The following is a 71673-nucleotide window of genomic DNA, read 5'->3' on the forward strand; positions in this document are numbered from 1 at the left end:
CCTCCCAACTATTAAAGCCACCCCAACCACCTCCCTTATGCTCTCTCAGCTAGCCCCTTTACTGCTTCCAGCTGGTGAGGCACCCAGGGGCCTGATCCTCTCCACCTGCACCTCATCACCAATTCAGGCTGTCTGCACCTCTTAACTCACGTGGTCCCTTTGGAGAATTGCAGTAATACTTCTTGCTCATTGCTGGAAGTCCAATACTATGTGCTCAGTGTATTTTCACTGTGAAATTTGAGTCACACTAATTCATTAGGGGTTATTTGGCCTCTAATTTACTTCTGGCTAATGTCACACACATTACAGATTGACTAATGACCTGCTGTAGTCTCATGGCACACCTTAAATGAGCTGGTAATTCAAACACATTTCCTGACCACCTACTCCACAGCACAAGGGGCTAGGACCCTCAATCCAAACTGGCAGAAGGAATAGGTATATTCCCAAGATTCCTCCTGTACAAATTAGAAATTGCAAAGGCACAGCTCATCTGGTCCCCTTCTGCTACTGCTCGAGTGTCTCCCTTAGGCTAGTGTCCCACTCACAACCAAAAACATTTGTTAGCAGTTCCTACAGCTGGCCAATACAAGGCTGTGGTTATCTACCACAACTGAACACAATTGAAGTCAGGGCAGTCACTGTAAACCTTCTGGATCAAAGCAATCAGCTCCCAACTCTTTTCAACAAGAGGCTTCCACTCAGTGGGGATCTTTCAGTTATGGCAACAAAGGCAAAGCAAAGGACCTTTTCCTTTATGTGCCAGATGTTTGTGCTGTAAGAAAGGAAGTGTTTTTAGATTTTCCAGCAAGAACATGGAGATGACAAATTGCTATTTCCATACAGAAAAAGGAAAAAGGCCTTCAGTTTTCTGAGAAAATAAATGTGTAGTGCACATGCACTGCCACCAAGTCTTCTAGTGCACATGCACTGCCATAAAGAACTATCTTTTTATCAACTTTAATCTCGTGACATGGTGTAGCTGAGGTCATCCTTGAACAACAGCAGTCACTGAAGCACAGTTTAACCAGGTACAGCACAGCACAATTTCTGCAGCCTGGACCGTTTGCTTGCTCATTATGATGGTTTTCTATAGCTGGTTTATGAACACTTCGTTTATCAGCATGTCACAGGCAGGAGCAGCATCTTATCTAAGAATTTATAAGCACGTTAGATGGAATTGTTTTTAAATCGTTACCAGTACAGCAACCCATTAGCCTTTTTTGAGCTCATGTCATTTCTAATAGATTCTTTATTAAAAGTTCTCCCAATAATGTACTAATCCTCTGTAACATGTTAATAGTTGAAACCGTAATACAAGTGGTATGGCCCAAAGTGAAAAAAAATGAGTACATCTAGCGTATCCATTGAAGAATCCTTTTCTTGTTCCCTGAAAATAGGGGGCAGAAGTGAACAGCAAGAGACTTCCCTGAGGTTATTCTTACAACACACTTTCAGTATTGTACACAGAAACTAATTATACAAATGACCTCTTCTGGAGGGGTTGGAGATCCGCAATAAGCAGCTGATTGATGTGAGCTTTTTGGATCATCATGTCTTGTGGATGGAGGTGGGCATTGGGGAGGTGGTCAAACAAGGGAAAGGGGTATGGAAATTGAATGTTTCTTTACTAGACAATGTCCAACAGTGCAATGCCTTCCAAAGGGCATACCAGCAGTGGCAAACTTTGCAGCCATTTTTTCCAACATGGTGGGACCGGTGGGTGGAAATTAAGGGGCACGTGAGGGAGTGGTTTGGTGGAGTGGGGTGGAGGCGGGCATGGGGATAAAAGAACGAGCTAGTGCATTTGCAAGGGGAAATCCAAGAACCGTGGGAAAGGTTGAAAAACGGGGAAGTGGTGCAGAAAGAATGGGAAAGGGCAAAAGAGGGGGTGAAAAATTGTTTCCGGAGCAGGATGAAAGAGCGGATGTTCCTGGCAAAGGCAGAGTGGGTGGATGAGGGGGAGGAATGGGGGAGGTATTTTGCTTTTCAGATGAAAAGGAAGAAGCAGGTGATTGTGGGGCAGGGGTTGTACAGCGGATGGATGGAAGATGCATAAGGGGTTTTGCAGGAGGTGACCAAGTATTACAATGAGTTGCTCTGCAGGAAACAGGAGCAGTTGTTCTGCTCGGCAGGAACAACTGGAGAGTTTGGTGGGGGTGTGGAAGGGAGAGAGGGGTTCAGTGGCAATGTGTAGGGGGTGCATGTGCACTCCCTGACTAGCAATGCTCTCCACTTGGGCAGGGGGAGCAGGTGGGAATGCCGGTGCCCGCCCTGGAAGCGCTGGCCGACTGCTGCAGCGGCTCCCAGAAGCTGTTGCAGGATCAGCTGTGGGGGGCCCCTCGGGCAGCAAGGTCTGCCATTGGGGGGATCCCCCCCAGTCGGGGGGAACTGGTCACAGAGGGGGCATGTGCCTCCCCCTGACTAAAGCAGCACCAGTTGCCCACGGAAGGCTTGATAAGGGAAATGATGGAAAGTGAGATGCTGGGGGTGCTGAGAATGACGCCGTTAAAGAAGACACCAGGAGTCGACGGGATCCTGGTGGAATTTTACTTGAAATTCTGGGATTTACTAAAGGGGGGTCTATTGGCACTGTTTATGGAAATTATGGACCAGGGCTCGGTAGGGGAGGAGTTTGCACAGGCTGTTGTGGGTCTGAGCTATAAGAATGTGGAGTGGGACCACATTAAGTACTGGAGGCCATTTACTTTATTACATTTGGATTATAAATTGTTTTCAAATATCTTAGCGACAAGGTTGGGGGATGTGCTACCACAGGTGCTGGGTGGGGAACAAGTGTATCTGGTGGCAGGGTGGCGGATGACACAAGCGCATTGGGTACTTCAGGATACGTTGTCATACATTGCTGACTGGAAGTGGAACACTATAATTGTGAGCCTCAGTTTGCAAAAGGCATATGACAGCATTGGGCATGGGTTTTTGTTTCGGGTTTTGGAAGGGATGGGGATGCCAGGGAAATTTGTGGGCTCAGTCCGGGCATTTTATAGGAGGGCGATGAGGGGTTTCTTGGGGGAGGCATTTGGAGTGGACTCAGGGTAAGACAAGGGTGTCCGCTGTTGCCAGGTTGTCTTTGTTTGTGCCATTGAGCCTCTGGCGCAGCAGATCAGGGGAGACATTTTGTTATACATGGATGACACAATGTCCAGGGTGAGGGATGAGGTGTCCCTGGAGAGGGTGATGAAGCAAATGGATGAGTTTGGGGAGGTATCGGGGGTGAGGGTGAATGTGAGGAAGAGTATTGTCTTGGCTGTAGGGAATTGGGGGGATTTGGGGAAATTCAGATTGCAGGTGGAGAGGGAGGAAATGACGGTACCGGGTGTATGGATGGGTACCCAGGGGAAAGGGAAGTGGACATGGGAGGTACTGGAGGGTAGGGTGAAACACGGTGGAGATGTGGGGAACACGAGGCTTATCATCTAGAGGGAAGGTGAAGGTTATCAAACAGTGCCTGTTGCCAATGATTTTGTACACGGGTATGGTGTACCCCCGATCCCGACTACAAGCCCGGCAGGTTCAGTGGGCTTTGTGCCTCGTCTTTGCAGGGGCGGGGAGGAGACAGAGAAAGTGGCTAGGACACAATTGTGTAAGGAGGAAGGGCTGGGAGGATGGGGTTTCCCTAACATGGAAGTTTTTGTTTATGTTCATTTCCTGAAAACGGTGGTGAGGGAAGCAAGGGGGCACCGGGGATGGTTTCAAATTTCTGTAGGTTCTCGGAGGGAAGATTATTACAAAGGTTGGGGTTGTTTGGGAGTGGGTGGAGAGGGGTGTAGGCCTGGCGGATGTCGCTTCCTGATGCGCGACTGGGAAATTTTATTACAGGGCAGAGCTTGGACGGGCTGGGGCTTGAAGGGCTGGGGGGTGCAAAAAGGCTATTCAAATTCGTGAAGGGGAAGGAGAGGATGACAGATGTGGGAGAGCTGGAATGGGAGCAGATAAATATGGTGTGGAAAGGGGTGGTGAGGAGGGAACGGAAAGGGGAGCATGAGGAGCTGGCATGGAGGGCAGTGTGGAACATCTTGCTGGTGTGACAGGTGCTCTACCATTGTCACGGTCTCCCAAGTGCCCACGGTCACCCAAGTGCCCAAGCGAGATTTCGGATCAGCCCAAGTTGGTGTCACACATGTGGGACTGTTTTTATGCTCAACAGATGTGGGGACGGGCAGTGATGTATTTGAAGAATATGGGAAGGGGAATGGGGTCACATTTGAAAATGTCTTGTATGGGTTATCAGAGGGGATGGATGGGACGTGGGGGCTGAGGGTGTCGATCACATGTATGAAAGTAGCACTGTGGAAGGTGCTCTGCATGTTAGCACTGAAGGGGCTGTGTTTTTCCACATTGACGTGCTTGCACTTAGGGATCCGCGAGTTGGAGTTTTATAGCGGTAGGGATGGGGACAAGAGGGAAGAAAGGGGTGCGAGGTTGTGGCAAGGGCTGGACTGCAAGAGGTTGTTCCAGCCCTGGATAGGTATTGGTTAAGTTGCGGGAAGGCACGCTGTGCTGGAGTGGGTGGGTGAGGGCTTTATGTGTGGGATACAGAGGGGAGGGTTTTTGCGCCTCGCATTTTGTTTTTGGCATAAGTGCCATATGACTGAAGAGGTACGTAAAAAAACATGGTTTTTGTTGTTGTGGGGACATTACCACCGCATCTCGCTGGCTGATCCTGGCTCCTGTGCATGTTTTAAGTGGTATGAGACTTCACTTATCATGTCTGTGCTATGTAATCCTTGACAGTTGTCTGTTGTAACCTCCTCTTTGAGGCCTCTGTTGCGGTCATTTTTAAAATGTCTGGCTTTGTTTGCTTTTCAATAAAATTATGTTAACAAAACAAAAACAAACAAACAAAAAAGCCTGGCAAGAGAAACACAATGTATCTCTATCTATGAGGGCAGGTTTCTTTAAATGCCTTGGGGATAACTGCTCTCCTAGCATGGTTTAGTACCCACTGAGGTGGTGGGGCTTTAAGCCCACTTTATGGAAATGGGATGCTCCTCCCTAGCTTGTTCCTGTAGCCATAGGGCTGAGGACAAGCAAACCTTGGGGGCATCCAAACCTCAAGCCTTTGGACTTGGGCCTGCACTTAGGATGCCTGCCAAAAGACATTGGAAACATCTGAAGCCCCTGGTGGAGCTAGAGGATGTTTGCTGGTTGTAGGGCCACTTATGGTCCTGGACAGACTCATGGATTTGGACTTGATTTAGCTTGGAACATGAACAATTTATTTTTTTTTAAAGACAGATCTAAAGGTGAAGTCTGTACAGACCTTAGTAGCAGGCCGTATGCAAAAAGCAGTGGGGGAAGCTGGAGGAGAAAGTCTGCTGCTGTTTCACTTCTATGCACCAGCAGAAAAGGCAGCAAGGCTAGCTTTCTTCAAGAAGCTCGCTGTCTGTGGGGGAGGGGGAGGCCAGCAGGTGCTAATAAGTGACTTCAGTTGTATCACTGAACCCAGGGACAGAAAAGCTGTGGGAGGAGAGGGGGAGTAGGAGATGGCAAATTGGACAGTACTGGGCAGTTTTTGGGGACATGGATCCGAGAAGAGAGCATTAGGGATGTATGGGAGGGAGAGAACATTTTCAGAAGAATAGAAGTAGGAGGAAGAAAAACTTCACGGATTGAGTTTGTTTTTGTATCCCAAGGCGTAGTAGTGGAGCGGAAAGCAGTGGTGGACGTGGGTTTTTCAGACCACAGGATGGTAAGAGTAAACATAGGGATCAGGGGAAACGGACAAAAGGGAAAGGGGGTGTGGAAATTGAACACAACATTACTAACAGATGACAAAGCGTGTAAGGAGTTTGTGGCAGTATACAAGGGTTGGACAACAATCAAAAGATTCTTCCGCACAAGATGGGAAGGGTGGGTGGTGATAAAACAAACAAGAATACAAGAATGGTTTCAAGCTCTGGGGAAAAAGAAAGCGAGGGAGAGAACGCAGGAACTCACAAAGAGACAAGGGAAAGTGCAAGTATTACTAAAACAAGCAGCACAGGGGAAGGCGGTGAATGAGGAACTAATGGAAGCAAAACGCAAAGTAGAGGTGTGGTTCCAGAAGCGTACACAAGAAAGAGTGATTTTGGCAAAGGCGCCATGAGTGGAGGAAAGGGAACAATGGAACCGATACCTGGCATCACAGTCAGGAAAGAGAAGGGAGAATTAGGAAAGGTACAAGTAGAGGGGGAGCAGTGGATAGAAGTTCAAAACGAAATATTAAAAGAGACTACAAGGTTCTGTGAGGAACTATATAAAGCAGGAGGACTGGACTCAGCAAGGAGAGAGAATTTCATGGAGGGATTAGAGAGCAGGATAAAGAAAAAGAGCAGAGTGGTTCAGAAAAAGACGTTGCGGCGCAGGAGGTGGAGGGCAACCTAAAGGCAATGGGAGCAAATAATCGACGGATTACCAAAAGGGTTCTACTATGAATTTTGGAAATGGGTAGGACTCAATCTAGTGGAAATTTTTATGGAGATAATGGAAAAAGGGGAGGTAGGCAAAGGTTTTGCCAAAGGGGTGGTAGCACTCTTACATATAAAGGGTGGGAAAGAAACCCTCCTAAACGTTGATTATAAGTTATTCACAAAGGTGCTGGCGAAAAGAGTGAAGTGGGTTTTAGAGCAAGTGATAGGGACAGAGCAAATATGCGCAGTCCAAGGGTCACACACACCCATTGGTTAATAAGAGACTTGTTGGCATGCTGTACAGGCCATAAATGGGATGAGATGTTAGGGAATTTGGATCTGGAAAAAGCCTATAACAGGGCTAACCATGAGTTCCTGTTTAAGGTACAAGGCTGCTCAGGGTGGGGGGCAATAGGGGCAATTTGCCCCAGGCCCCTGCAAGGCAAGGGCCCCCCGCCTCAGCTCCTGTGTGTACCATTGGCCCCCGCCCCAAGACATTGCTCACCAGAATTGTTGGTATTTTGTTTTCATAAAAAAGAGGAAATTGGTGTATTAAAGTGTAAGATGACATTGCTTCAGTCTCAACATGAAATCGTGACATTATGGGACCCGTCCCCAACCATGAAGTAAATATTATAAATAGTTGCGTGTGAAACAAATGCTCATTTGAGGCTTAAGTGGTGGTCGCATTGATGTCCAAGGGGGAGTCTAAGCCAATCATGGTAAGGTAACATCTTTCTTTATCTACGGGTAGCAAAAGAGACAAGATTGATCAGGCAGGCTTATGATAGGCAAAGCCTAGGGCCTAGGCGAAGTAGCCCTGGCTACAGAGTCTGTTGTGAAGAGAGAAGGAACAGGGAAGGCTTTAAGGAGGGATCCGTGGCAGAGCGGGCCTGTTGTCACAGAAAGACCTCCAGGGGAACGCGTTCAAGGAGCGAGTGAATGTAAGCTCTGTGTGTTCTTAACGGCCAAAGTCAGAAATGAATTTGCAAGACTATAATAATGAAAATTATACATGTATTATCGTCTTTATATTTGCCATGGAAAATAACAACGTTAGACAGAACACATATTCCGGTCCACGTATTTCCCCACTTCAAAAAGTACTTAAATGCAAATTGTCTATGTAACTCTTGGGGGGGAAATATTGAAGTCCAGCTTGATTGAAGAAGCCTGTGCTGCAAACTGCAAATCTTGCTTTCGAGTATTGCAGAGATGACTTGCTCTCTTCTGGTCCTTCAAACAACAGCAGTTGCTTACCAAGGCCCATAAGAATAAGAACAGTCTCACAATGCCCTTAATCAAGGGATTAAAGGCTAAATATACAAGTTTAGTCTCCAGCAACAGTACAAAGACAATCCTCCTTCCTCTGTCTACTCTCTCTGCAGTAAATTTTCTTTTTCCTTAAACAGGGGCAGTGTTACTTAAAATTGCCAATAGCTCAAATGAAGAGCGAGACCTTAAAAAGGGGGATAAGGCAAAATGCCGTGTTTATTGATTACATGAAGCAGATACATAAGCTTGGACACACCAGTCATACAAAGAGACATACAGACAAAACCCCTCCAGTAAGATGTTATAGTTAACAGAAGATGTTACTCAATATTAGCACTGGATGGCCAGGTCAAGGCTTATTGAGGGTGATAGGAGGGGGGGAAGAACAGACATGCATGCCCTTGCTCCATGAGGTTGCAGAGCGTGGCTTCCCCATCTTGGTTTGTCTGCATCTCACTTCTATAGGGATTTCAAATCTCTGTGCAGCCTCGGGGTTTTTCCATGCTCAGTCTTTAGGTCATTCTAGTGTATCTTCAATGAGGTAATTCCAGTCATTGTGTAGTTGGTATATTTGCCTGGAAGCATTATGTTCTTGAAGCATTGTGTAGTTCAAATGGCAGGCAAGATATGCAGAATTCCTTCTTCTGACTATCTTCTTTGAACTTGATTGCAGATGAGTTTTTCAGCCATCCATTAATGAGCTTAATTAGTTTACTGCCTGGTAACTTATACATTGGTGCCTTGTTGCTTGTACAATCAGTTAAATCTTCTTCTATTTTCATGCAAATAGTTACCATTCTTTCACCATTCACCTCTCTCACACAGACTCTCACGTACACAGGGCATATGAAGTTCATCTACTCATGTCAAGGACGGAACATGCACAAAATGGAGCTTTAGTTGTTCATACAATCATAGAGGTTGATCAATTCAATACTATTATCATTTTAACATAATAACTAACATGCAAAAATGCATACTACAGCAAGGCCTGCTTATCCTCTGCTACACCCACAAACCTGAACCAAGTACAACTCAGCTTACAGGGGTTACGTGAGCACCAGCTAAGATTTCCAGCTAAGGTCCCATTGGAGAGTAATTTTCTGTGGCAGTTACCACAGGGACAAGGCCTAGGAGTGGTGTGAGGCCAGGCCTTAAGGGAGGAACACTTCCTTCCTGAGTAGTGGAGGAGGCCAGCCAGCAGGCCACAGCCAGAAACCCTGTGACGCTTCACCAGGAAATGTTCTCTAAAGACCCAGCCATCTGGGGGCATCTCGATATGTTGCAGAGGGATCTAATTGTGTCCAAGGGCCCACCACCCAAACCTGCAAGCTTCCCACGTGATTCCTCCAAACAGTCATTCCCTACATCTGTTTTCCGCAAGACTAATAACAAGAGCGTGAAAATGGACGGGCTCATGTGAAGCCACAAGCCAGCTGGCCTATTCTGCTTTCCATGCTGTCTCTTCCAAGATCAGAACAAAAAAAATCAAGCCCTGTACCATTGCAGATTCTGCCATGGGGGTGTGAATGATAACTGGAGAAAACTGTATGACAAAATGAAGAGTCACAAGGCCAATTCTGGTCGTGGAAAGATCTTACAAATGCTCTTAGTGGAAAAGGAGCCATTGGTAATACTCTTGAAAAGGGTATACATTCAGAGAAGGAAAAGTGGTGTAAAGTGTTGTGAGGTCTGGTTGACATTATGCTGTTTCTAGCAGAGCGAAATTGGCTGTTCTGAAGATCACATTCTACCCTAGAGCATGTCAACTGAGGCTTGTTCCTTTCTACGGTACAGTTCATCAGTAAATACAATCAAGATCTGAACTGCCACCTCAAAACTATTACGGAGCATTGAATGACTGGGGAGAAAATGCAAGCACACTACATGTCCTGGTGTAGTCAGAACGAGTATTTGGAGGTGTGCGCCAAGAAAGTACTAAATATGATTCTTATGTACACGAAAAAGATGGAACATGGGATGTGCCGCAATGGTTTCTGAAAATGGTGGACTGTGATAAAGAAAGGAGTAGACATCGTGGAGCAGATCAAGAAAGTATTGGTGGAGTGAAAGGTAGAGTTGCAGGACTGTAGAGGCCAAGGGTATGACAATGCTTCAAATAGGTCTGGGAAATACCAGGGCGTGAAAACTAGGATACAGGATGAAAATCCTCAGGCACTGTTTACCCTGCAGTGCACACTCTCTAAACCTATGTGGTACCCAGGCCATGGAGAAGAGCCCTGCATTGAAAATGTATTTCAGAAATGTACAGAGTCTGTACGCTGTATTTTCATACAGTCCTGCAAGATGGAAAATTCTTCAGGAAACTGCAGAACTCTCTCTTCATTGTGTGTCAACAACTCAATGGGGCTCGAGAATCGATGCTGTTCACCCCCTTGTGAAAAATCCTAAAGGGTTGCTGGATTCTCTCTTCAAAATTGAGGAAGAATTGGACTTGACAACAGAAACCCAGGCTGATGTTTCAATGAGATGTTTCAATGAGACTGGATGCAATGCAATGAGAAGGATGCATCGTTCGGACTACAGTGTGGTACAAGTCTATCAATAACCAAAGCAAGCTTGTCCAAGGATCCAAGCTCACCATGGAAAAAGGGGTGCAACATGTCAAGAGCCTCCTGAAAGAAATTCAGTGGTTGAATAATTCCTGACCAAGTCTTCTCACCGAAGTTAAGGTCATCGCTGAGGGGCTAGGTGTCACCACCAAATTCAAGAGAACACACAGAAGAATCCAAAGGATGAAGCCTGTCCACGATGAGCCAGCCAATACAGAACACACAATCTCTTCCCTTGAAGATAGATTCAGGGTTGAAGTGTTCATCACAGCCATGGATATGCTCCTCTCTGATCTCTGAAGCCTAGCTGAGACCATGAAGAAACTCTCAAGCTTGTTCTTACCCATACTTGACCCACCAGCTGTTGCAGAGGATGAAGAAATTACAAAGTTTGCAGCGTGCCTGTCCACCACATACCCAAGAGATGTGAACAAGGATGAGTTGCAAGAAGAACTTTGCCTGTTTTACAAAATCAGAAAAGACTCATATTTGTGCACCTCTGGAGGAGCCATGGGCACTGCACTTGAGTTTTGCCACTGGATTTATGGCAAAGATCTAGAATCTGTGTTCCCTCAAATATGCATTTGCTTGAAAATGCTCACTGCTATCTCTAGTGGGTTATGGAATAGAGAAAATCCCACACAACTTACTGATTAGTTTGATGCACTGGCTGGGGGAGTAGTTGGTTAATTGCACGATTTCACAATGATTACACACTTAATTCATACAACACAATTTTATTTCAAATTTCTTTGCTACACATATAACACTGCTTAGCTTTAAGAAATACCACAAACATTAAAAACACAATAACTACAGATATCAGAAACAATGCTCCAAATGCACTTCCTTCCCAAACAATGCTATAAGAATTAGTATTACAAAAACAACTACAATTACAACTAAAAGTTAAATTTGAATCAATACTATTATTTGCATAATATACTTACCATCCTAGAATTCCAAGAAGCCAAACACCTAAATATGGCTTCATTCCTCAGTAGTACAATTTAATGGGTTGGCCTCAGTAGTACGGTTCAATGGGCTCACCTCAGGATTACAATTCAATGGGCTGGCCTCAATACTGATAGGACTAAGTCCCCTTCCTTCAATCCCTTTCGGGTGCTCTGCGGCTTCAGCGTGAACTAAGAGATTTGTGTTCACAGAGAGGGTGGTTCAGGTGATCGGTCTGATCCGGCCTACACTTGCGATTCTTCCTTCGTCGTTCTGCAAGTGAGGTCACCTCCAAATTGGGACAGTAGGTTACAGTTTGTATTGAGTGAGTTGCCGTCTTGGGCCCCTCCTACCCAAACCTGTCACTACTCCCAAATTTGGGCTCAGATCTTTCTTAACAGATTCTTTTGCTTGGTAATTAGTTTCTTTTGTTGACCATTTTAATTACTTTGAGGAATTTCCTTTCTTTCCAATTTTTTAAAAGGCTCCTAGGGTTTGATCTCTCAGAATGTGGGATGTTTGCTTAAGGGTCATTTTTATGTTCACTTTGTTAAAGGCCTCTAAAGATAAAATTCAAGAGTTAAGACTTTGAGCAAAGTCAGGACCTTCTGCACGTAGACCAAAACAATGGCCTAGATAAGAAGATAAATCTTGTCGTCTTCCTGAACTGGCTAATGGGCAACTATTACAAACATTCAAACTATTTCATTCAATATGACAACTGCCTTGCCAGTCTCTGTTGCATCTGGGGAACACACTTCTAGTAAGCTTAAGATTATTAAGAACTACCTGCACTCAGTGACTGGGGAGGATAGGCTGAACCATTTGATCATTATGACAGGGTGCCTGAACCACTCTGCCACCGGCAGGAGGAGAGACAAACAAGAGAGAAAGACTTACCTCGAGGAGCAGGAGTAGCCGTGGCAAACCCAGAGACGCAAAACGCCACACTCAAAATGACCGGAGGAGTCAGCTGGGGCCGTGGCAGATCAAAGGCTGCCCTAGCAAACCCAGCCTCTGGGATTCAAGCCTGGGAAGAGGAAAATGATGTGGGAAAAGAAAAAGGAAAAAAAAGGAAACCACACCAGAGAGGAAAAGCAGGAACAGCTGGGTCAGATGGGTAGCGAATAGGAAGCTGCCACAGCAGACGCAACTGGAAAAAGGAAGATTTAAGGGATGCTGAGGGAGGGTCCAGGGGTTGGAGGAAACAAGGGAACAGAGAGGAGAAGAACAGGAGATCAGTGAGCAGATGAAGAGAAAAGACTGACCCAGAAGCTAAAGTGAGACCCCAACTCGCAACTTACCTGGCAAGAGCCAGTGAGAAATTTGATCCAACAAAGAGGCTCGATTAGCTGTTAAGTCCAGTACCGGGGGGTGGAGAGAACCACTCCGGTGACCTAAGGGGAAGAAGAAAACATAGGCAGAATTACTCTCCAAAGGTGGGGGACAAGAGAGTGGGCCCAGTCGCAGGAGGGTGACGGGGGAACCAGAAGAGAGAAAGATAGCTGACTTGGGCCCCGTGCGGGGAAGAAAGGGGCAAGCAGCCACTTAGAAATGGGCCCTAGCCAAAGGTGCTTCAAACGAGGGAAGGAATATTGACCTCAGGGGCAAACAACAATGCCCAGAACATCAGGTGTTGTGAGGACAGGGGATGGGGATGGCAGAGCCCTGCGAAGAGCCGCTGATACCCTGAGTCTATAACCATTCTCACTTGTCTCCCAGGAGTGTCTAGACGTATCTCTCATAACATCGAAGGCATGGCAGGTGGTCTACAACAACGAGACACTACTATTCCAGTCGAAAGGCAACGTGACTCTGGGCAACACAACATTGACCCCCTTACAGTGGTGCATTGGCCAGGAAACAGAAGAGACCCGACATAACTGTAAGTCTTGACTAACCCAGCCCTGAGAGATGGAGGACCCCTCCACCCAGCTACAGGATACCGGTCCCGCGAGACTGGCAACAAGCCCACGAAATGAGGGTTCGGATTATGCAGGCTCAACAGGTACAGCTGAAGGAGCTGATTTGGGTTTGGGCCCAAGAAGCGGATGCACGGATAGCTGCGCTTACCCGACAGCAGGACTTGAATGAAAAGATACAGGCCCAACAGGCTGCAGTGTTAGGAGCCTCTGAGAAGTTCAGGATCCCCAAGATGACCATCAAAGACAATGTGGAGGCCTACCTGGAAGCGTTTGAATGAACAGTGATCACAGCATGCTGGGCCATTGGGCCCCAGGGTGGATATTTAATTTGTTATGGGCCACCGAAACGCTGCACCCGATGTGGGCTGGAAGGGCACCTGGCTGCATTTTGCAGTCTCACCATTTATTACAGGTGCAGTGGTAATGGGCACAGAGCAGCTGTGTGTAAGGAGAAATTACAATGTGACCTTTATGTGGTGGGAGTGGGCGGTAGGACATGTTTGTAGACAGTATCCAAAGTCACATGTGAATCGTGCTAGAGAACCTGCAGAAGAGGGAGAGAGGAGTGAAGAGGAGGAAGAGACCGGGGCAGTGGGCCGGAGCTGGGCATTTTTACTGTTGAAGAAACACCCAAGGCTGGAACCCAGCAGGACTCCATCACTGAGGCAGCGAAACTGCTAACTGAATCAGAAAAGGATGACCAGATGGAGGAAGTTTTGCAAAATGTTGACCATGCTGAGTTTGCTGGGGAGTAGAAATGGGGTTGTATGAAGGAAAGGGAGGAACAAAAGAGATGTTTGAAGGGTGAGGGAGAGGGATGTGGAGGGACAACATATGGAATTGGATACAGCTGCTGAAAAGGGAAAAGGAAATGGGTTGCAGAAAAAAAAGAAAACATAGAGTGGGACCCTGAAGCAAAAGCCAGTCAACCGCCAGGCCAGGGCCAGGGCTGTTGGCTGTACTACTGACAAGGTGGGGTGAGCAACAACAGAAAAGGGCTGCATTCTACAGCGGTCCCTGCCCCTGAGGTTAAAGGAGCAAATTATGGGCAGGAGTAGGTTATAAAACCATTACACAGCCTGGTTCCCCTTGCTCTGACCAGAAGCCTCTGTGCCATTATAGTGGGGACCCCTGTGCTTTGCACAGTGGATGGCTGCAGAAGGTCCTTGTGCTCCACAAGATAAGCAAAGGGTAGTTGCCCACCATGAGTTATTCTACCTCGGACAGATGGGGCTCTCCATCTCAGGATCTGTTGCTCTTTCTGCTCTTCCTGGGGCACCAGGGGACCTAGGATTATGGTGTGGGGTCCCTTCTGCCAGGCCATCTTTTCCAGACACCATTCTGAAAGGCAGTGGTTGATCCACACAGAGCTCACTCAAAGTCCCCAAGCAACCATGGGATGCAACCAGCACATGTTCAATCCTTTAGCTGAAGATTTTAGAGGACTATTTCTGCAGACCTGAACTTCAGGGGGTGGACAGGCACTCCTGCTACATATATGGGACTTGGCTTTCAAAATACCCATCCAAGCCTTTCAGAAAAGGACTGAAGGCCTCTAGGAGCAGGGAAGTCCAGGTCCATACTCCCCACTGCAAGCAGGCTAAAGATTAAGCCCCATTGTGGCCTGGTCTGAGAGACCAGCGAGGGGACACAGTGAAAACAGCAGGCAACACTGATTCAGGAATGTCAAAAGGCTTCTTTGCATCCTGCTCAAGTACTGTGGGAGTGGGACTTTGGCCTCAGCTGGGGCCCTGCTGCCAAAAGCAAGTTCTGCTGCTGCCTGACAGCTCATCTTTGGGGAAGGTCTTGCCCAGCCTTGCCCTGTGCCTCTTCCAGGCAGGCAAATAGGTCCCGTTTTTCCTCTTCAGGTATTCAGTCAGGGCCCGGAGCTGCTGAACTGCCTGTTGGAGATGGGCAATTGTTTCCTAGTTTTCAGGGGCTCCAGGGAGCTTTTGGTAATTCTCAGACAGAGTGGAGTTTGTAGTTGCACTTCAGGGCCTGCCCCACAGCTCCAAAAGGATTAAACTGTCAGGGACTAAAGCATTGGTGGTCTGACCTAGTGATTAAACACTTGGAGGATATGGGCAGTCCAAAGTGGTTTCTTAGGAACTGGGGGTACAGAGGGGTCTGGCACTGGAACCGGGAGCTGCAGTCAAGATGGAACGGGGCTAAACGCTGCAGCCACAGACATGGTACTCCTTCTACCAGGATACATGCAGATTAGTCCAGTTAGCAGGAATCCTGCCTAAAATCCCCAGCATAATGTTTTCCTGCATCCATCTTGCACAGTGATCCATGTGTGTGAGCCAAGGCCGAGGTACGTCTCACTACCCTCCAGCTAGCTTCTGGGCTCACCCTAGATCATGATACTGGGGGCCACAGAAGCTTCCCTTTCCAGAGATGAGGTAGTGAGGTGCGCTGGACTGCATCGAAATAAGACCTCTGTCCAGTCAGCTGCTTCATTGCTTTTGTCCCGCACCTTCAGGAGGTCATCAAGTCTTCCTCAGGGTCCAAGACATTTACATTCATCCAGGGCCCCTGGCTACCATTCTGATGGCAGGACTTAGGAGGCAGCCTTGTTTCAAGTTAGTACAGTCTGCCTTGTGCTCTTGTGGGATGCTGGACACACGCTGGAGTAAGCATGTGTTGTCTTGCTTTTGGCATGCGACAATAAGGCATCAGGCTGAAGATGCGTCACCTGCTTCTTTTCTCAACTGGGCAAGGATAATTAAGGGAACTGTGACTGTACCTAAGTCTTTGTCCAAGCCTGCAAAAGAAGTCCTGATCCCTGAAGGGCTGCAGGCTCATCTCTTCACAGCCTGACAAGTCCCAAGGTTTGGGGAACAGGTGGTTGGCCCACTGCTGGAGAGAAGAGCAGTGCCATGGGACTCTGGTCTGTTGTTACAAAGGCACCTGGGCTGGCTGTCCATCTTCCACTGCCTTAGTCGAGCAACAGCTGACAGGTCTTTGGTAAATCTGTTCACAGAAGTTTCAAACTTCCAGAAGGCTGCTGACTTCCCAGGTCTCTTCACCCAGCTTGCCAAGCCTTTTCTGGGTCTCTCACTTCAGAACTGCAGCTTGAAGTCGGGCCTGAAGCTGTGGAGAGAGAGACAAGTGTGTCAGTAGAGTCAAGATTGTAGTTAAAGCCTTATGAATGCAAAAGATGAAGGAACTTTATGCCCATGAAGCTAAATAAGCTACAAGTTTTAGTGCCCACCGTAAGTGGGACTCACTTCACTGGCGATGGACAGAAGCTGTCAAGTCTGTTCTGTACCCAAGATCTGAATCATCCGAGCTTGCAGGGCGATGCCCAGGCTTTCAGTACAGGAACAATACACATGCAAGTGCCAGTTCAGATCTGAAGTTCCCTAAACATAGGATTTCTGTTTTGGTCATCATAGCACCAGTATAGGTGCATATTTTAGATTCAATACATTATAGTAGATATATTAACATATTACAGAAAACATCAAATCTTTCTTCAAAGAGTGCATGTATACCTCCCCCCACGCCCTCAATAAAGATAGAGAGAAACAAAGCATCAGGTGTTTGTACAGTTTTGCACATGAACCAAAACTAGCTGCTCCTGGACAACTAACTGAATGTTTTACTGTTTTTAGTCTGGGCCAAATCAACCAGCCCTTCTGCTCCAGGCCAGCAAGGCAGCACACCAGGAGAATGGAGGGCCCTGTACTGGTATCACAGGGCAGGACTGTTCCAAACAGCACTATGAGGAAAGGCCATTTTGCTACAGCAAGTGCTTTGCTTGTTCTCAGTCTCTTGAACTGGTCTGGGGAGCTCAGTGCAGCGATTCTCCACCAGGGAGCTAGCATCCTGGGGTGCCTTGAGAGCCTTTCACAGGCGTCACAGGGGACCTCACCAGGTCACACTGTTAAAAGTGCAAACATGACTCATGAGATAAACCCAGAGATTTCAAACAGGAGCACACAATAGCAAAAACATCCTTACTTCTTGCAGTCTTTCATAGGGCTTTGCAACAGAAAGCCGGCTTTATTGTTTTTCCAAACTTGAAAAACAGTATTAAAAAAGCTGACATTTACTGAGACGTACCTCGTGTCTGAAGAGGTGGAGAATCACAGTTCTGGCATCTCAGGGGCAGCAGTTACAATTTTGGGGGCACCAAAATGAAGAATGGTGAAGTATGATCCACATAAGTTCAGGAGGCGCAGCGAATCCTGCTGCATCCCCATCGTGTCCTTTGTCTCATTCGCATTCAAATATTGGCCGCCTCCTACACAGGGAACACGCAGGTTCATTTGGCGGTAGGGCTGATTCTACTGACTTCGCTAGAAAACCGTCGCCCCATCCACTCGTCTGCCCCATTCCCCGAGATCGAAGACCAGGGCTGAGAACGTGTTGGGTGAAAATTTAGCAGGGTCCAGGATTCCAGAGCTGCCCCCGGCTGCCTGCAACCCCCGTATCTCGCATGCAGGGCCAGCCACCTTTACAGCGTGTGGAGACAGTATAAAATAGGAGGAATTCGAGCAGGTATTTCAGGGCACCTTATAAAGTACACTTCTGATTTAAAAAGAGCTGCTGGGTACATGGTTTCACTGGGCCCCAGGGGCAGTTGTAAGATTTGTAAAGGTGGCAGGAGAGGGGGAGGAGGGGCAGTTAAGCTGTGTGGTGCATCATTCAGTAACACAGTGAATATTTTTCCACCAATGATAAAGGAACTAGATGCCTTACAAATTCAGTTTCTAATCCAAGCAGAGAAAGAAATCTAGACCTTGGGGGGTCACTGCCACGTCCAGGGGGGGCAGGGGCACATAATGCTAGGGAGGTATAGCTGTTACCTTCCCACCCCAGCCTGGCTGCAGACAGAGCTGCTGCTCCCAGCACTCCCACATGGGCATCCCTCAGACCCTCTGCAGGGCCCCCAGTGCCTCTCTCTGCCCCGATACGCTGCCCCTGCCATCTCAAGTGCCCCTTTCTTCCACCCACCAGCCCCTCACATCCCTCCAAGTCCTGCCCTGCCTCCTCACTAGCCCATAAATCCACTGCTTCCTGCATAGATGCACCCCCTCATGCCCCAGCTCTCCTGACTCCTCACTGCCCACCCCCCTCCCCTGGGCCCATCCCAGCACCTCCAAGCATTCAAACCTCACTGCGGCTCCTCACATGTCCAGCCTCCTTCCTTCCCCACAACCCCTTTTCTTCCCAACTTTTCATCCGCCCAGACTCCTGCTGCACCCCGGCCCCCAGCCACCCCCACACCTCCCTGCACCTGCAGTGCTCCAACAATGGGGTCCTCGCCAAAAGCCCCGTGGAACTTGTGAAGGCCCCCACCCCCAGACCCTTTCCCTCTCGGACACTGACCATGGGGCACGTGGGAACAGGGCTCCAGCTGCTTCCCCCCAACCGCACCCCCTCCTCACGCCAGGCCAACTGGCCTCTGCCTTCCACAGACAGAGACTAAGATATGGCAGCATCTCTATTTGGGGAATCAAATCCACGCACCCACCTCTGCTCAAAATACCACCTTTCCCTTCTATATTGCAGGTGGAGGGCAAGGCGGAGGGGGTGGGTCGGGAGCAGGTGTGTGTCTGGTGGGGTGTGCGGGAAGGTGCAGGGGGGGTTAGGGTTAGTGGTGTGCAGGGCCCTGGATCTTCACTCCTGGCACAGCGCAGCCCACAATCTTGCCCACACGTGGCAGCAGCAATCTGCCCCCTGGACCCACAGCGCACAGTCCTGTGCCCCTGCAGCGAGCGGCACCAGCACCCCCGTGCTCCCGTCCCTTCCTCCAGCTGAAGCCCCTGCCCCAGCCGCGGGCCCTCACCTACATTCCCACTCGTGGGCAGGGAGAAGCTGCGTGGTACCAGGAAGGAGCCCCATTGAGGAAGAAGCTTCTTGTTCCTGCAGCTGCCTGGCTCCAGGCTGGGGCTGGTCAACCCAGGCTGGGGGGCCGAGGCTGAATTACGGAAAGCACAGAATACAGCAGGTTTTGTTTGGTTTTCCAGGGCTGATAGACGGTTCTCCTTCTCCACATGTATTTTCGAGCCCTAATCTTGCTGACCTTAATCCAGCCTTGCAAAGCGATCAGGAACATTTTCCAGTGCAGGGTAAAAGATTCAGTCTCTCACCCTCATCTTCACATTGAATCCACACAACCCAAAGGTAGTAGGACAAAGAGGTAGGCAGGGTTTTGCAAGGATGCATGAGCATGAGTGAGCAAAACCCCAGGGGCTTGCTGCCCAGTCAAAGCAAAGCAAAGCAAGCAAAAAAGGTATGGGGGGCAGGGTGGAGGGGGAGTTCGTGAGGAAATGGCTGCCCACTTGTAGTGCGCAGGTTTGTTATTACCCTGAAATAGAATAGTTTTTTGATAGCATACTGTTAGGTTAACAATAATTTGGATTATTAAGAAGTATTAGCTTTACAGCTGAATACAAGGCATGACCTGTGGCCTAGCAGTGCAGCTGACCACAAGGCAGAATGATAGCTAAGCCTTTGCTTGTGTCAAGTAATCATTTTAACTGTATTAAGCATTTTCTGAGTTAAAAAGTGGATCTGTGTCTGTGTGCTGAAAAATCAGCTACAGCAAGAAGCAAGATAAGACAGGGAAGCCATTGTTCTGGGTGCAGTGGTTGTGTCCTTGAGAAGTATCTACTACTGTGTAAGGTTTTGCTAACATATTATAATGTTACTGTTAATTAACATTTAGTTTTTAAAAAGTGCTAGTTCAGCTTAATAGAAATATGCTGTTACAAAGGTTTGTAAAGCACCGCCCAAGTAATGCTTTTGTTAACCCTGTAAGTCTTGCCTTATTGTAAGAAGTACAAAAGATCGCCTCACCCTTGAGGGGGGGCCATTTTGCCTTTTGCTGGTTTTATGGTCTTTGCTCGAGCAAATAAACAGCTGTCTTTCTTTACCCGCATTGTCTGTCTATCAAATTACAGCTAGACAACGAAACTTAGGGAGGTTTCTCCCACCACACACCCAACTCAGTTTTAAGCACTCAAGCTCAGTGGGCTTCTGAGTTTGGCTGCTTTCTAGCTAATCATGCAGCTGAACCTAACCACACAAAAGGAGGCTTGGTCTTCCTTCCAGTGGGATGGAACAAGCAAGGGGTGCACATCTGTCTGACACCCTTTAGGTTGCATTACCCAAGAAAGCTCTTTGCATTCAAGACCATGGCTTTCAGAAACTTGCAGCCCAGCTAAATAGCCTTACTCTTCCAGCCTCCACTAGCATAGATCTCTGAAGTGAGATCTGCTCCCAACAGATTGTCCCCCACTCCTCCCCTGCCTGGCACAGAGGCAAGAGAAAGGTCCATGCTGGTAGTTCAGTGGTCATTAGTAACCTGCTGAGCTAGTACCAGAGATGAGCACTGCAGACAGCTTGACATTGGTTAACACTTGCCTTCTGTTTTTAAGTGGCATTTAGAGATTCAAAAGCTTTAGGGGATACAAGACAGCCCTAACTCCAGAGAAGGGGGAAAGCCCTAAACAAGTGAAACCAAAACCACAGAGCACACCAGCAAGCAGCACCTCCCCTCCCACCCCAAACACACAGCTCTAGGTCATCTCAGGCTTTCATGCAAGCTGCATGCTTTCGTGCTTAAGTTCTTCTGCCCTTGCTTGATTTAAACCAGGAGCAAAGCACTTCATCTAGACATACCACATGACAAGTTTTGGAGCCCTGTTGCAGGGACTTTTGTAATAACGCTGTCTTGCTGAGAAACCCCATGCCTTTTAACCCTGACTTTCAAAAGAGTCTTAGTCCCTACTTGCCCAGCAGTAGACGAGTTGTTTCCAACCTGTGAAGTAGCCAGCCATGCTTCACAGGGGGTACCCAGCTTCACATTTCCTGAAGTTGATGCTTCTAAGGTACGGGGGGAAAAAAATTATACCACGACAGCTTTTTGGGCCATGTTGCCCTGCTTTGTTCCATTCTAGTTCCCAGGTGTGATTGAGAGATTGGTTATGAAGTGATAAGTTAGTAACAAGTGTCATAATGATAGTTGCTTATTACTTTACCTTAGGAGTACACTCAGGACTGCCCAGCATGACAGGGAGCAAGTAAGCTAGAGCCCTTGCAGAGTTTTAAGACCAGAGTAGTCATAAGCAGAGGATTCAAACTTGAGGTGCTGCTTGGACTGGAAGCTTTCAATCTACCCACTCAACTGCAGCAGCACCTGGTGGAAAACTACTGCAGGATCACAATCAATAATAGGAATGGCTATAATTGGTCACACACACCGCAAACAGGTAGACAGTTTCAAGCGCCATATGAACCACAAGCATCGAGGTGTACAAGCCAGTTGACAGTGGGCTAAACCTCCTGGAACAGTTCAGCAGTTCACCAAGATAAGGTGATACAATTTTGAACCCGTTCAGCGTTTGGGCTGACACTAAGCTTTCCGGATTGGTCCTCTGAGCATCCCACACTGTACAATGCTTAAGCCCCCATTTGCTGTCCTCTAGCTCTGAATAGTATCTAGCTACTCAGGAAAGGGTCAGTGCTCAGGTGTGTCTAGTACACCTTCCAGCCATGCATCTCAACTCACCTTCAAAAGCTCAGGAATTAAGCCTCTCAGGCCAGCTGTGTTGGGTATGTATTAGCATAAAGAGCAAAGGGAGAGACAGAAAATTCAAAGTTGACTTAGCAAACACAGGACATCTGCACAGAGCAAAGGATTTAGTTCAGCTGCTGAGGCTTACAACACCAAGTTACGCTGGAAGAGTGCTTTAACCAATTCTGACACCTTCTCCATTAGACCAAGTTGAAAACCATCCACTGATACCATACTGCCCCACCAGCTGCTGGGACACAACAGGGACATAGCAGGCCCCTACCCAGCTCCATGGACTTGGCCACTAGACCTGCTTGCCTGCCACCTGCACAGCCTGCCTGCAGGTGGGCCTTCCTCCCCCAGGTGGGCCTGCCTGCCATGGGTGGCTGTGAGCCCTGGCCTCCAAACACATGAGCAAGCCTGCTGGCCCCACTGCCTGGTGGGCAGGCACACGCACATGTTGGCTGGGGCTGTCCCATCTTTTCATAGGGCCTGCTTATTGGGCAGCCAGGAGTCAGGGCTCAGGCTCCCCTAACTGGGCCCATCATGGTCCAACTCTTTCTGGGGTTGGCTGCTACTACTGCTTTTGGAGCTGGGTGCTATACTGGGCTGATGAGTGGAGTGGCAGGAACAAGCTCCAAGGCCCTGTCCCGGTGCCAAAAATATGTTTAATGCATTAGACCTCACATGGAGGACATATCAATGATTAAACTGAGAAGAACAGATTTATTTATTTATTTTTTAACAGCAAAATGTACTCATTACAAAACATAAAACCAACAACATGACATACCATCAATATTATACACAAACCCACATATAGCCAACTCAAATACCATTGTCTTGCTTCACACGTATCCGCAGTCCCACAGCTCCAACACAGATTTGCATCACACGATATCTACATACATACACAAACACAACATTTTCAGTTGAATTAGCAACACATAGCATTATTACATAGCCATATATTTAAACCAAACCGACTCCAAATGGTATCACACACCATTAATATTTTGCCCTCACACATACAAAACCACTCCAAATGACATTACAAAATATCCATATGAACCCATCCAATCATAAAGGACCTCAACTAAATGTTTTTTAAATCCATATGCATCCTCTTTACCCATGTTCTTCGCTGTCATTTCCAAACCCCACCCTTCTGTCATATAACAACTTATTCCCACAATGAAGCCACTTTGATCCCACTTACATCATCCCAAAACATGCATTATAACTTCAAAACTGATGTTACAATCTATTGTGTGACAGCACAGTCAACACAGCAGTATCAATTCCCTTTTCACTTAAAGAGATGCTGCCTCTTTCTTCTTCCGTTCCACTTGCTTCTCCCTTCCTCCCTCCTTCATGTAAAAATCACAATTCACACAGCACCAGCTGTAAGCAGTCCTGTATCCGGTGCCATAGGAGGTGGTAAAGGGGGCGAGCAGCGTGACCACCCCGGGCCCCCAAGCAAAGGGGGCACCAACAGGTGCTGCCCAGCTGGGTCAGGACAGGGGATGGAGCCACAAGCAACTCATTTGGGGAGCGTGGGGACAGGGGAAGAGAGGCTCCCACCACTGTGTGCACTCTGGGAAGCATGGTGGGGTGTATGCCCCCCAGATCTGTGCACAGGGCTAGGGTGGGCTGCCACTGCAGGCTTTGCCCCAGGTGCCAAACTTCTGTGCGTCGGCACTGCCTGTATCAGTCCCTTAAGAACCAGCAGGTTCCTTACTTTCCATATTGCTACCTTTATACAAGTTATCCAAACCCTCACCCTCCACTCTTCTGGTCCTTTTTTAACTAATCCATACATCACTATCTCATAAGTTACTATTCAGACTCATTTTCATGACTTGCAGAAACCTCTGCACACCCTGCACACCTCTCTTGTGAACGAACACTCCCACAGTGCACGCACCGCCGATTCTTCTCCATTGCTGCTTTCCCTCCGGCATTTTGCCAACTTCAACAGTCCCGTCTATGCTATATAGCCTTACCTGGCAGGATCTGCCTTACAGCCTTCCACATAGTATCTGCGTGCTCTCTTTTCAAGTTCTCATCTGTTGTCTCCTTCACACTTCCCTTGTCTGCTCATCTGTCAAACCCCTCACATCTCTTCCTCTATCCCTCCTTCTAATCACCTTTAACTTTTTTTTCTGTTCTTCCAACCCTTCTAGCCCCAGCTCCTCTAGCTATTCTGCTCTTATGACATTCTCCAACCTCCCGTAGCGGAGCCATGGCTTCCATACCCACAACTTCTTCTAGCTCCCGCCATACAGACCCAGTCTCTGTAACATCCTTCCCACCTAGAACCTGCAAACGTCTGCCCTATTGCCTTCCCCCTTCATCACCTCCCTTGCAACCATTCTTGCATAATGAACACAAATAAATACCCCCAAATATGGCAGCTTGCACCATCCCAGATATTTTGCTTTATACACTGTTTTCTCACCACCTTTTCTGTTTTACTCTACCAAAAATAATGCAGATCTGCTGCTGCACCCTCCTAACCTGCTTCCAGGATGGCAGATACATTTTCAGAAGCCCTGCCTCCTTAATGGGCATCACCTTTCCCCAAAATAACATCCCCTAGTGGATCTTTGCTCCTACACCAGCTGCTGCAGGAGTTGTGCTTAGGCCAGGCCATACATATGCTAAGCTACAGTTAATCTAAGACACCAAAAAGGAGCCTGGGAGTAGCAGGTATTACAGACTGCTGAATGGCCTGGTGCACAAGTTGCAACAGCATTGATTCAAAGGAGAGGGAAGCAAAAAACAGTAGCTGAACAAATTGAGAAGAAGATAAGGAATTTGAAAGAGAAGCATGTAGCAGGTGTCCCAACTTGGCACAGAAGTGAGTTGCAGGTGTGTTCATACCTGGCAAAGAGACAAGTGAAAAGGGGCAGGTAGAGAGAGATACAGAGAGAGAACAATGGCAAGTGGCTGAGGCAGGGAAAGGATACTGCAAATGCAGCTGCTGCTGCAAGACTTGCCTCCCCTAGCAACCTAGGGCAGCATGGGCACGTACCTCATCCTTACCATTGTTTCTGGGCAGTTTCTCTATGCTGGCTTGATTGCTGCGAAGACCAGCTAGCCTCCTTTCTTAAGAGACAATAAGCATTTCCGAGCTTTTGCCATCAAACAAGAACTTGAGTCTGTCTTTCTCTGTAGCACCCTGGCTCCAGATGGCTGGTTGCAGGCACCAGTCTCTAAGAAGACACAGACCCAAGCACCCTGGACAATGAAAGCAAGAGCAGGCTGTGGCCAGCTGAAACAATCCCTCACCTCCCTTAGAAAGCAGGTGCTGCCCAAGGGCTCTACCAGCTGCACTTGCAAATGGTGGCAGTGCTGGGTAGGGCCACCATCCCACATGTGTGCTGGTCCTTGCTGCCAGGGGTTGCCACTCTGCCCTGAGCACTCAACCACCTACCCCAGCCCAAGTAGTAAGTGCTGGTTAGAGAACCTGCGCAGGAGTTGCTGCACCTCTGATACAGGGCAGCACTGCTCTAGACACTGGAGAGCACTACTGGGGAATGCTGCTCTGACCATCCCCACTGGGTCATCACCACCAGGACTTGGCCCTACTCCACTACTGGCCCTCCTCAGCCTGTCTGTGAAACCACAGTCCTTTTGGACCCTGACCACCTTCAACAGCAAGCGCACAGAATTTCAGCTCATTTAGCTGTCACAACCCAAAGTTGTGATTTTTGTTTTGTGTGTGCTTTGGCACTGCTAAATTATTTTCCCACCAAATTTGCAGCTTTCTTTACAGTGTACATTTCTTCTTTGCATCTGAGAAATGCTTGTTGCAAAGAGTTCCTGCCATTTGTATTAGAATTCGAGCCACATTATTGGTTTGTGTTAAATTATGCACACGTGGCGGCTAGTGATTGGATTGCTAGCCGTATAAGAAGCTTGGGTGGTTTCTGTCCAAGTTGGAGAGAAAGAGAATTTGTTGTTTTGTGTGAAGATCTCTAAGTACTGTGGATCCTTTTGGACCCAATGCATTTCTTAAAAGGCAACAGGGGTCTGATCAGCCTCTGGCCTCTTCCCGTTGCTGATTGATTCCTAGATGTACCCCTCCCTGCGTGCAAAGGAGACGGATCCATGGAGCTTTGACACATCTGTAGGAGATACCGAGCTTGTTGTAGTCCTTGAACAAGCATTTAAGTGGAGCTGTGCCTGGAAAACTGTCCAGCCTACACTGTGACCATCTTTGGTGTAAGTAAACAATCTTAAATCAACCACTAAGTGTCTGTGACTAATTCTAGCTTGCTGCCTGTTTTCTCTGATCCCGTGTGCCCGGGCTGCTGGCCACAGCCTGCGTGCACAAAAGGGCCCTGGATTGCTCCTGGCCCGCACATTAGCAACAGGAAGTATCAGGTTTAGCCCTGGACCCACTACAGGGATTTTTATTGACTTAAAAAGACCACCCAGGAAGTGACTCTTGTCTGGGATCTCTCCTCTTTCTCCCACTTACATAGCAGCTTTCTATAAAAATGAAGGGTTACCCCATTGCAGACCTGGCACTGCTTAGAGGAGGGCTGACCCATCAGTGACCCTTGTCTAACTCTGTGTTACCAACTGGTGTGTGTCTACAGGTGTCACTGATTTGGCAGAGAAGGCCAGTGGACACACAACTTGATCCACCTGCCCTTTACAATAGCCTGTTTTAGACCTCAAACAGTAAACCCAAGGCCACAAACAGTGAGAAAAGGTGTGAGAAGCCCCCTCCTGAAACATGCATACTAATGAGGGTGCAGATCAGGAATACTCTTAGTTACCCTTCTAGCACATAACCAGAGTCAAGCATGGAAAACATGAGTAGAGTGACCCTCACATAGTCAGGTAAAAAGAGGTCATTTGTATAAGCAGTTTCTGTGGACAATGCTGAATGCATATTGTAAGTAAAACCTCAGGAAAGTCTCTTGCTGTTCACTCCTGCCCCCTATTTTCAGGGAACAAAAAAGGGACTCTTCAATGGATATGCCAGATATACTGATTTTTTTTCACTTTGGGCCTTACTGCTTGTATTACAGTTTCAACTTTTAACACGTTACAGAGGATTAGTACATTATTGGGAGAACTTTTAATAAAGAATCTATTAGAAATGACATGAGCTCCAAAAAGGCTAATGGGTTACTGTGCTAGTAACGATTTAAAAACAATTCCATCTAACGTGCTTATAAATTCTTAGATAAGATGCTGCTTCTGCCTGTGACATGCTGATAAACGAAGTGTTCATAAACCAGCTATAGAAAACCATCATAATGAGCAAGCAAACGGTCCAGGCTGCAGAATTTGTGCTGTACCTGGTTAAACTGTGCTTTAGTGACTGCTGTTGTTCAAGGATCACCTCAGCTACACCATGTCATGAGATTAAAGTTGTTAAAAAGATAGTTCTTGGTGGCAGTGCATGTGCACTAGAAGACACATTTATTGTCTGAGAAAACTGAAGGCCTTATTCTATATGGAAATAGCAATTTGTCATCTCCATGTTCTTGCTGGAAAATCTAAAAACACTTCCTTTCGTACAGCACAAACATCTGGCACATAAAGGAAAAGGTCCTTTGCTTTGCCTTTGTTGCCATAACTGAAAGATCCCCACTGAGTGGAAGCCTCTTGTTGAAAAGAGTTGGGAGCTAATTGCTTTGATCCAGAAAGTTTACAGTGACTGCCCTGACTTTAATTGTGTTCAGTTGTGGTAGATAACCACAGCCTTGTATTGGCCAGCTGTAGGAACTGCTAACAAATGTTCTTGGGTGCGAGTGGGACACTAGCCTAAGGGAGACATTCGAGCAGTAGCAGAAGGGGACCAGATGAGCTGCGCCTTTGCAATTTCTAATTTGTACAGGAGGAATCTTAGGAATATACCTATTCCTTCTGCCAGTTTGGATTGAGGGTCCTAGCCCCTTGTGCTGTGGAGTAGGTGGTCAGGAAATGTGTTTGAATTACCAGCTCATTTAAGGTGTGCCATGAGACTACAGCAGGTCATTAGTCAATCTGTAATGTGTGTGACATTAGCCAGAAGTAAATTAGAGGCCAAATAACCCCTAATGAATGAGTGTGACTCAAATTTCCCAGAGAAAATACACTGAGCACATAGTATTGGACTTCCAATAATGAGCAAGAAGTATTACTGCAATTCTCCAAAGGGACCACGTGAGTTAAGAGGTGCAGACAGCCTGAATTGGTGATGAGGTGCAGGTGGAGAGGATCAGGCCCCTGGGTGGCCCTGCAGGTGGAAACAGTGAAGGGGCTAGCTGAGAGAGCATAAGGGAGGTGGTTGGGGTGGCTTTAATAGCTAGGAAGGAGAAAGGGCTGGGCTTGTGTTATGAGGGGAAGAGCCCTGCTTTTGCTTGTTAAAGCTGAAGGATTGGGCTTTGGTTTTTTGTTTGTTTTGTTTCGTCTTTGTTTGAGGAAGGCTTGGAATGGGTGATGTGTTAAGAAGCTGGAAAGTCCTTTGACTATTTGAAATATGAAAATCAACTTCCTCCTTACTCACTTTTATATTGCTCCACATAACCTGCCAATGAGTGACTGAGAATCGGGTCTTGCACCACAGCAGCAACAGTACCAGAAAGCAAAAAGGTCCTGGGCCAATGTGAAACCCAAATAGTCTCTTAGCTTTTCCTGCTTTTGAACTAGGATAAAGTCTGTGGGTGGGTATGAGGGAGATGGGTGCATTGGTAGTAATGGCTATGTAGGAGTTCAAATTGTTTGTAAGGTATGTAAAGGGAAGCTTAGGATAGATGCTATGTTGCTATATATGTGGAGAGGGAGAAATGTATTTTTCCAAGAAATTCAAACTGGGCCCATTGCCTCCTCCCTTGGAGGAGCCCCTAATTATCATGCCCATGTCTGGAGCTGCATGCTATCTTGCCAATGTGTCCACACCGTCTGCCCCTGAATGCAGATCTAGGATCTGGGGTTGTCTGGGGACTCGCCCTGTATGGTCTCACACATCCATAGTCTTTCCCCACCCACCATGCCCACACCCCGTACAACTTCCTGCACACCCCCCACACAACCACTTCCCAACCAAGCCCCATACACACCTCCTTGCCCCCCACATGCCGTATAGAAGGGAAAGGTGGTATTTTGAGCTATAATGCAAACGCTGCCTGGCAGAGGTGGATGGGTGGATTTGATTCTCCCAGTAGGGATGCTGCTTGTCGGATACCTTTGGGATACCAGAGATAGCTTAGTCTCTGTCTGTGGAGCACAGAAGCCAGTTGGCCTAGTGTAAGGAGGAGGGGGGGATGTGTGGGGGGAGGGGGAAGTCCTGTCCCCACATGCCTCATGGTCAGGGTCTCTGAAGGAAAGGGCTTGGGAGAGTTGTTTGTTTGTTTTTTTCTAGAGAAGGGACTTGCAAGGCCATGAGCATCTGCAGGATGAGGGTTGGTCACTAGCATGAGGGGACTTTGGGGGGCAGGAGGCCCCATAGGGAGGAAGGATTGGGGCACTGCAGGTATAGGGAGGTGTGCAGGTGCTGGGGGGTGAGGTTGGGAGGCAGGAGAAGACTTTGGGTGGATGAAAAGGGGTTGTGGGCAGGGGGGAAGCCAGGGGATATGAGGAGCTACAATGAGGTTTGAATGCTTGGGAGGGCTCAGTGAGCTGGGGGTGGGCAGTGAGGAGTCGGGAGAGCTGGGATATGGTGGGATGCATATGTGCAGGATATAGTGGATTTATGGGATGGAGAGAAGGCAGGGCAGGACTTGGAGGAGTGAGAGGGGATGGTGGGTGGAAGAGGCAAGGGGCACTGCAGGTGGCAGGGCAGTGCAGAAAGGGCAGAGGGAGGCATTTTGGGGCCCTGCAGAGGGTCTCAGGGATGCGTATGTGGGAGTGTAGAGAGCTGCTCCGTCTGTGGCCAGGCTGGGTTGGACCCATAGCATATTAGCAAGGCTTTTAGTTTCTTTATCATTTGTAGAAACAGTCATTGTGTTATGGAGCGACGTGGCAGCCCCTCCTCCCCCTCCCCTGCCACCTTTCCAGATCTTACAACTGCCCCTGGGGCCCAGTGAAACCAAGTACCTAGCAGCTCTTTTCAAAGGAGATGTGTATTTCATAAGGTGCCCTGAAATACCTGCCTTGAATTCCTCTCCTTCTATACTGTTCACAGCATATTTTGCTTTAAAATGTACATTGTCATGAAATGAAAGTGCGATGTGCTGCCAAGTGTGTAAACGGCAACACCACTAAAGTGGTGCAAAAGGGCAATTAAGCCACTTTTGAAGGCTAGTTTTGGCATGTGTACAAGCATCCTAGAGCACTGCATTTATTGTCCAGGAGTAGGTAGTTTGGTACATGTGCAAAATCTTGTGAAAACACGTAATGCTTTTTCTCTATGGTGGGGGAGGACTATACATGTACTCCTTGTAGAAAGATACAATTTTCTGTAACATATTAATAATATATGTACTATAACGTATTGATTGTAAAACACGTGTACACACATGCCCATAGTGGTGCTACAGTGAGCCCAAAACAGAAATCCTGTGTCTGGGCAATGTCCATCCGCATCTGAACTTTGCATCTGTATTGTTCATGTATTGAAAGCCTGGGCATTGCTCTGCTGGTTGGGATGATTCAGATCTTGGATACAAAACAGACTTGACTGCTTCTGGCCATGGCCAGTGAAGTGAGTCCCAGTTTGTGGCCACTAAAATCTGTAGTATATTTAGCTTCATAGGCATAAGGTTCCTTTGCTTCATGCATTCATAAGGCTGTAACAACCACCTTAACGCTACTGACACACTTGTCTCTTTTTCTCTCTTTCCATCTCTAGCCTCGCAGCTTGAAGTCAGGCCTGAACTGCTGAAGTGGGAGTTGCAGAATAGGCTTTTGAAGCTGGGTGAAGAGACCTGGGAAGTCTGCAGTCTGCTGGAAGTTGGAAACTTCATGGAACAGACTGACCAAAGAATTGTCAGCTGTTGCTTAACTAAGGCAGTGGAAGATGGACAGCCATCCCAGGTGCCTTTGTAACAAGAGACCAGTCGCATGCAACTGCTCTTCTCTCCAGCAGTGGGCCAGCCACCTGTTCCCCAAACCTTGGGACTTGTCAGGCTGTGAAGAGATGAGCCTGCAGCCCTTCAGGGATCAGGACTTCTTTTGCAGGCTTGGACAAAGACTTAAGGTACAGTCATGGCTCCCATAATTGCCACCCCTCAGTGGAGAAAAGGAGCAGGTGACCTGTTCAGTCTGATGCCTTATTGTTACATGCCAAAGCAAGAGAACACATGCTTGTTGCAGTGCATGTCCAGCAACCCACAAGTGCACAACAAATTCTCACTTGCACCAACTGGGGAAACTTGGGAGGGAGGTAGCACGCACTGGCAGCAGCTGGCTTAGAATCTGGGAAGTTCTCGAACTTTCCCTTGTAGTCTGTGCCCTGTGTTTAGAGACAGCTTGTTCCAGTACCATCGCAAAGGCTGTGACCTGTTTTTATTGACATTGCTTGGTTTCCCTGGAACCTCTTGGAACTGAAGCAAAGCAGTTCTTGTATGGATTGTGAAGGTGTCAGTTAGGTGGGGTTTTCACCTTTCTGAGCAAGATGCAGAACCCTCCCTTCCAGAACTGTATCTTTCCCCACACCATCGTGGAATGCTGCTGCTGCTGTTGCTTGCACCTATTGTGTGTTCTTCTCGCCTCTGACTTATGGTCCATGCTGGCAAAGCTGCTAGAATTATGGAAAAGAAAAAAGCTTTGTTCCAAGGAACTGGACACGTGGGTAAATATATTTTCCTCTAACAGATGCATCTGGTTAGATCAGTTGCTGTTACTAAGGCTTTCAAGCCAAAGACATGATGCTGTGTATTGGGATGGTCTACTTAAGTATGCCATCATTTAGGCCATTTGCTCTATTTGCTTTGGCTTAGTTGGATGAGTTGATTTATTCCTTTCCTTGACTGATGAAACAACGGTAATATCTGTAAGGCTCACTTGGTCTCCTAGAAACAGTTTGGACGCCTCCTGCTTGAGCCATGCTATTGTAGTATGGCATAAGAATTGCAAATGGCCATGATGGGCCCGAAGGGAGGATTACCATATGGGGTTAGCAAGAACACCTTATCACTTGGAGACCAACTGGCTAATTATATAAAAATAGGTGGTGGGGCACTACAGCTGTTGCCTTCAGCTACTATTAACACGTTCCAAGAGACAACTCCTTGTTCCTTGTCTAGCGCATTACTGTTGGCCGCAACCAAGAGACTTCCTTCTTTTTTTTCCAGGCTATGGCTTGGTAGTGTGTAGATTATGCTGCTCTAGATCAGCATAAGCCCATAGTATCCCCAATACCAACTTGTGCAAGGTCCACTGTCTGCACCTGTCATTGTGTGGCTCCAGTTACTGACCACAGCTCTGGCCTGCACATCAGCAACCAGCTCTGGGATCCAGAAACTGGACTGTTCAGTCTTCCCTGAGGCAGTGAGATCTGGTGGGTCCCAGGTTATCTTGCACAGTCCCTGCAGGAGAGACTGCCTACTATGGTGGTGTCCTCAATGGTGAAGGCTGCTGCCTGTCAATGTGATCTACAGACCTGCCTCGGGGACCCTTGCTGCCAGTTACCCTCAAGCTGTCTGCCAAGCTAAGCTTATTGCTGGAAGAGGTGGAGGTTAGAGCAGGACATGGACTACAGCTCCAGACCAAGACCGCACTGAGTCCAGCTAACGAAGTGGGACCCAGACGGCCTTGTGCTGATGTCTCTGGCCACCTGATGGAAGTTCTGGCTGCATGGCCAAGTCCTGGAAGAAGGTAATGACCTGGCTCATCCACAAAAACAGTGAGCCTGACCATCTGCATCCCTGAAGGGCCCATCACCCTTTGCTCCACCATATTTAAATGTAAACAATATGCTGGGCCACAACACAGCTCAGATCATGGACTGGGCAGTGAATGGGTGGATTGTAGCCTGAACCAGAAAGCTTTCATGTCCAGCGAGGGCTGTTGAATGCACCTTGGCTGCTGATGACCTACGACAGCACCGAGACGGCAAGGTGTCCATGTGGAGATCAGTGCAGGCCTCTGGCTCAGTGCCTTAGCCATGCGTCTTCCAGGAGCTGGGATATCAGGCCAGATTTCCACACATGGTCCCCAAGGCCTACAACAACTACACTGTCACTTCCTGATCATAATGGTGAAATGCTGTTCCGAACTTGAAATGAGGCTGCCTCCCAAGTCCCACCATTGGAGGCTTACCAAGGGCCCAGGACCAAAAGCTAAACCTCCTGGCTTCTGAGGGTGACTTGATGAACTCCTGCAGGTGCTGGACAGCAGCTGTGAGGCAGCTGACTGAACAGAGCTTTTGTTCCCCTCCAGTCCAAGGTGCCCATATACATCATCACCTCTGGAAAGAGAAACTTATGGCCCCCAGTAACAGGATCCCGGGTGAGCCCATGAGATACATGAAGGGTAGTGAGGCTTACCTCAGCCTTGGCTCAGACATGGATCACTGTGCAAATGAATGTGGGAGAACATCATGCTAGGGACCAGTTAGGATGCCTACCAATTGGACTAATCTGTGGGTACCCTGGAAGAAGATGCAGGGAGTACCTTGTCTCTGGCTGCAGCTTTTGGCCCTGTTCCATCTTGACAGCGGCTTCCAGTTCCAGTACCGACCCCCTGATACCCCCAGTCCCTAGGAAACCACTTTGGACTGCCCTCCATGCTTCAAGTATCCAATCATTAGGCCAGACCACCAATGCCTCGGTCCCAACCTTTTACCTGGACCAGTCTTTTGGGAGCTGTGGGGCAGGACCCAAAGTAGAAATACAAACTCCGTTCTGCCCGAGAATCCCTGCAAGCCCTCCAACCCCCTGAATCCCAAGAAATGATCGCCCATCTCCAGCAGGCAGTTCAGCAGCTCCAGGCACTGTTTGAACAGCTAGAGGGGAAAAACCAGAGCTGTTGGACTGCCTGGAAGGGGCACAGGCTAAGGCTGGAGCCTGGCAAATGCTGAGCAAAACCATCCCCAAGAGATGAAGCAACAATCGAGCCTTGGCTGGGGCCCTGCTGTCAGAAGACTGCTGCTGCTACCACAAGTCCCACTCCCAGTGCACTTGAGCCAGATCCAAAGAAGTGTTTTAGGATTCCTGGATCAGTGTTGCCTGCTCTTTCCACTGTGCCCCATCATCTGTTCCACAGACCAGGCCAAGATGGGACTAATGGTTGGCCTGCTTGAAGGGAGAAGTCCTGACCTGGGCTTCCTTGCTCCTCGAGGGCTTCAGTCTTTCAAATTGTCCATCCAAGCCTTACAGGGAAGAAGTCCCATAGGCACCTGCCCACCCCTTGCAGTTCATCTCTGCCAAAATAGCCCCCTAAAATGTTCAGCATGGCAGCCAGCTAAAGCCCACAGTGGCTCACGTCAGTGGTAGGCCCCTGGCCTCAAGTGGAATGAGGTGATTGAAGTTGTGGCAATTCTGCCAAAGGCTTAGTGAGGAGCTGAAGGATGAACTTGTTCCTGTTGAGTCCCCTGCTAGCTCAGTCAAGGGCCCCAAGCTCTTTGTGGATCTACCACTGCCTTCCAGAGGAGTGTGTGGAAAAGATGGCCATGAGAGGGGACCCCACACCACAATCCCAGGTCTCCTGGTGCCCCAGGAAGATCTACTGCTCTAGAAATCCAGGGAACTGTATCTGTGGGAGACCTAGAACAACCAGCTGTGAGCTTTGGGCCTCTGCTAGTCTTGTGGAGCAAAAGGACCTTGCCCATGCCATCTGGTTAGCAGTACAGCTGTCAGTCCTTGTGGGCTTGGGTGCTATGGACAACTTAATGGACAAGTGTTTCTGCAAAGAGAGGTGCCTCCTAGTGAGGCACAGGGTGAACCCCATTACAATGGAGTAGTCCATTGTGGGCATCCCACTCAACTTGGATCCAGTAACTTGGGACATTTGTTTTGGCTGCATGGGGTGCTTACCTGTACTGTATCAGTCTTGGGCCCTCTGTTCATGTCCAACATGTGGGATTTCCTGTCCCTTTTGGGGGTAGAGCAGGAGCTCTAGTCTGTCTGACACTGGCAGACAAGGGAGAACCAGGTGCTGGAGCAATGCTAAATGAGGCTTCCTTAACTGCCATCACCATGACTGGCTTGTGCTCCTGCCCGTGTCTATATCTGCATACAACAACTTGGATCTGTCACCCAGCCAGTGCAGCCCCTTGATGCCAAGTGTGGGTTTCATCCCTACTTCCCCACAGCCCTGTCCAACATCTCCACCCCTGTAGTCACAGAACTGGGAACCCACTTGCAATGAATACATGATGACGTGAAGCACCACCACTAGCCTGCCAAGAAGGTCTAGTTTTAGGCTACAAACAGTGCTCGGGGGGGGGGGGGGGGGGCTCCACGTCCATTGTAGGAGTAAAGAATCGCTCTCTTCCTAATACCTGAAAGCCACCCCTCAACTCTGTCAAACAAGGTCTTGGGTATCTAGGACTCTATGCCATCTCTGCAGTCACCAACATGGTGTCCTTCTGCTTGTAGCTATCTGATGTTCTGCGTGCCCACCCTGTCTTCTACATCTCCCTGGCAAAGCTATGCACAAAGACAACCTATTCCTGGCAGTCCCCAAACCATCCTCTTTGGCTGGGGGCATAAGGAATTCCAACTCAAAAAATCACCATTGACAACCAGAAGTTAGGGAGGAAATGGTATTAATGTGTTTGACTGGCAAGGTTATGGACTGGCAGACTATTTCTAGCAACCTGCAGAAAATGTATGAGCCTTCTGTCAGAGCCACCCAAAGAAGGCTAGCCCAAAAGCCGCCACTTCTAGCACAATTCCTGGATATACTGTAAGGAGGCCAGATCAGGGCCCTGGACTTGCAGGTTCTCAATCTGATCTTATTTCCTGAGCAGGTGGCATCTCAGCAAGGTCAGAGCAGAAGCCTGGTCCCACCTGGGCTCAATGAGGCCATCCAGGCAGTCAAGCTCCTGAAGCCACTTCCTAGTCTAACAGAAGCCAGACCAGAAACGGTAGGCCTCTGCTGGCTTTTGTCATACTCTCAGTGGTTCCTGGCCCATCCCTGTGGATGGCATTTTTAAAGGGTTGATTTGAAAGGGAGAGAGTGAAGACAAGGGTGGAGAGTGGCACAGGAGTGGTCATGCTTTTATTTGTATTTTAGATGGTGCCCAAGATGTTTTACCCTTGGGCTTTATTGACCACTTCATGCTAAAAGGGGTGGTGGGTATGGAGAAATGTTGTGTAATGATGGGTCTTCTGGAAATACAAATATGTGGTTGGAGGAGTGTAGGGGCTGTAGAGAGCTCTTGTAAGGGGTGGCGGGCAATGTAAATCTGTGTTAGGAATATGTGGGAATGGTGGCGCACAGTGCTGATGTCTCAGCAGTATGTGCATAGTGCTGAAGGAAAGGAACTGAGCAGTTTGTCATGAGAGCGGGTGGTAGAGGATGAGGTCAAGGAGGGAGAGCTTGAGGTGAAGTTGTGCTCCAGTGCCTCTTAATGCCTGTGGAGTGGGGCAGGGCATTCGGGACTGACCTGGATGTCATCAAGAGGGCCACAGGAAAGGCTTGGTTTGTTTTATTCATGTCCCGTGAACAGAGGGCTGGTCTTGCTACTGTTGGATAGGTGTAAGGACTTGGCTGTTAAAAGGGCGCAGCAGTACACTAGACTGCTGAGGGAAGTTGTGGAGCCTTCATCACTGGGGGTGTTGAAAAAGAGGTCGGGTAAACATTGATCAGGAATGATCTAGGAGTAACTGTGCCTATGCTTTACTCTGCTTGTGTCTCATGAGGCAACCAGTGAAGCCCAGAAGCATGAGGCTGGGAAAGACTCTTTTCTTTGTCCTTTGCTGTGTGTTGTGGTAGGCATATTCCTTCCTCAGGAGCGTTGAGCGACTGTCACCAAGGCTGGAGACTGCCAATACTCCTTCCTCAAGTAAAACCTGTAGGTTCCTGGCTAGAGGGACTTGCCCCTTTGCTCAGGGTCAAGCTGGTCACCCAGTTTGAGGTCAGGAAGAAGTTTTACCCCTTGGTCAGATGGGTACAGATTGTGGGGATGAGTGCCTTCTTGTAGCAGAGGCATGGACCTCTTCCTTGTGTGCCATTCAGCATCTTTTAACAACCCTTGCAGAAGGAGGACATGGGTTACTATTGCCACAGGCGAAGCAAAAGGACATCTTGGGGTCATATGATTTGTGGGTGTGTGACTGCCATTGGTTTAGTTCTAGTAGTAATATGGTACCGTGGATAGAGATGACCCTGCCTTGGGCAGGGGCTGGACTAGAGGACCTCTTGTGGTCCCTGCCAGCTCTGTCTTTCCATCTTTTGAGGAAGAAGTGGTACCCTGATCAGAATGCCCCTGTGGAGAAGGGGATGATCTGTGGAAGCCATGCAAAGATTTCACCATGGGATGTTGAGAGGAGGGATGTGGGCATGGTAATGCAGCCATCTTAATGGTGATCCCTACTGTGCCTTTAGGTTATTCCTGCTGCCTCGCTATTCGCTGCTCTTTGCCTTAATGCTCTTTCTAATGACATGCCCTGTGACTTGTTTCTTGCTAGAGGATGTTTTGATCTTCATGTAGGCTGTACAGCACGCTTTCTGCCTTCTATTTTTTTATTAAGAAAATATTAAATATTTCTTTATCTCTCCACACCGCCTCCTTTTGTCAATATCTCACAATAAACAATATCATACATGAATCAATAATGCATGACACAACCGTGGGAACTTCCTGTCTCCTTTCTCCATCACAATTTCTTCACAATTGGATCACCAGATCCTCCTCTTACATAATCATCAATGCAATCCATGACAATACATTTTGCTCTCTCATACAGGTTCTTGGGACACTTTCAACATTTATAATGCATCCTCACATTTTACACAATATTTCCCTGTGGTCTCGTATTTCCCTTCTTTTTATTTGCCTTTACCACATTTTCCACACGTCTTTATTTATAGCATACACAACTCGTTTTTGTTTCAGTATTACTGTTTTCCTCACTTGGTTTTCACCTTCCCTGATTCCTGACGCATTTCCTTTCCCTACTTCCCGATGCTTTTTCTTTCCCTCCTCCCTATCCCGGCCGGCTGGAATAATTCCTGCCACCCAACGCCTTGCCATGCCCTACTCCCTTTGCCCTTTTCTCCCTTTCCCTTCATGTAGTCTTTGATCTCATAATACCCCAGCTGTACGCATTCCCTTTGTGTAAAGCATACCCCCTTCCCTATCAACAAGCACCTCACTTTCCATAATGCCACCCTCATCCCCATCAAAATCACCCGCACTTCCCATTGCCTTGTTTCACTGGTCCATACACTGCGGTCTCATTGGACACCCCCTGTGCCCACCCTATTGCCCTTAGAAACTTCCCTACTCTTCCCCATACCCTTCTTGCAGACGTGCACTCCCAAAAACCATTTTCTTCCTTTGTACAGAACTCCCCCAGGCTTTCTGCCGATCTCACCAGCCTCTATCGGTGTAGTACTTCTCTGACTGATAGCACCCGCCTAACTATACACCACGCTATTTCCCTGTGAAACCCTTTCTACCTTGTGTCTTCTATTCCCCTCCACACCTCTCTCACCTGTTCCCATACCAAATTCCCCACATCCGTTAATCCATCTTCCTCCCTAATTGCATTGAAAATTACCCTCGCCTTTTGTAATCCTTCCATCCCGTTTTACCAAACCCTTTGCCCTGACAAATGCCGCCAGCCTATCCGTGTGATGTGATGGTTTCCCTGCCCACATGCCTGTCCACCTTTCTCCAAATATCCCCCATTCCCTCAAAACTCTACCTCCCCAGTACTTTACCCATTTCCCCACTATTCCTTCCCCTCTCCGTGCCTCCCTGTCTAATGCCGCCACCCTGTGCCCATATATGAACGTTTCCATCTCTGGAAAACCCCATCCTCCTAGCTCCCCCGCTTTATAAAGCTCCCTACGTGCTACCCTCTCTCCCTTACTTCCCCAGAAAAACACACACACAATTCCCTTTGTATCCTCCTCGCTTGCCTCCACGATGGAGGGTATACCCACCCTATGAACAGCAGGATCGGTAAGATCACAGACTTGATTAGCTTTACCTTCCCTGTCTTAGACAAACCTCTCCCTCCCCATATTCCCAGCACCTTTTTTCCTCATCCTATCCTATGCTTCTGAAGGACTAGCACATCCTTTATCTTTTAGAACCCTCTTAATCTGCTCCCATTTACCTCCATCTCAGCAAATTTCTCATGTTCCACAATATGAAATGCATTCCCCTGTCTTACTCCCCAAGTGTCCTCCTCCCTCCCCCCTCATACCTCCATTTCTTCTCAACCCCCACCCTCCACATCCCTGTTGCTTAAGCCTAGCTTACAATAGCTGACGGGCTATTAGAAAAGCTGCCCCCACCCCGACTCTCCTCCTGATTTCACTTACACCATTTGTCAGTCTTGCTTCTTCCCCTATATCTTTTCCCTTCTCACTCCTCTTCTCTTGTTCTTCCCGTTTTTGCTTTGGTATCCCCACTTTCACTCTTTGGTTGGTTGCATGATGTTTCCAGCAAAGGCTTTCCCTGCCCAAAAGAATTTCCAAATAGTTACTTACACCAATTAACCCCATGCCCCTTGCACTTCCTGTCACTTTTTTCTCCTGCCTCCCTCTCCTCTACTGTGGCTGTCCATTGCTCTACAACAATTTCTACAGTTGATGTAGCCAGCTTCTCTACTTCCTCAAATAAATTCATCTTTGTCCTGAGCTCCAATACTCTCCCAGCCATCTTCCTTCGCATACTGAATGTTTCCATCCTCTGAAGGGATACCAGGGACTTGCTGTCCCCTTCCATCTTCTCTCCCTCCCGTTCTGACATTTCCTTCCTTATGAGTGGGGGCACTCTTCAAAATTGTGCCCCTCCTCCCAACATGTTTTTGCACATTACTTCAGCCTTGCATACCCCTGCCCTATACCCCATCCCACTGCATCAGCAACTTATTGTCAATGGACAACATGTTTCAATGGGCCCTGGTCCATTATATTTACTATGTCACCTTGGTTGACCAAAATAATAGATATATTCCCTATGGGGACCCAAACAGAAGCTGGAAGGAAGATGTTTGATTCCTCAATGATCTCTTGCCATTCCAGCTCTCCGTGAACCGGTCCATATTTTGTTCTTATTGAAAGCTCTGTCCACCCAAAGGACTCTCTTTTTTCTTTAGCCTCCAGACAATGTTGGATGTCCTCCAGTTCAATTACATCATTGAACGTTCTTAAAACAGCCCTCTTTCATGGGAGTCTGCTCTGGCTTGAAAGCGCAGTTCTGTTAATTGTCTCTTCCATGCTAATTCCTCTGCATGCCTCTCCCAAAAGACACTATATGCCTTCCTTTCCCTAAAACGTTCTGTCCCAGATGCAATAATTTTCATGTGCCACCAGGATGCTTACAGGTTTTCTTTTATTAATAAGGTAACGAATTTAAAATGCCCAACCTCAACCAAACTTTCCACCTTGCAACACAAAACCCAACAAAACCATCTCCAGATTTAGAAGCATCTACAACCCTTTATCATTCAGCCACAGATACCTTGCACAACCTGGTTCCATGTCGCCTTACACATTGGTAAATCATATATCCAACATGTTAAAGATTTCTGTTATCTGTAACACATTTAACAAAAGTGTGTATGTATGTATTTACAACTGGCTTATCTTCATCCCCACTGCTTCACCTCTTACACATCCCTTATCATAATTGTCATCCCTCGACACCACACTTGCCGCCCCCCCGCCCCCAATCTTCTTATCCAGTCCCCTGTAGGGGCAAACTATTCTTCCCAATTCACATTTTGCCATACTCACTGCTTCAGTTGCCCTTCCTTTCCCATATATCCCCATGCCTAATAATACCCCAGCTGCAAACATTCCTTAACCATAAAAACAACCCCTTACTTGCTAATAAATGCCACCTTTTACCTACTATCCCCTTCCAAACCTCTCACCTATGCCCTTGATCGATCCCCTACATCCATCACCTTGTCGCTTCCCCCTGCTTATTACTTTAAATAGTGGTTTTGCATTGTCCCACCCTTCTGTGCCTAGCTTCTTTAGTCCCTCTGCCCTTTATAAAAAAAACAAAACAAAACCCCATCCTAGCATAATGTATCATTTCTTTTTCTTTCTCCTTCAGCCTGTAAATCCATCCATCTCATTGCCAACAACTGTAACCCCTAAACAACTGCTCTCCCCAGTCTCAACAATTTCCCCAGTAACCCCTCTCCCTTTTTCACTTCCCTTAGTCACAGCCACCACATGCACTTACAGAAAAAGCTCTATTTTGAGTAACCCCAGCCCCCCAATTCACCAGTTTTACAAATCTCCCCCTTGCCATCCTCTCCCCTCCCCCCACGCAAAAAAATGCCAACTTCTCTTTAAAATGTATTGCACTTGCAACCATGAAGGAGGGTGAACCCTCCCCGTAAACAAAATAATAGGCAGCAGCACCTGCTTGCCCAATTCCACCTTCCCCCACCCCCAAAATAATCCCCTTGTACCCCACAATCCCACCACCTTCTGTATCCATGCCCCCAACTCCTCCCACACCCTCTTCCTTTTCCCCTTCATCTCAAAATGTACCCCAACCCTTTTTTTAAATGATTCCCCAGCACCTGTAACCCATGTCTCTCAATGCCTCCCTGTCACTCCCTACATGTCCCAAGACTCTCTCCACTGACCTTCTACCCCAAACTACTATAGTGACATCATCCATATACAACAAATCTTCACCTCTTCTTCCACCCCCTTCTTCCCCTATCCCTTCTAATGCACTGAGCCACTGGCTTCATTCCACAAATAACCACCCCTGACCCCAATTCAATTACCCTTCCTTCCCCCTTACCCAGCTCCATAGATGTGCGTGTCTCCCATTGATCATTTCATATCACTTTCACATACATTCTCAGATTCCACCTCCTCCCTCCCCTTCCCCGCTTTCCCCATTTTTGCTCTATTTGTGTATGAGGTCTGGCAATCCCAAGGGATATATCCCTCCTCCTTGCACATGATGCATGTTATTTTTGTTAGACAAGTATTAGCCTTTTTCCCCACACCCAAAGCAAACAGTCCTAGAACAAAAAAACATCAAGTGCCCCCTCGCTTACTACGTAGTTTGGGCTGTCCAAAATAACCCTGGGGTGACCCAAAATAAATTACTGAAGGAAGGTGATAAATCCCATCCATGTCTCACCTGTGCATGTAAAATTACCTATGCCTTCCATGACCCCATCCAAATCCTATAACTATTGAATACCAGGGTTTGGACTCCATCTTTGCTGGGAGTTCCCATGATGAGCTTGCTGGTCTTGACCTACCCTGGGGTTCCCACCACCTCTTGCTCCCATGGCCTGCTCCCCTCAGGTACCTGACCTTTTCAAAGCACTGCAGTCCTGTGGGTCTCTGCTCCATTGATCACCCTCATGTCTGGCCCGGATCTTGCTCTGCTGTCTTCTCCTGTTCTGCCATCCTCCTGGGTCCCTCTTGGGCAAGCCAGGAAACAGCTGGGTTTCACCCCGGCTGCCCTGATATGAGCCTTCAAGATTAGCTGCCCAGGGCCAGAGGTGGATCAGGGCCAGGGGCCGAGGGGGCCTGATGAGTGAGGTCAGGTCAGAGAGGACCAGGGCTGAGGGTAAGATGGGCCCTGGCCCACCAAGATGAGGCCTGGCCATGGCAGGGGCTGAAGGCTCTCTGGATGGGGCTGTGGTTGGGTGGCAGTCCCACAGTGCCTGGTTCCCCTGCAGGAAAGCCACAGTCAGTCAGTGGCCCTGTGGGTGGCATTGCAGGCGTGTGGTGGGGTGGGGCATTGTAGGGCACAGTTGCATTTCTGGGGGGAGGCTTCCTGGCAGGCAGGCAACCAGTGAGGTGCTGCCTGTTCCTTCATTCCTGCCAGTCATATGCCTGCTCACTCTTGGGGTTGGCTATTTGTGTATTGGCTTGGCTTTCCCCCCCCTTGCTCCTCTTGCTTTGGGTGGTGCTGTTGATTTCTAATGCTCGATGAAGGCAGCGTCTTGTCTTGGGCGGCTTTCCTGGAGAGGCTGGGGGGTAGGGAGGGAGGCCACTGTACTTGTTGGCAACAGGGGCTGCCCCAGCCTGCCATCTGCCAGACTGGCAGGGAGGTGAGTGTGCACCCATGCATTGGCCTAAGCCCCTTCCAGCCTCCCTGTGAACTGGCTGGCCCCAATTTGCATAGGGCCTGACCACCCCCCCCCCAGCGGTCACCCAGGAGTAGTGACTCGGGCCCCAGGCCCAGGCCTGTGCTGCTCTTGGATCTGAGTGGGGAGTTCCCCTAGTAGGGGAGCAGGCATCTGGCTCAGCAGCACTGCAATACTAGGCTGATACCTGGAGTGGTTGAAGCAAACCTGGAGGCCCTCTCCCTGTGCCAAGAATGCTTTTAATGCATCAGTGTTCCCATCAAGGTTGTTATCAGCAATTAAACTGATAAGAACAGATTTGAATTTTATTAGTGGATGTTAAGAGTTATGAACCAAAAAGATGACAAAGCCAGTAAGGAAATATAGACCGCCTGAGGGAGGGACTAACAAAAGAGGGTTGGGGGATGAGGAGGGGAATTCAACTAGGTTTCAAAAAATATGATGTTATCCAACTAAGCCAGGGGGTGGGGACAGGGGAGGCAGGGGGGTTGCAACACCAAGACAGAGGAGAGATGCACACAAATCAGTACAACGGTCTGTAATGGAGAGAGTAGGCTGAAGACCGTTTCCTCAGTCAATATATAGAGTCTCATTGCAGGGTTCCTCTTCCAGTGGACCGGGGTGGTCCATTTTTGAACCTTCTGCTCAAAGTCTATCAATTGCAGCACCAGGTTCAGGTGGTCCCCTGAGTCCAGTCCAGTGGCAGTCGGTCTGGGGGGTCGGAGTACTGGTGATAGCGCGTGATGTGCTCCACGTAGATGTCGTGGGACCAGTGGATCATGTCTGATGCCATGAGGCAGGGCATCAGTTTGGCATAGGGGTGGGAGATGCAGCAGGCACGCAGGACGATCTCATTGCTGGGATCCCAGGGTCTAAGCGTTGCCACAGTGACCACATGGACTGTGCTGTTATAGCCACGGCCTCTCAAGATGTTGGCCAGCGGGGTGTACTTCTCCCGCTTGTGACCCCGGACATTGGTGAAGGCTTGGCGCCGGTTCTTGAAGGGGATGGTTACGTCCATGATCGTGCCCTTCTTGGCCTCTTCGCTCATGCTGATTGTTGGGTCACATCTGGCTCTCAGGCCAGGACAGTGCGGTTCACAGAGATCTCCCCCGCTGTGGCTGGGATGGCCCTCACCAGGTGATCCTAGACAGTGTTGTGGTGGAGCTGCCAGGCTCTGGCATGCAGCTTGCAGCTGCACAGCACGTGGGGGAGGGTCTCCGCTGTGTAGCCGCATCACTGGCATCTCTTGTCCCAGTGGCCGAAGTGGACAGCCCCATTCAGAGGCAGGCAGTTGAGGCGGGCGCGGTAGAGGAAGTGCCAGTCTGCAAAGTGCATGACACTCCTGCTGGGTATCAAGTCATTGCTGGAGTCCCACTTCAAGGTGATGTCAAAGACCTTACCCTGGTTGGGTTTGGCCTTCAGGTCACCAGCTTACTTGTTTCGGTTGGGGTCCTTCAGGAACCGCTCAGGAAGGTCCTCATGCAGGGTGTCACTGTGATGCGGTCGGCATGCAGGGCTGGTTCCAGGGAGACTCTTGGCACTCCTTGGTCCAGATCCAGGAGCAGCCAATGTGTTTCTGAAGGCGGCATGTGGTGTTGCAGGCTCGGCTCCACGGTGATGCAAAGTCCTTGCTGTCTCTGCTGAATTCGCCCTCCAGCAGGCCACTGAGGAAGGTCGCCAAGCTGCATGCAGTTGGCTGTCTCGGGATCCTCTGTGGGTGATCTCCTCCAGGGTGCTGGCAGCAATGACATTTTACCATGGCATCTGGGCAGGTCAGGAGGCAAATGGCATATGTGACCACCACCATGTTGCAGAGGTCTCCCATGAGGGGGATGTTGTCACCTCCCTGCCAGTAGGGTATGTGCAGGACCTCGTTGCTGGCCTTTTAGTGGCAGGTGCAGTTGCTTCTTGAGCAGCCACTGGATCTTGGCATCCGCTTTCTTGAGGAGGGTCTTGGGGACCGCCGAGGCTCTTGGGATGAATACGACGTGGGGAATGAGGAAGGTGTTCCCTGCTGGCCCCCTGGCAGAAGATAAGTGCTGTGATGAGTCCAGCTTGCAGGCATCCTGCACAATCCCATTGGTGGCATCTTGTGGCATCTGCTTGGACCAGTGCCTGGTGGGCGTCTCTAGGTGGCAGTAGGTCTTACTATCACGCAGGTGCCTCATCTCTGTCCTGAGCTCTGTCCTGATCCTGGCCCTGGACTGTGAGGCTGGAGTCCAGGATGCGGCTCTTCTGCCTGCTGTCCATGTGCAGGGACGTGCACTTGGTGACGTTGAAGCGCAGGCCCATCCACTTGGCCGCCTTGGATATCACGTCCAGCATCTGCTGCAGCTGGGTGGCATCAGGGATGAGGAGAATGAGACCATTGGTGTTGGGCAGGACACTCAACTTCTGGCCATACAGGAGGAGCCTGCTGGGGCAGGCTGTGGCTCAAAGGAGCAGTTCCATGGCTAAGCTGGGGCTGAGGGGGCAGTCCTGTCTCACCCCCAACTGGATGAGGATCTCCGTGGTCTCTACGTCAGTGGCACAGAAGGTTGTGGTGCATCCATGGCAGAGCTCTCGCACCACGATGATGCCACCCAGTAGGCCCAGCTCATGGAGGGTGCTGAAGATGTGGCGGTGGGGCATGGAGCCGAAGGCATTGGACATATCCAGCCACACCACCGCATGCTGCTTCCTGGTCCTCTGGGCATTGTCCACTTCGATGGTTGCAGGATGTGGGGCGGCGGCTTCTGCTGCGGGGTAGAAGACCCTGCTGAAGTAGTTGAACAGAGTCTCTGGGGGGACCTGGCAGAAAGCTGACGGTCCCTCCAGGATCTCTCTCAGTGCCTTGGGATGGTTGGTCCAGTAGAGCTTCTGGAGCTAGGAGGCTGGTGCCGGGTCACAGCACTGTCACCTGGGTTGCCTCTGTGGCTGCAGTCTGTGGTCTTCGGGTGGCTCTGGGATCTTCAGTGGGCCAGCGGCGTCGGGTGGCTCTGGGGGTCCGGGAGGAGGACTTTCTGGTTCGGGCATCACGTCTGGTCGGGGATCCCTGGGCTTAGACCTGTGTGGTGGCATTTCTGGGGCAGGCCTCTCCATCAGAGGATCCATTGGACCAGACCTTCAGGGGGTTGTTAGCAGGGTGGCTGGTCTTTGCACTGTGGCTTGGGTCTGACGGGCAGTGGCAGCATGCCAGGTCTTCTCTCGGCTCCGTGGCCTTTGTATTCCTTGTGGTGCTTCTTCAGGAGCTTCAGGGTCTCGTACTCGGTGCCACAGAGGGTGCAAAAGAGTGCTAGGCAGAGCTGGTGGAAGCGACGTAGGTGTTATTGCATGTCGTCGTGTGACCTGTGTTGTCTTTGTGGGTGGCAGGTCGGGCATGACAGCTTCTCGGGGAGGGGGAAGAGGAGGAATATGAGCACTGCCCTGTCTGCACCTCCCCCTGGGTCATCTGTAGGGGTATCTAGTGTTGGGGGTTCGGGGCTCCTCCACCAGGGGACGGTGGGAGTCTTGGGGGGGGAGGGGTCTTCCTTGGGACCACCAGGGTCTGCGGGCCATTGCTGCTCAGGGTACGCTGTTAGCACCGAGGGGCTGTGGGAGTTTGGAGGGGTCTGCCATTTCTCAGGGGGCTCAACCATTGTCTGGGGAGTGTTCTCGGGATCCGGGGTCCTCTGCCGGGAGGTGGGTCTTGTCAGCTGGGGTTCTGGGCTCAGAGTCCCTCTGCCTCTGGGGGTCAATCAATGGCCAGGGGTCAACAGCCGCCTGTCGGCACCCCGACATTGTGGGGGGGTTTGTCACCAGCTCGTGTTTGCTGGTTCACCCTCCTGGGAGGGTCCTCTGTGACGCCTAGTCAGCGGTCCGCCCTAACTGGGGTCTCCATGCGTGCCTTGCAGGTTCTTGACAGTGAATCGAGACGTCCTTGGGATCTGGGGGTGTTTATCCACGTTCTGTCCTTGGAGCACAGGTGTTCCACTATTCCGACTGAGGGAAGACCCAAGGTCTTCAGCTACTAGCCTGAGCCAGGATTTTCACATTATTGGGTCAGGCAAACCGTAAGACCCTTCAGCTACTCATCTGAGCGGCGCGGTTGCTTGTACGTCCGGAAGAGCGCCGGTTGCACTGGCAGCACTGCCTTCCCTAGCTCGTCATGCCTGACAAGCACCCATGCTGCACTGGAGGAAGGAAAAGCAAGCTGCTAGTCAGCTCACTTCTTATTGCTGTTGTTCTGGCAATCCACCAGACTGGGTTGGTGCTGGTCCTGCAGAAAGTGCAATAACAGGCCAGTGACAATTCATTTTCCCATATCTCTTCTTGAATCACTTTAAATCTTCTCATAACTCTTCATCTTTACAAATAGTCTTTTTTTTTTTCCTTTTTCCATTTGTTCCTCATTTCCTTCATATATATAATTCCTTTGTCTCATATTCCCCGTTCTTATTTATATACAATCCATACATTGACTTTTTTCCCCCCCTTTTAATGTCATCTTGCATCTTTCCCCACTTTATTTCCAGTTAACACTTTTTTTCATAATGCATCATTTGTGATGCAGAATTCAATGTTTTGTACTGCTGTCTTCCCAATTTTTTTTCCCCACCTTTTCCATTTATCTCTCTTCCCTGATTCCCGACACTTTTCCTCTCCCTATCTTGGCCGGATGAAAGAAATTCCTGCCACCAAACGCTTTGCCACACCCTATTCCCTTCACTTCTTGTCCTTCCCCCAATGTAGTCCTTGATATCATAATATCCTAGCTGTGTGCATGCCCTTTCCGGGAAATATACCCCCTTCCCTACCAACAAACATTGCTTTCTGTAGTGCCACCCTCATTCCCATCAAGATCACCAGTACCTCCCATTGCCTCTCTCCTCTTTTAACCAATCCATACACTGCACTTCCATAGGATTGGGCACAAAGGGTATCGTATCTCCCTTTAGAAATTCCCCTACTTTTCCCCACACCTCTCGCAAACGCACACTCCCAGAAGATGTGGTGAACCATTTCTTCCTGTGTGCAGAACTCTCCAGGGCACCCGCCCATCTCACCAGACCCCATCTATGTAGTACTTCCCTTACTGATAATACCCGTCTCACTATACACCATGCTACTTCCCCATGAACCCCTTTCCATCTTTCATCTGCTATTCCCTTCCACACCTCTCACCTGTTCCCATGTTGAATCCCTCATGTTTGTTAATCCATCTTTACCCCTAATTGTTTTGAAGATCACCCTTGCTTTTTGCAGTCCCTCCAGCCCCAATTTTTCCAAACCCTGTGCTCTTGCAAATGCCGCCAGTCTATCCACGTCCTGTGATGGTTTCTCTGCCCACGTTCCTGTCCATCTTTCTCCAAATATCCCCCATGCCCTCAGAACTCTGCCTCCTCAATACTTTGCAACCTTCCCTGCTATTTCTTCCCCTTTTCATGCCTCCCTTACTAATGCTGCCACCCCATGCCCATATACAAATGTTTCAACCTCTAGAAAACCCCACTGCCCTAATTCCCTTGCTTTATAAATCTCGCTATGTGCTCCCCTTTTTCCCTTTAGTTCCCCAGTAAAACGCGCACAATTCCTTTTTGTATCTGCCTTGCTTGTCTGCACAATGGAGGGTGTACCCACCCCATGAACAGAAGGGTTGGTAATATGACTGATTTGATTTAATTTTAATCTTCCCTGTCTTTTGCCAACCCTTTTCTCCCCCTCTTTATACAACAATACTATTACCCCTTCTGCAAACCCTTTCCCCCTTCCATCATTTCTTTAAACACTTCCTTTTATGTCTGTCCCCAACCACCCCCAAAATTTTTTGTAAAACTCCCCTGGTATCCCATCCACCCCTGGCACTTTATTTGTCTTCATTCCTTTCAGACACTCTTCTATTTCTTCTGCTGTTAGCTCTTTCTCCAAATCTTCCCTTTCCTTTTCCTTCATTTGCTGTATTTCTTCCCCTTCTGCCATCTCTTCTTCCTCTTTCTTCCCTTTTACTATGCAGGTCCTTATAGAACCTTGTTACTTCTTTTAAAAGATCTGCTTCTGCTCCTTTACTACCTGCCCCCCTTCCGTTACTATTTCCTTCATTTCTTTCTTCCCATTCCGAACCGTCTCTGCAAAACATCCACTCCACTCCTCTCCTTTCTGCACCCACGGTGCCCGCGCCAAAAATATTCTTTCCCTTCCTCTCTGTTCAAACCACTCTTCCACCTTCCTCCATGCCATCCCCAGTTCCTCTTTTACATCTTCTCCTGCTTCTGCTTCCTTTACTAATCCTTGTACTCCTTGCTGCTTCTGTATCAAACTGTGCTTTGTCTGCTTTGCTCTCCCCCCCCCCTTGCTTCCTAAACCATTCTTTGATCCTTTCCTTCACCATTACCCACCACTCCCACTTTGTTTCAAACTACTTTTTCAATGTTCTCCATCCCTTATATTCTTCCACTAATTCCCTGCATCTCTCTCCATCTTCTAGGTCTTTCAAAATCAATTTCCATACCCCCTTCCCCGCTTCCCCTCGTCCGATCTCCACTCCTAAGATGTTATGATCCGACATTCCCACTTCCCTTATCTCCTTTTGCACCCTCAATCCTTCTGACATAAACACAAAATCTATCCCTGATCTTTTCCTCCTCCCTTGCCCCATCCTTGTACAGACAGCCTCCCCTTTCCAAATATCTTTCAGTCCTTCTTCCTGTGCCCATCTCCCTAGCAATCTCCCTGTCCCATCCAGTTCTCCCTCATGTTCTTCCCCTACCCTGTCCCCTTTTTCTCTGATGCAGTTGAAATCCCCCACCACAACTCTGTCCCCCTCCCCCACAACACACTCCCAGTTTCTTAAACAAGCCCATCCTCTCTCCTGTCACCCCCGGTGCATACATGTTCCAGATGGTGACTGTCTCCCCTTCCCACTCCAGCACCATCTTCTGTACCTGCCCCTACACCAGCACTTGTCCTTCCCCAGTCAAAATTCCCACCCACAGGTTTTGGTCCCCTCCTGCTCCCGCCCACCAGGAAGGTCCCCACTGCCACTGCTTTCTTAACCAGCTCCACTCTCTTCCCCACCCTATCCCACACTCCTGCACACACAGCACTTCTGCTTCTGTTGTTTCTAGTATCTTTTTAATCCTCTCCCATCTCTGCTTCCTCAACAAACTCCTCACCTTCCACAATATTATTCTTCATGTTTTCCTCATCTCCTTACTCATGGATGACCTTTCCCTTATGCCCCCTTTCCTGCCCTGCCCTGCCCTTCCACCCAGTGACCCGTCTCCCTCATGCCCGTCATGTGAGCTATGTTAACGATTGCCGCCAGGCTCAAATAACCCTCTGCTCCTTTGCTCCCTTCCCCCTCCCTTCCAGGCTCTGTTCCCCTGCTGCGGGTTCTCCTGGGTGTTTCCTCCCCCTGCCTTGTCTCTCACCCCTTTCCTCTTCATCCTCTTCCCATCCCTGTTTTGTTTTCCTTCCCTTTGCCCCTTTCTTTTCTCTCTTTGGCTTCTCTGTCCCACTCGCTGCCTGCCCCAGCGGGATCCCCTGACTCCCTCTTGAGCAGGACTTGTCATTCTTCGAAGCTGGTTGTGTCCCTGCCTGCTTTCCTCCTTCTTTCCTGCCCTCAGGCTCCCTCTCGACCACGATTTTCAACCGTGGAGGTGGCCAGTCTCTCTCTAGCTCTTCCAGCATTTCTAACCCCATTGCCAGCTCCAGCCCCTCCCCTGCCTCTTTCCCCACACACAGATGCTTCCCTGTGCTCTGAGACCTCATTAGCAGATATCCCTGACTCATTGTCTGCCTCCATCTCGCCCTCTTGAGCTTCTCTTTCCTTCTCTCTTGGTTTTTCGCCTTGTTCGCATAAGAATACAGGCACTCTCTATGTGTGCCCCTCTTCCCCACATGTGTTACACTTCATCTGTTTCTTGCGCTCGTTTGCCCTGTGTCCCATCTCCCCACATTTGAAACGCCTGGTTTGTGCACAGAAAGCCGCAATGTGCCCTCCTTTCCCACATCTACTGCATAACTGTGGCTGCCCAACATAGTTTACGTAGCCTGTATGGGGCCCTAGGTAGAAGTTTGATGCTGTGTGTCTTACTCCTCCAAAATTGGGGTCCTCCATTAATATTACTTTTGCTCTCCAGGACCCTGTCCAGATCTTGTGGGTGGAAAGAGTTATGGAAAAATACCTCACCCTTTGCACTTGGCCCCCAAGCATCTTTCTACATCCTCTCTTTCTAATTCATGGTTAAACGTTCTCAGAAACAGTACTCTCTCCTGTTTCAAACCGCAATCCTTTCCATTTCACTTCTTTTGTAAGTTGCCCTTGTCTCTCCCAGAACTCCTCATTGGCTTTTCTTTCCAAAAAGTTAACCCCCAAACATCAGAATTTTCATGAACAATCCCAGTGCTTAAATCTCTAGGATTCAGCCCAATATCTTTAAGCAATAACTTCTCCATAAACTCTGTTCTTGTGAGCAGAGTCGCTCCTTCAAAGCCTTCTTTCAGTAAGAATACTTTACTTTGTTAATAAAGTATCAAAAACGTATAAAACACAAAGCCCAAACAGAAATCACAAACTATCATGCAATCCATTTTACAAACTCGAGCAGTTTTCCCCTTTTACACCTATTCTAAACATTTCACATCTATTACTGTCGCTTTTCCCCTCCCCCACAAAAAAGAAACTGCTATTAGTGCATTCCCGCCCCTTTTTTCCCCCCTTACTTCTGCTTTTTTAACATTTACACTCACTCTCTATTACATCTAAAAATACATAGTTCCAACACCTTTATACTCCGAAATCTCCGCTTCATTCCCATTATACATTTCTCCGTTTGCTTCCCCCTCCTCCCTCTTGGTCAACCTCCTCCAATCGATTCCTTTCCATTTCTTTTTCTCTTTATTTTTGTAATATCACAACTCTGCGTACATCAACTGATCGCATTCCCTTGATGTAAAATATAAACCCTTCTGCACTAATAAACACCTCCCTTTCCACACCGCACCCGTGTACATGACAACAGAACTCTTCTCCCACTCCTTCTCCCTGTGACTTAGCAACCCAGACATTGCACCTTCAAAAGTAACACACTCCCCACCCCCCCCCCAGCTGCTTTACAAAACCTATCTACTTGCTGCCACACCCTCTGTGCAAACTGGCACTCCCACACCACGTGATCTATCACTTCTACCCCTGTGCATATTTTCCTCGGGCACTTCGCCTAGCGAATTAAGCCTCATCTGCTTTGCTCTGGCCTTACTGGTAGTATCTTCCTCAACACCCGCCATGCAAAATCTTCATGCTCTCCTTTCCACACCCTCCCTACCTGTGCCCATGACAACTCCCCAATATCTGTCATCCCATCCTTTCCCCTGCTCTCCCTCAACATCCTCTTTGCCTCCCCCAACCCCTCACAACCTAATCTGGCCAACCCCTTTGCCCTCAAAAAGTTCCACCCCCGTACATACCACCTCGCAGGGCTTTTCTGCCCACAAACCCGTCCACTGTCCTGCCCTGCCCCCTGTGTAATCCCAACCTCCTCAGATACCTCCCTGCCCAATACTGACAACCCCCCCCACTTTCCCTCCCCTCCTCCATCCTTGCCACCCGCACCACTGTCTTCCAAAAATGACCATAAACAAAAGCCTCTAACTCCGGTAACCCCCACCCTCCCAACTCTCTTCTTTCTTGTACAACTCCTTTCTCACCACCCTCTGTCTCTCCTCCCCCCAAAAATAAACACACTTCCATCTGTACCCGCCTTACCTGTAACCAGGCTGGCGGGTACACTACTGCTACAAACAACACTGTTAGCAGTAACACTTGCTTTGCCACCCTGACCTTCCCCCCCCAAAACAACCCCCGCATCCCCCCCATAGCCCTAATCCTCTCTTCACCCTCCCTCTGACCTCCTCCCACGCCTGTTCCCCTTTCCCCTCCACATCCATGTGCACCCCCAAAACTTTTATCCCCCCCCCGCTCCACCTTCTGCCCTTTATCCCCCAAACCCCTCCACTCCCCTACTGCTAACATTTTCCTCTTCCGCTATTTACCTGGGATCCCGCTGCCTCCCCATGCTCGCTAATCCTGTCTACTACCCGCCTCACCGATCCCTCATCCCAAGCCACAAATGTGACGTCGTCCATATACAATGTCACCCTTAGCTCCCCTCCCCCTGGCACCGCTATCCCCCTCGCCCTTTTCTCCCTTCTAACCCACTGTGCCAGCGGCTCCATCCCACAGACAAACAACCCTGGAGACAAGGGGCACCCCTGATGCACCCCTCTCCCCATCCTAAACTCTTCCCCCAAAAACCCCTTCAACACCCTACTTCGTGTCCTCCCATACAGTGCTCTCGCCCACCCTACAAACTTCCCTGGAAACCCCATTCTTTCCAAAACTCCAAACACACAATTGTGCGCCACACTGTCATATGCATTCTCCAAATCCGTGCTCCCCATCACCACCCCCTTTCCCCCACACGTATTTTAACATGTCCCGCAACACGCACTCCAGCGAGCTGCTGAGGAAGGTGGCCAAGTCACGTCCGGTGGGCTGCCTCCCGATCCTCTTGTGGGCGGTTTCCTCCAGGGCACTGGCAGCAATGGTACATACCGTGGGGTCTCCCATGCTGTGTGTGTTGGCACCTCCCTGCCAGTAGGGGATGTGCAGGACCTCATTGCTGGCCCTTAGTGGCAGGTGCAGCCACCGCTTGAGTAGCGGCCGGATCTTGGCATCCGCCTTCTTGAGCGGGGTCTTGGGGACCACTGAGCCTTTCGGGATGAACTCGACGTGGGGGATGTGGAAGGTTTTCACCGCGTCTGTCTTCTGCCAGGGGGCCAGCAGGCTCAAGTCCAGCTTGTGGGCATCCTGCACGATCCCTTTGATGGCCTCTTCTGGCATCTGCTTGGCCTGGTGGCCGGTGGGCGTCCCCAGGTGGCAGTAGGCCTCGCGGTCACGCAGGTGCCTCATTGCCTGGCCCTGGATCGTGAGGGTGCAGTCCAGGACGCAGCTCTTCTGCTGGCCATCGGTGTGCAGAGAGGAGCACGTGGCAACACTGAAGCGCGGGTCCATCCACCTGGCTGCCTCAGATGTCGTGTCCGGCATCTGCTGCAGCTGGGTGGCATCAGGGGCGAGGAGAACGAGGTCCTCAGTGTAGGCCAGGATGCTTAACTTCTGGCTGTACAGGTGGAGCCTGCTGGGGCTGCCTACCATGGCTCGAAGGAGTAGTTCCATGGCTAAGCTGAAGATGATGGGGCTGAGGGGGCATCCCTGTCTCATCCCCATCTGGGGGGCGGTCTCTACAGTCTCTCCATCAGTGGCGCGGACAGTCATGGTGTATCCATGGTAGAGCTCTCACCCCAGGTGGATGAGGCTGTCTGGTAGGCCCAGCTCATGGAGGGTGCCGAAGTTGTGGTGTTGGGGCATGGAGCCAAAGACGTTGGAGATGTCCAGCCATGCCACCATGCACTGGTTCCTGGTCCTCCAGGCCTTGCCTAAAGCTACCTGGAGGGTGAAGTTATGTTTGTAGCAGCCCTCCATTGACATGAAGCCCTTCTGCCTCCAACTGCTGGCCCCACCAGTCACTGCCCAGTCTGTGAAGCAGGCCACCAGGCAGCTGGCGTACAGCTTGGTGATGGTGGAGCACAGGGCGATGGGTTTCCAGTTGTCCAGGTCAGTCAGGTCTTCCCTACTGTGGATGAGGACCATGATATCCCTGTTCTAGGTGGTGGGTGTGTGCCAGGATTCTCTGCACCTGTTAAAAAGAAAGAAAGAACAAGGCAGCCTGAGTCATGTTTTTTGGGAAGACTATACTTGATACTGTCCCTGCCAGGGGCAGTGTCCCTGGTCCTCTTGAGGTGGGTTTCCACTTCCTGTGGCATGAAGGTGTCCTTGAACCTTTCTGCTGGGAGGCCAGTGGTCAATGCTCCAGCAGTTGCAGGGCGTGGGGCAGCAGCTTCTGCTGGGGGGTTGAAGACCCTGCTGAAATAATTAAACAGTTTCCTGGGGGACTGGGCAGAAAGCTGAGGATCCTTCCAGGATCGCTCTCACTGCCTTGGGACAGTTGGCCTGGTACAGCTTCTGGATCTGGGAGGTTGCCACTGGGTCATAGGGCTGGCACCTGGGTTGCATCTGTGGCTGTGGTCTGTAGTTTTGTTGTTGTTGCCCCCGCAGGGTCGGCCAGGCCAAGCACCCGCTGAGAGCTCCTCTGTGAGGTGGGCCACCAAGGCCTTGAAGGTGGGGGTCTGGGAGAGCTCCACCAGCCAGAGGGTTTACCATGAGGTGGGCTTCCTTTGCTGATGGGTGGGCTCTACACCTGGAGATCCTGGCATGCTCAGGAGCTGGGAGGATCCCAGTGGCTTTTCCTCCAGATGGCCCTGGGATCCTCAGCAGATCAGGGGCATTGGGTGGCCCCAGGTGTCCTGGAGGAGGGCCGTGTGGTTGGGGCATTGCGTCCAGTCAGGGATCCCTGGCCATAGACCTGCGTCATGTTATTGTTGGGACAGATCTCTCCACTGGGGGCCCGGAGATCTGGTCCAGTGGGGTTGTCAGCGGGGTGGCCAGTCTGGGTCTTCGCACCATGGCCTGGGTCTGACAGGCCGGGGCAATGGACCTCGCCAGCATGCCGGGTCTCCTCTTGGCTCCATGGCCTCTGCATCCTTTCTGGTGGTTCTTCAAGAGCTTCAGTGCCGCAGAGGGCATAATAGAATGCTAGGTGCAGCTGGTGGAAGTGCCATAGGTGCTTGTGCAGGTCACTGTGTGATGGCAGGTTGGGCATAGCAGCTTTTCAGGGAGGGAAAGGGAAGGAACGTGAGCGCTGCCACGTCTGCACTTTTGCCTGGGTCATCCATCGGAGAGTCTGGTGGCAGGGGGTCCAGAGCTCCCCCACCATGGTGGGGAGGCCCTCGGTGGGGGGGGGGTGTTTAGGACCACAGCGGTCTAGGGGCCATTGCCACTTAGGGCCTGCTGTCATCGCTGAGGGGCTGTGGTGGTCCAGAGGGATCTGCCATCACTCGGGGTGCTCCACTGTCATCTGGGGGACTTTGGGATCTGGGGTCCTCTGCCTGGAGGTGGCTCTTGTCAGCCAGGATTCCTGGCTCTAAGAGTCGCTCTTCCTCCCGGAGTCTGCCGCTGGCTGGGGGTCCACCACCACCTGTCAGGGTCCCGACATTGCAGGGGGTGCGTTGGGGTTCATTGCCAACTCGCGTTCGCTGGCTCACCCCCATGTGAGGGTCTTCCATATCCCTTAGTTGGTGGTCTGTCCCAGCTGGGGGTCTCCTGATGTGCCTCAAGTGTACTTGTCAGTGGATCAGGGCCTCCTAGGGTCCTGGGGTGTTTATCCATGTTCTGTCCTCAAAGTACAGGCGTTCACCTACTCTGACCAAGGGGCGATGCCAGGTCTTTGGCTACTAGCCCAAGTCAGGGTTTTCGCATAATCTGTTCTGGTGAACCGTAAGACCCTTCAGCTACTCAGCTGAGCAGTGCTGTCACTTGCGCAACCGGCACTCTTTCGGATGTATTGGTGGCACCGCCTTCCCTAGCCCGTCAGCACTGACAAGAACCCACACTGCACCAGAGGAAAGAAAAACAAGCTGCTAGTTGACTCGCTTTTTTTTTTTTTTTTTTTTTTTTACGGCTGTTGTTATGGCAGTCTGCTGGACTGGGTTGGTGCTGGTCCTGGAGGACATGCAATACCAGGCCCAGTGCGGGGAAAAAAGTGATTCTTGGTCTTTCCAGCAATTTTTAAGCTGGTAAGAATGGATATTTTTCTTTTTTGTGTTAGTAATGCATAAAACACCCCAATAAAACCATAAAATGCAGAAAACACTAACTACATGAGAATCCATTTCTTCTTCACAACTAACTTTTACGCTATCCTCTACCTAGCCGTCTCATCGAGCCTTTAACCAGAGAAACAGTAACCTAACTCGAAAGTGATAGCATGAGAAGCCCACTCTTTGTTTTAAAAAAAAACAAAACAAAAAACCCCAATTTAGACACGTTCAGGCTTCTCTTTACATGTCTTTTCCCTCCTATTAAAACACTTCTCCTTCCCCCCTGACCCCCCACCATACATTCTTTACCCCCCCCCCGTGGGATAAAACAACCCCTTCCAACTCACCATTTCCCAATCCCTGCCCTCCTATATCCCCCTTCGTTTCATGGTACGCCAACTGCAAACATTCCTGGACAGTGTAAAATAAACCCCTCAAAACTAATAGCCGCCTCACCTTCCAAATTGCCACCCGAATCCCCATGAAGAACACCCTCTGTTCCCATTCTTTCGCCACCAATCCATACATAACCTTCTTGTATGACACTCCTCTCCCCCAGCCACTCCCCCACAAAAATGTCCCAACTCTTCCCCACACCTTTTGGGCGCACAAACTTTCCCAGAAAATATGGTGTGCCATCTCCTCTTGATTACATAATTCCCTTGGGCATTTCCCTGACCTCACCAAACCCCACCTATATTGAATTTCCCTCCCCATCAATAACCTCCTCAGAAACTCAAACTCCCTGTGTTCTGCCTTCCATCTTTTATCTATACCCCCTTTCCACACCTCTCATACCTGCTCCCATGATAAGTCTCCCCTATCTGTTAAACCACCCCTTCCCCCAATTAGCTTAAATATATTCTTTGGCCCTTGTATCCCACCTGCCCCCAAAACTTCCAATCCCTTCTCTTCTAACAAAGGCCCCCAACCGTGCATAATGGAGTGATGGCTTTTCAGATCACGACTCCATCCACCAGGTCCCAAAAACCCCTAGCTTCCTCAACACTCTCCACCCTATGAATACTTACAAAATTTCCCTGCCAATCCCTTTTCTCCTTGCCCCCCTCTCCCCATGGCTGCCACCGTGTGTCCAGAAATGAAAACCTCCACTTTGGGGAAAGTTCCACCCCCACGATTCCTTCGCCTTATATAATTCTCCCGTTCCATCATGCTCGTTCTTTCCTCTCTAGAAGAAAACGCAGAACTCGGTCTGAATTTTCCTTGCCTGAAGCCAGGATGGCGGATACACCATCCCTGTAAATAATATCACTGGTAGTAAAGTCTCTTTAACAACTCTACTCTCCCTCCCAGGGAAAGCCCCCTTGTTCCCCATAACCGCAATACCTGCTTCACCTTTGACCCTATCTCTTCCCATGCCCTTTCTCCTGTCCCAGTCAAGTCAAATGTCACCCCTAGCACTTTCAAATTCTCCTTTACCACTTGAAACCCATACCCCTCAAGCCCCTCCCATTGCCCAATTGCCCACAAAATACTTTTCCCCTCGTTCACTTTAGCTCCAGATGCTTCCCCATATTCCTCAGTGTGCCCCAAAACTTTTCCCAATGACAGTCTATCCCTGACTAGTATTGTAATATCATCCATTGAGAGTAAGCACCGTGCTTCCCCCCCCCCCCCACCATGGAATCTGTACCCCGTGAATGCCCTTATCCCCCCCAAATCCTGCATGCCAGTGTCTCTATGCCACACACACATAAGATCAAAGACCAGGGGAACCCTTGTCTGGCCTCTGATCCAATTTGAAAATGACCTCCAAAAAACCCTTTACCAGAACCCTACTAAATGCCCCACCCAGCATATACTGCCTGTATCCATCCCACAAACTGTTGTAAAACCCATCCCCTCTAAAACCCTAAACAAAAACCCATGATTCACCCTATCGTATGCCTTTTCTAAATCTAAATTCCCCACCACCAAATTCCATTTCCTTACCCTCCCATGTCCGAACACATCCCTCAAAACTCAGTGCATCTGTACGATTTTCCTTCCCTCTACCACACACGACTCGTGTTCCCCAACCACCTGCTTTAAAACCTCAGCCATCCATGCTGCCAGTATTTATGTGTGTAGCTTGTAGTCTACATTCAAGAGTGTGGTAGGTCTCCAATTTTGTAACTTTTTTTCTCTATCCCCTTTCTTGTATAGTAGAATCACCACCCTTCTGCAAAACTATCTCCCACCCATCCCGTTCCATGAATTCTTGAAAACCCCAACTAAGTCTTACCCACCCAGTCCCAGAATTTGACACACAATTCTTTAGGGAGCCCTCCCTTTTAACTTTTTCTGTTCTCTCCCATCCTTTGCATTCATAGTTTCCCCTTGCCCCGAGGGTATTTCCAAATGCTCTTCTGTTTGTTTCTTTTTCCCACCCCCTTCTTCCTCCATGTTCTCCTGGCACCCATCTTTGTTCCCCCATCCTCCATTTTGTTTCTCTCCATCTCCAAGCTTTCTTCAATACTTGTGGGAGAAGACAGCTTGTTGGAACAAGTTCAATCCCCAATGCCATTTCTAACACATCCCCCCCCCATCTTGTTCTTCCTCCCCCTCTGTCTCCATTTCCCCCACGCTCCCCTCCATAACACTCAGCACATCTTCCCCCCTTTTTGCGTACCCTTCTCCTCCCTTTCTTCTTGTGGTCTCACTTTCTTCACATAGGAAAAGTGGCACTTTTTCTGTATGTGCCCCTCTTCCCCACATGCCCCACAAGTGACTTTCCTCATGCTCACAGCCCCTGCTCTGTGCTTCTTTTCCCCGCAGCGAAGATAAATCGTGTGCTGGGAAAAAGCTGCTATATGCTGTCGTGGAAACACACACAGAGTACTTTTGGGTCAGGTCAGCAGAAGCTTTTATTCAAAAGAAACTACAGCTGTAGGGGGAGTTCCAAAGTGACATGGATTTCCCAAGCACTTGGAAGGGGTCCCCCCCCCCAAGAGCAAAATCAGGAGGCTTATATACTTTTTAACAGTTGCTTACAACTCCTGTGATCATATAGTGAAATTAGCATGAAAAGCGGCTATAATATTACTTCATTATTTTTTTGCTGTAATCAGGATGGGAATTATGGGGGAGGTGAGGTTAGTTCACAAACCTCCTTCTTGCACCTGGAAATCTACTTTGTACATACTTTTTTTTTCTACCTTCAAGGCCGTGGTGAACGAAGCATTTGCAGAAGAGTTACAAAGAACAAACACTTGCCCTTATCTGTTCTACTGTACAGAGCCAGCAATTCTACACAAAGCGGTTATGTCATCTTATAACTAAAATAATCAAAGTTTAAGGCATATATTTTTTCTGATTCCACAGCCCCCCCCCCCCTTTGAGACTATCTAGTCTCACTTTAGCCTTAAATTTCCATTCTCATGAGCCCCTCTATTTCATCATGCAGCCTTTCATGTTTTCTTTCAATCTGCTCACACTTTTGTAACACCATTATTCTAGACTCTGCTGTGGGTTTTCTTGCCTTGCTAAAGCTTCCCCTGCTGGCTTTCACGCAGCAGAGGATCAGTTGCATTAAGACACAGAACATTATCAGAACTATCAGGACAAACAATATTTCATACAGGATTTTCTTGCCAAGGGCCCTGAAATCTGGAAGCCAGGAGGTTAGCCAAGACCACATCTCTTCTAGACCCCAGTCAGTATTTTCTGAGGCCACTTGATGTAGGACCCTTAACTGATTTCGGATTTTGCGAATGTCAGTTTTGATTCGCATGTCCTGATTGACATAGACACAACAGGTGGAGTTTACTAAGGCACATACTCCTCCCTGGGATACCAATAGGTAATCTAGGGCTATGCGGTGTTGTATAGTTACTTGTGAGATCTGGGAGATCTCTTTTTGCAGAGCCTGAATTGCATCCGCAGTGGCATTTCCCATAGCTTCCATTGTGGCTGAAATGTTAATTATGGCTAGTTCCAATTCTCTTACTCCAAGCCACGGTATGAAGGTTCTCACAAATCGATGGAACCCCGTGTTTCTGGTAGCTAAGGGGTTAACCGCCCTTTTCATGTGATGGTTGAAATTGTTTACTTGTTCCAGATATATTGCACTATGCATTTCGAAACCAGGGATAACACGTCCAAGAGTGCATGCCCCCACCCAATTCCAGGGCAAGATTTTATGAGCCCTGTTTCCGCAGAGCCAGTAAAGGCCTGGGGCAGAAAGGGTACTCAAATCTCGACAGTTGTTGTGCCCTATCCGGCACTTTCGATTGATATGCATCGTATAGGACGGTCCACATTCAGCTGCTATCCTGCTGGACCGAGATATATTACAAGAAGTAAAATTGGAGTGAATGTAAAATTCCGATCTGTTTGCAATGAGAGCAACATGAGGTTCCTTAGAAAAGTTGTAGACCATGAATCCTGTACAATTGAGAGAGGGTACGTTACCCAACAGGATTCCACTGGTGCTACTAGGGCTATAATCTAGAGTAGTTAGGCAATGAGGGTAGTGTCCTACAGGTGTGGCTTTATTATAAGCTCCGGTGTTGTTGGATCTGTAACAGAAAGGCGCCTCTACTCTTGGGGAGATTATCCAGTTAGCAGGGGCGGCCCTCCATTCTTTAGGAGCGGACCGATGGGCAGCTAACGAGTAGAGTCTAACGAAGCCGCCGTTTATTGTTCCCCATTGCTGGAGGGATATTGGTACTCTGATCATTGGGATTCCTTGGTGTAGGTGTGCTGGGCTGTGAGAGCATATCCAGCAGTCACTTTTATTTCCAGCTTGAGCCACCGCATGGGAGATCTGCAAATACAAATTTTTCTCCCACCCCCTTGGGTGATACTGAGATACCCAAGTGTGATATATAAGAATATCAGTGCCATTTTTAGATACAGGAGGGACAAACAATCTTAACAACAAACATAACCAGCACCAGTAAGAAAAAGAACACTGCCAGCCAAACCCAGGATGGCAGCCAAAGTCTTTCTTCGTCCTCTGGGCTCAAGTTACCGAAAGGACTGATAATGTCGGCTCTTGGTCTTGATCGAGGTGGTGATCTTCCAAATGGGAGCATTCACTTTCTTCGAGGCTGAAGATGATATCTTCGTTCTTCAACTGATGAATCCGGCTGGGCTGAGGCGTTGGGTGCAGGGGAGAGGTTATTAGCACTTGCACCCTGATGCTCCTCACTTGCCTGAGTGAGGTCCTGAGGGTCTTTGTCCTAGGCCTCAGGGAAAGATCCCAACCTTGGTTGGAATACAGCTGCTTCGGGGTCCAATGGAGGTGATACCTTCTTGCAGTGCGAGGCGTGAGTCCACGTTTGGTGACCTTGGCAACGAACAGCAGAATTAGTGGTTAGAAGTACCTGGAAAGGTCCTTTCCATCTGGGTTGAAGTGCGTTTTTCCGTTGACAGACCTTTACGTAGATCCAATCCCCTGGTTCGAGGTTGTGACAGGGAACATCCGGTGGTTGAGGTAAGGCGTCTTGGACCTGTGAATGAACAGACCTGGCATACTTCATTAATGCCTTGCAATAATTTAGTACAGTTTCATCAGTTAATTGTAGGTCTGTTTGGTGAGGGGCAACAGGTGGTGTAGCTGGCATCCTCATGGGTCGTGCCATGAGTATTTCGTAAGGGGTTAGGCCATGTTTTCTGTTAACAGTGTTTCTAATGTGCATAAGAGCAATGGGCAGTGCATCAGGCCATTTGAGGCCTGTTTCAGCACAAATCTTCGAAACGCGCGTTTTTAAATCAGAGTTTTTACGTTCTACAGCACCACTTGATTGTGGATGATAACTACAGTGTAGGTGTTGCTGTATGTTGAGTGCTTGGCAGATGTTTTTTACTATCTGTCCTGTGAAATGGGTGCCACGGTCACTATCTATTGTGAGGGGCAATCCAAATCTAGGGATGAATTCTTTGAGCAATTTCTTTGCTACAGTGATGGAATCAGCACGTACGCATGGGTAGGCTTCCACCCATCCAGAGAACACATCAATAATAACAAGAATGTATTCATAAGAACAGCACTTAGGTAGCTGCACAAAATCAATTTGCAGATTTACAAACGGTCCCCATGGAGGGGGATGGGCTGCGGGTATTGTTTTTACCCGTTGCCCAATGTTGTGAGCTAAGCAGATGGGACAGGAGCTACAGTACTGTTGTGCCATGGAAGGAAAATTTGGGGCAAACCAATTTCTTTGTACTGTAGCAATCATTCCTCCTTTGCTCGTATGGGCCACAGAGTGGGTTAAACGAGCAAGATGTGGCAAAAGCTCTCTAGGCGCCACCAGGCGGCCGTCCGGGGAGCGCCAGAGAGAGTCGGGGTGCAGTGAACATCCTGCACGCAGCCAGTCATTTATTTCCTTTTTTGGGGCCTGATTTTGAAGAAGGGCCAGACTTGAAAGGCTAGCCAAAGGAGACTGGTCTGCTGAAAAACAAACAAAAACAGAGTTAGGAGCCTGTGGGCCAGAAAGGGCTGCATTTCTGGCAGAACGGTCTGCCAGATCATTTCCTCGTGTGACATCATCAAAGGGTTTCTCATGAGCTTTACATTTAACAATAGCAATAGCAAGAGGCAATTGAACAGCTTCTAAGAGCGCTTTTACATAACAACCATGACTGATTTGGGTCCCTGATGAAGTGAGGAACCCTCTTTGTTTCTAGATTTGTCCAAAATCATGAACAACACCAAAAGCATACTTAGAGTCAGTATAAATGGTTGTGGTTTGATTTTTTGCAAGAATGCAAGCACGTGTTAAAGCAATGAGTTCAGCAACTTGAGCAGAACGAGCTTGGGGTAAAGAATAGGCTTCCAAAACAGCGTACTGAGTGCATACTGCATATCCCGCAACTAATTTGCCTGCATCATTTCTAAGACAGGAACCATCAACAAACAAAACAAGGTCAGAGTTCGGGATAGGAATGTCCTTGAGGTCAGTTCGAGGGGTTAACAATTGAGTTGTGATAGACAGGCAATCATGAGGCTCACCATCAGAGGCAATAGGCAGAAGTGACGCAGGATTCAGAATTGAACAGCGATTTAAGGTTACATTTGCAGCTGACAGTAGAAGTTTCTCATATTTAGTAAGACGGGAATTGGAAATGTGCTGAGTTTTGCCCTTGAGCAGAAGGGCCATCACAGCATGTGGAACTGCAACGGTTAAAGAGTGTCCCAAAACTAGAGAATCTGCCTTTTCAACCAACAAGGCAGGAGCTGCAACTGAACGGAGGCAAGGAGGAAGTCCCGCAGCTACGGGATCAAGGGCAGAGCTGTAATATGCAATTGGGCGATGCTTTTCACCGTGCAGCTGAGTGAGTACTCATAAAGCGATTCCTTCCCGTTCATGACAAAACAAGGTAAAGGGTTTCTTATAATTAGGAAGTCCAAGAGCAGGAGCAAGAGTGAGGGCTTGCTTAAGGGCCACAAATGCTTGTTCGGCTTCAGGAGTTCAAGGGAGGGGTTCCGGGGTGGTATCATGAGTGAATGCTTGCAAGGGTTTTGCGAAAGCAGCATAACACAGGATCCACTGTCTACAATAACCCGTTGCACCTAAGAATCCCCTCATCTGTTTTCTAGTCATAGGTTTGGGAATGTTGAGGATAGCTTCAACTCTACTAGGGGAAAGGTGTCGTTCTCCTGCTGAGATATCATGCCCTAAATAATGTACCTTAGACTTGCAGAGCTGCAATTTAGATTTTGAGGCCTTGTGGCCTTTCTGAGCTAAAGCTGTGAGGAGTGTCAAAGTATCTTGCTCACAGGCCTCTAAAGTGGGTGAGGCTAACAATAGATCATCAACGTACTGAACAAGGGTGGACCCCCCTTTGAACGTGATAGGATCCAAATCTTTTTTTAGGATCTGGGAAAACAGGGTTGGGGACTCCGTATATCCCTGAGGGAGTCTTGTCCAGGTATATTGAAATCCCTGATAAGTAAATGCAAACAGATACTGGCTATCCTTATGAACGGGGATAGAGAAAAAAGCAGAACAAAGATCCACTACTGTGAAATATGTAGCATCTGAAGGGATACAAGAAAGAATAGTGGTAGGGTTAGGGACCACGGGGAAAGCGGGTAACACAGCGGCATTTACAGCTCGAAGATCTTGCACAAAGCGATACGTAACTTTACCAGGTTTTTTGACAGGTAGGATAGGTGTGTTGCAAGGGGAGCGTATTGGGACAATAATCCCTTGCTCAAGGAGTGAGGAAACGACAGGCTTGATCCCTTCCTCAGCTTCCTTTGAGATGGGGTACTGTGGGACACAAGGAAGTGGCTTGGCAGGGTTCAGGATGATACGCACTGGTTCAGCACTCAGCATGTGCCCCACTTCATTCGCGTGGGTGGACCACAGCTGTGGAGGTACTCGTGCCAACAGTTCCTCTTGCAAGTAGGAAGTGTCAGGATCAGAGTACTCCTGGGTTAGCAAAGCCACAAGTTCGGTTTCCCTCTGTTCCGGTACCTCAAGGTAAACACCATCTGGGCTACAATAAATCACGCATCCCAGTTTACACAGCAAATCCTTACCAAGAAGGTTGACAGGTGCACAGGGGCTAAGAAGAAAGGCATGATTTTCAGACAAAGGGCCAATAGAGATGGAGACAGGTTCAGAGACGGGATGTGGGATAGGTTGTCCGCCTATACCGACAGCATTTACAGTTTCAGGAGAATAAGGTAGAAAAGGAAACTCAGCAGCCTTTAGCGTGGAGCGGGACGCTCCGGTGTCGACAAGACAGGAGACAGGTTTACCAGAAATAAGGCATTCAACAAACGGACCAGATTGGTCAGTAGCAAGCAAAGGAGCAATGATGTCACTGTCCCTCAGGCTGTCCTATTCAACACTGGGAAAATTGACAGGAAGTGGAGGTGGGGGCTGGGGTCTGGGTCCTTGGCCGGGGCGGTTGGGGCATTCTGATTTCCAATGTCCTTCTTGCTTGCAATAATGACATTGGTTCCCATAGCCTGGGTTTTGTGGGCTCAAGGATCTATCTCTTCCCCTGAATCTACCCGGGCCTCCCCTTCCCCGTCCTCGTCCCCTTCCTCTACCTGGACCCTGCAACTGAGAAATCTGTAAGGCCATTAACTTAAACTCGGCACTGTCTTTAGACCGTTCCAATTTGTTATGAAAATGGTTAGCTGCAGCAAGGACTTCGGTCAAATCTTTAGTTTCCCAGCCAATAATTACTGTTTGAATTTTCTCAGCAATTTTAGGGTTAAGTCCCTGGACAAATGCTGCCACTATTGCTTGTTTAGCATTTCCGACTGGGTTATCCATTCCTGAGTATCGTTCAAATGCCTGTTTGAGGCGTTCTAAATAGTCACTGGGGTGTTCATTTTTGTTTTGTTTACAGGTATTTATTTTGGTCCAGTCTGCCTTTTTTGGGCAAATTGTGAGAACTGCCTGAACCAAAGCATTTCTCTTGTCAATAAAGTTTTGGCCAATCCCTGGGTTTTGATCTGGCCAAGTACAGGCAGCGTACAGACGTAGCATAGTTTCCTTGGGCAAAATGGATCGCATGAGCTGATTAATGTTAGCCCATGTTGGATTATAACAATTTATAACAGTCTGCAATTCTTCCTGAAATTTTTCTGGGTCTTCCCTGATTTTTGGGAACTTTTGAGTTAAATTGTAGAGATCACCTGGAGTCCAGGGTGCATGCACAGTTACTATATTTTGTCCATCGGTGCCAATGCCTGGCATTTGTCTTAGGGGGTAAACTTGTGCAGTTCGGGATCTCAGATTGATGGGAGATCTTTCCATGCCTATTCCCATTCTTCTAAATACACCTGTGGTGGGTTGTGACCCAGGAGTAAATTGCCACACTGGTGATGATTGAGTGGCAGATATGGTGGATGAGTCCGGACTATTAAGCTCCGTGGATGGATTTACTGAAGGAGCTTCAGCTAATGGGTCACTAGCCTGGGCTGCAGCCTGATGTTGAACCGGCTGTTGCTGATGTGGGAGTCCCAGGAGAGCAGGGTTTGAACAAAGGTTAAGGATATCCTCTGCTGGCTCCGGTGGTGGGGGCGCCCCGGGCAATGCTGGATACATCGGAGCGGTGGCCAGCGTGTAATTTGGGGGAGCAGTTAATTTCTCCCGAACAGCTTTTAACTGCTGTTTTAATTTTTCTTGAGAGTTTTTTAGGCTCCTAGTTTGAGATTCTGTCCGCCTTTTGGACATTTCATCATACCAATAAAAGAACACGTCCCACTGGTTTTGTGGTGTTTTGGATCCACGGGACTCTAACGCCCCTCTCAAGTGCACTATTTTATCCTGATCAAATGTTCCTTCCTGTGGAAAATGTTTCACAGGATCATCCCTAGTATACCAGTTCCACTTATCCAGGTACTTGCAAGTCTCGGGAGAATAGTGTGTGTACATAAAGTACGCCAGAGTCCCCTTAGGGGGGACAGGAACCTGTTTAGACTGACTTGTTCCCATTTTCAGTCACACAGGGAGACGTAGGAGAGGCTTATTTAGGATGTCCGGGCCGCTCAGTGCCTTGCCCCGCAGTTTTTCACTGCCCAGACAAAAGGCTTCTGACCCGACACCGGCTCATAAAATGGAAATGGGGAGGGAAACACTAGAGGGATCCTTTCACTCCTGCTTTCGGCAGAAGCTACTGGGACGAGGGGTTTGGAAACGACAAAATCACTCAGACGCCCTGTCCACTGGGTCACGAGGTTCCAGTTGGGTCCCCTTGCTTTCAAAACTGCCCTGTCAGGCAGAATTGGGGCGGCTGAACCCAACCGTAGTCTCAGTCCTGGTCAGTGGCTCATATTTCTAAATACACACACATGCACATTTATTCAGTCAGCCAGACCTCCTACCCCATACCGCCTTAGTTAATTAACTACAAGCCCGATGTGCTGTTGGATGAAGGTGCCTCAAACAGTTTCTCCCTAAAACGTACGTTACCAGACACAAAATGGGATCCTTTACCAGACAGAAAATTTTAGCCGGCAGTAAGGTTCAGACTGACCTGTTTTAACAAGGTTCAGATCCAGTTACCACAGCCAAGTTGGGAGCCTACAGGTAGTCCTCCTCTGAAACCCCAATAGAGATTTTGAATTAGGTCTCTTACCTCTCAAGTTTGGCGCCTCAGGGTTCGGGGGGGGGGGTAGCCTGCGGTCCTCCTTCCTCAGCCTGTGTTCTGGATCCGAGTCACGGCACCAGGAATTGTCGTGGAAACACACACAGAGTACTTTTGGGTCAGGTCAGCAGAAGCTTTTATTTAAAAGAAACTACAGCTGTAGGGGGAGTTCCAAAGTGACATGGATTTCCCAAGCACTTGGAAGGGGTCCCCCCCCAAAAGCAAAATCAGGAGGCTTATATACTTTTTAACAGTTGCTTACAACTCCCGTGATCATATAGTGAAATTAGCATGAAAAGCGGCTATAATATTACTTCATTATTTCTTTGCTGTAATCAGGATGGGAATTATGGGGGAGGTAGGGTTAGTTCACAAACCTCCTTCTTGCACCTGGAAATCTACTTTGTACATACTTTTTTTTGCTACCTTCAAGGCCGCGGTGAACGAAGCAGTTGCAGAAGAGTTACAAAGAACAAACACTTGCCATTATCTGTTCTACTGTACAGAGCCAGCAATTCTACACAAAGCGGTTATGTCATCTTATAACTAAAATAATCAAAGTTTAAGGCATATATTTTTTTCTGATTCCACAATGCCTTGCCCTGCCCTCCCCTCCCACATTTGCTACAAACCTTCAGCTGCCCAAAGTAATGTAAATAACCCCTTTGCGGACCTATTTGGATTGCAGAGGGCTGGGGGGCAGGGGCTGCGGGTGGGAATGGAGAGGTGCCGGGCGGGAGGCCCCACTGGTGTCTGGGCTGTTGGGACACGCTCAGGACAACACCGCCTGGCCGTGGGTGGGGGCTGTGGGGCCCGGGGCCAAGCGCAGGGCAGTGTGGTGGGGCTGGGGCGCAGTGGGGGAGCCATGTCCCCTGTGGGTGCTGTGGGGGAGGGGAGTTGGTGCTGTGGGGACAGTAGAGGCACCTAAGGGCAGGGACCTGGGCCGCCATCTGCCTGCCACGAACCCGTGCTGGTTTCCCCTCAGCATAATTTGTCCTGCCGGGCTCTCGCATATGTGAGCCTTGATAATTTTTTTCAAAGACTTTGCCAAGGATGGAGGTGAGACTGACTGGCCTATAGTTGCCCGGGTCCTCCTTCCTCCCCTTCTTGAAAATGGGGACCGCATCAGCCCTTTTCCAGTCCTCCGGGACTTGGCCCGTGTGCCACGAGCGTTCAAATATTCCCGCCAGTGGCTCTGCAATGATGTCGGCCAGTGCCTTCAGCACCCTCGGATGGATCTCATCTGGGCCTGCCGACTTAAAGGCATCCAGTTGTTCCAAGTGACTCTGCACCATCTCAGGGTCTACGCATGGCAGTCTGGCACCTTGCTGCTGCCTCTCTACAACCCCAGTGAGAGACTTGTCGTGTCCCTCGCTTAGGAACAGAGGCAAAGAACTCGTTGAGGAGTTCAGCCTTGTCCCCCCTGTCCGTCACCAATTGCTTCTGCCCATTTAGCAGGGGTCCTATTCCTCCCTGGGCCTTCCTTTTACTCCCTATATATCTAAAGAAGAATGTCTTGTCCTTTACTTGGGATGCCATCCTCAGCTCCATGGTAGCTTTGGCCCATCTAACTGCCTCCCTACAAGCACGAGCAGAGGAGGTATATTTGTCTTTGGTGATCTCTCCCTGTTTCCACTTTTTATGTGCTCCCCTTTTGGCCCTTAGGCTGCCCTGGATTTCTGCGGTCAGCCAAGGAAGCCTCCTGGCCCCTTTCCCTCTTTTACCCTGCATGGGGATCGTCTCGCTTTGTGCCCAAAGGATCGATTCCTTAAGGCACAGCCACCCTTCTTGGGCTTCCATCATTTCAAAACTACTCTGCAGTGCGTCCTTGACTAATCGCCTGAGTTCACTTAAATCAGCTTTCCTAAAGTCTAGTACTTTCACCCTACTAGTTACCTTACCCACTCGACGTCTTATGGTGAATTCTGTTATTAGGTGATCACTGTCCCCCAGATGGCTACCGATCTGTAGGTCCCCTACCATGTCATCCCCAGTTGCCAATACCAGATCCAGTATGGCATTCCCCCTAGTGGGACCATGTACCTCCTGTGTCAGGTGGAGGTCCTGTACACAGGTTAGAAACCTGCGTGAGTGGTGGGACTCCAGACACTTCACAGATGAGAAAGGGACATGATGTGGTGGGGACAGAAGAAAGGGAAGGTGACGATTTTACTCATTCCAAAACTAGGTCTTACTTTGTAAAGCTGTATTCCTGCTGGGAGTCCCTTCCCTACTCAACCTTGAGTATATCTATATCTGTATCTGTAGCTATATCTATATCCTCCATAATGGTCCAAAGAATTTTGGAGAAAACTCAAACGAATTGGAAATCGCTAGGTATTCGTTTCTCTGAAGAGTCTCACAAGTAGGCTGCTCGTTCTCCATGCCCGCTTTCTGCTGGACTTGTTTCCCCAGTACCAAGTGTTATTTGTGACAAATCTGATTAGGAACAAATTGTAAAAACGGTTCTCTATTTTCTTCATTTCCTACTGCAGTTTTCTGAGCAGCGGGTTGGGGTCCTGATGCCGGAGTCATTCAAGAGCTAACTGTCTGCTTTCCTAGCAATTATTTTCACTTTCCCGAGGGATGTCTGAACACCTGACGGCTGCTTGAGCATCCCAGGGCCAGCCACGTAGAAAAACACCAGCTAATTCCTAATGTTATCATAATTTCAGTAAAATATTAATAAATGTTGCATCGAAGAAGCATTCTGCCTTTTGAAAAGACATCTTGTTCAGGAGAGTACAACTGTTTAAAAAGATAACCTTTACCAGGACTTTTTAACTAATAAATATTTAATTGTCTTAAATAATAGGAACATAAACGTTTTAACTATATACATTTTGTCATCTCAGGAATGGAGGTTGTACAGCCATTCTGCAGACACTGTCCGGGTGCACGTCTGTGCTGTTGCCATGTTTAGACGAAAACTGGAACTGACACAGGCTGGGGGCTAAAAACCTGATCCTGCCAAACCTTCCCAGACCCCAGAAATCCCCTGCAGATCCTGCATCCCCATAAACCCTCCCATGGATTGTGCTTAGCCCGCATCCTCCCACAAATTGTGCCAACCCATTCCCCACCCAACCCCCCATGGCTTGCACCTGCCCCCCCACCGCCACCCCCCTGCAGACACCCTCTGCCCTCCGCCCCTCTGCTGATGCCCCCCTATCTAGGGTTACCGGGGGGAGCAGGGAGCTGTGGGTTGGGAATGAGGAGCACCAGCGGGGCTGGAGGGTGGGAAAGGGGCTGTGGGTTGGAAGTGGGGGGGCACGGGCAGGGCTGGGGGAGTTCAGAAGTGAGGGATGCCGGGAGGGCTGGGAGGGAGCAGGGAGCTGGACACCTGAGATGGAGCAGGCATTTTTCAGTTAAAAATGCTCTATGCACCCAGCCAGGGGTGTACACCGGACTTCAACAAGCCATTTATATGGCAGACGGATACCTGCAACGTGGCGTTAGGTGCGGTGCTGTCCCAGACACAGGAGGTGGGGGAACATCCAGTGGCCTACATTAGTCAAATTTGTTCTTGGGTCTACTTCCTGTGGGAGACACGTGGGTTCATGCCCATAGTGTTCCTGGGAGCCAAAGACCCGGACCTCCCAGTGAAGAGCCAGGAGGTAGGAGCTGGGCTGAGAGAGAGGGTGAGTGAGCACAGGGGAGCTTGTAGGGGGCTGAGGAAGTGTGAGCATGTGTGCAAGATTGTGTGTGCATGTGTACGTGTGGGGCCGTGCCGGGCAGGACATGTCGGCTGAGTGGAGCCCGGGAGGGAAACCCCCCCGCCCAGGTCCCTCCTTAGCTGAGCCCCCCGGGAGCCCTGCGAACAGAGCGCACAAGCAGGCGCAGCCCAACTAGGGAGCAGCGGTTTGCACGGGAGTTCGTGCAGAGGGGCGCGCAGAAGGCGCCCAGAGGGCTGGTCCGAGCAAGCGGCCTGATCCCAGAGGCCTGAAGAGCAGCTGCTGAGACCAGGTAAGTATGAGACGTAGCTCACAGCCGTGGCAGTGACTCGCCGTGCCCGTCAGCTTCAGCTTCCCCGCACCGAGACCCCAC

General features: G+C 49.1%; 1 long non-coding RNA gene and 2 other non-coding genes across 3 annotated transcripts; 1 reads left to right on the plus strand and 2 right to left on the minus strand.

Annotated features, from left to right (window-relative positions):
• Window positions 1–22245: 22245 nt before the first annotated feature.
• Window positions 22246–22431, minus strand: LOC132247971 (U2 spliceosomal RNA). Its single transcript, XR_009459346.1, has one exon. It is a non-coding gene; the product is annotated as a U2 spliceosomal RNA (small nuclear RNA).
• A 3202-nt stretch (window positions 22432–25633) lies between these two features.
• On the plus strand, window positions 25634–41164 carry LOC132249660 (uncharacterized). The gene is made up of 2 exons (XR_009461180.1): window positions 25634–25903; window positions 30471–41164. It is a non-coding gene; the product is annotated as an uncharacterized LOC132249660 (long non-coding RNA).
• Window positions 41165–42970: 1806 nt separating this feature from the next.
• Window positions 42971–43157, minus strand: LOC132247950 (U2 spliceosomal RNA). The gene has a single exon (XR_009459335.1). It is a non-coding gene; the product is annotated as a U2 spliceosomal RNA (small nuclear RNA).
• Window positions 43158–71673: the final 28516 nt, after the last annotated feature.

This window comes from Alligator mississippiensis, chromosome 1 (assembly GCF_030867095.1).
Source record: "Alligator mississippiensis isolate rAllMis1 chromosome 1, rAllMis1, whole genome shotgun sequence".
Classification (NCBI taxonomy): Eukaryota; Metazoa; Chordata; order Crocodylia; family Alligatoridae; genus Alligator; species Alligator mississippiensis.